This window comes from Glossina fuscipes, unplaced genomic scaffold (genome assembly GCF_014805625.2).
Source record: "Glossina fuscipes isolate IAEA_lab_2018 unplaced genomic scaffold, Yale_Gfus_2 2, whole genome shotgun sequence".
Taxonomy (NCBI): domain Eukaryota; kingdom Metazoa; phylum Arthropoda; class Insecta; order Diptera; family Glossinidae; genus Glossina; species Glossina fuscipes.
Genome location: NW_023998416.1, coordinates 9,362,864 through 9,434,306, shown reverse-complemented (window position 1 = coordinate 9,434,306; position 71,443 = coordinate 9,362,864). Strand labels below are relative to the sequence as shown.

General features: G+C 34.8%; 7 protein-coding genes across 12 annotated transcripts in view; 4 read left to right on the top strand and 3 right to left on the bottom strand.

Annotated features, from left to right (window-relative positions):
* The window catches only part of LOC119632839 (zinc finger protein jing), a 19,051-nt gene extending 14,579 nt beyond the window's left edge, over positions 1–4,472 (bottom strand). The window contains exon 1 of the mRNA XM_038025961.1: positions 3,079–4,472. Within this exon, the coding sequence (XP_037881889.1) occupies positions 3,079–3,542 (464 nt within the window). The 5' untranslated portion in view covers positions 3,543–4,472. The remainder of the gene's footprint in view (positions 1–3,078) is intronic.
* A 3,904-nt stretch (positions 4,473–8,376) lies between these two features.
* LOC119634053 (damage-control phosphatase ARMT1-like) lies at positions 8,377–24,441 on the top strand. The gene is made up of 7 exons (XM_038027968.1): positions 8,377–8,551; positions 8,605–8,710; positions 10,330–10,426; positions 16,973–17,232; positions 22,734–23,185; positions 23,252–23,391; positions 24,088–24,441. Exons 1-7 carry the CDS (start codon positions 8,469–8,471, stop codon positions 24,267–24,269), a joined length of 1,320 nt encoding a protein of 439 aa, XP_037883896.1. The 5' UTR covers positions 8,377–8,468; the 3' UTR covers positions 24,270–24,441.
* A 4,438-nt stretch (positions 24,442–28,879) lies between these two features.
* Positions 28,880–37,519, top strand: LOC119632894 (tetratricopeptide repeat protein 25). Its single transcript, XM_038026049.1, has 2 exons — positions 28,880–29,428; positions 36,875–37,519. Exons 1-2 carry the CDS (start codon positions 28,880–28,882, stop codon positions 37,517–37,519), a joined length of 1,194 nt encoding a protein of 397 aa, XP_037881977.1.
* Positions 37,520–40,820: 3,301 nt separating this feature from the next.
* LOC119633334 (synaptojanin-1) lies at positions 40,821–46,043 on the top strand. Of its 4 annotated transcripts, none has more exons than XM_038026835.1 (5): positions 40,821–41,109; positions 41,999–42,714; positions 42,773–43,548; positions 43,606–44,265; positions 44,330–46,043. In XM_038026835.1, the coding sequence occupies exons 2-5, from the start codon at positions 42,042–42,044 to the stop codon at positions 45,857–45,859; spliced, it is 3,639 nt and encodes a 1,212-aa protein (XP_037882763.1). In that variant the 5' UTR covers positions 40,821–41,109; positions 41,999–42,041; the 3' UTR covers positions 45,860–46,043. The 4 variants fall into 4 exon arrangements, with proteins under 4 accessions (XP_037882763.1, XP_037882765.1, XP_037882764.1 ...); XM_038026837.1 differs by having other exon boundaries at positions 41,980–42,714; XM_038026836.1 differs by having other exon boundaries at positions 40,821–41,150.
* Positions 46,044–51,584: 5,541 nt separating this feature from the next.
* Positions 51,585–59,943, bottom strand: LOC119633491 (E3 ubiquitin-protein ligase Smurf1). Of its 2 annotated transcripts, none has more exons than XM_038027073.1 (8): positions 59,462–59,943; positions 58,152–58,236; positions 58,044–58,082; positions 55,386–55,628; positions 52,955–55,313; positions 52,243–52,442; positions 52,018–52,181; positions 51,585–51,961 (listed from the first exon to the last, which is right to left on the bottom strand). In XM_038027073.1, exons 2-8 carry the CDS (start codon positions 58,204–58,206, stop codon positions 51,677–51,679), a joined length of 3,345 nt encoding a protein of 1,114 aa, XP_037883001.1. In that variant the 5' UTR covers positions 58,207–58,236; positions 59,462–59,943; the 3' UTR covers positions 51,585–51,676. The 2 variants fall into 2 exon arrangements, with proteins under 2 accessions (XP_037883001.1, XP_037883000.1); XM_038027072.1 differs by having other exon boundaries at positions 59,468–59,942.
* Positions 59,944–60,300: 357 nt separating this feature from the next.
* Positions 60,301–61,343, top strand: LOC119633870. Of its 2 annotated transcripts, none has more exons than XM_038027673.1 (2): positions 60,301–60,689; positions 61,125–61,343. In XM_038027673.1, the coding sequence occupies exons 1-2, from the start codon at positions 60,336–60,338 to the stop codon at positions 61,197–61,199; spliced, it is 429 nt and encodes a 142-aa protein (XP_037883601.1). In that variant the 5' UTR covers positions 60,301–60,335; the 3' UTR covers positions 61,200–61,343. The 2 variants fall into 2 exon arrangements, with proteins under 2 accessions (XP_037883601.1, XP_037883600.1); XM_038027672.1 differs by having other exon boundaries at positions 60,815–61,208.
* Positions 61,344–62,460: 1,117 nt separating this feature from the next.
* Positions 62,461–67,359, bottom strand: LOC119633964 (sprouty-related, EVH1 domain-containing protein 2). The gene is made up of 8 exons (XM_038027820.1): positions 66,995–67,359; positions 65,055–65,244; positions 64,821–64,989; positions 64,684–64,763; positions 63,968–64,043; positions 63,684–63,904; positions 62,831–63,246; positions 62,461–62,769 (listed from the first exon to the last, which is right to left on the bottom strand). Exons 1-8 carry the CDS (start codon positions 67,012–67,014, stop codon positions 62,643–62,645), a joined length of 1,299 nt encoding a protein of 432 aa, XP_037883748.1. The 5' UTR covers positions 67,015–67,359; the 3' UTR covers positions 62,461–62,642.
* Between the last annotated feature and the right edge of the window lie 4,084 nt (positions 67,360–71,443).

Genomic DNA, 71,443 nt, shown 5'->3' with positions numbered 1-71,443 from the left:
CGTTTCGTAAATGAGATCTTCATTCTCGTTACCAAAGAAATAAGGGCAACTACTGCCCGATCAGCCGAAAAATCATATCAAACGCTTTTGCGCAATATAAAGATGGCTCATAAATTGTGGTTTGGTTTCACGTCGAAAAAACAGTTTTCTTTATTCAGTGAACCACGAGATGAAAATAAGCGCCTTGTAAGAACACAACTTTTTCGGAAAAATCGCTATGGTTTTCAAGTAAAACATAATTGTTTGGAGAACCAAATTTTTTCGCAATATTCGCCAAGTAGAACTCGCTTACAAAGCCAATTGTTGTAGCAATCAATAAATTTGGAAATGGAGCAGCATGTTTCTGAACGGCAGGGACGTTTCCCTGCTTCGAACAGTCTTTTCAATATCATCTAAGTAGAAAGTGCCTTCAAAATAATATTCGGAATTGACGGAAATTGCTAAACTGTCTCAACATAATTTCTTTTGACAAAATGTTTGGATAATTTGCTTACGGCGCGAATATTCTTCCATGATAAAATGGCAAACTTTACTGAACGCAGCTTATAAAGTCAGAACATGACATTTACAGAAATGCAAACGTAGCCTGACGTTGAATATCCTGCACCAATTTCATACATACAATGGTTCATATTTATTTCAATGTTCAAATGTCAAAAATTACGCTTCGTTTACTTGAAAAGGCATACTTTTCATGGTGACCATTCCTCATGGAAATAAGGCTGCATGGGCCGCGAATTTCCTTTAGTAAAATATTGCAAATTTGCCTTTAAGCTTATTTTTCAGAAGAACCTTCAAAAATTGTTGTTGGGTTTTACAAACAGTTTTTATGTCCAATTCGTCGTCCTAAAAAGACTGCATCATCGCATCGAAATTTATCGCATCAATTTGGAACCTCGAAATATTGAAAATTGCAATTTTTCAAAAGATATACTGCGGTCGCAAAAATGATCCGATCTAATCTAGTATATGTTCAATAGCAGGCACGTCGAAATACCAAATGTCGTTAAAATATCTCAAAAATTCAAAAACTCGATTGAACACACTAGATTGAACATACGCAGACATTAGAAACGCAAGACTATATTGATTCGGAAAATGATTCTGAAAAGCTTGGTGTATGTTAAATACTTCTTCATGTTATATACATCTGTATAAATTTACTATGCCTCTTACTATTAATGAGACAAGATTTAAACATGTCGTCAATGTGAATATAATACAAAAACCGAATAAGGATGTGACCGGAAACTTGACTTAAATCCATTCTGCAGTTGGGAGTTAAATTGAGAGGCGGACATTGCACAATATTTGCGACATATTTTTAATCGACTATGGCTTTTCGTAAAGCTCTCTCGCTTTTGTAAAGTGTGTCGCCCATTATTCTTACGACGAACGTAAGACAGAGCCCACAGTAGCAAAACAGCTTAGGTTTGAAAATACTTTACCGATATTCCACTTTTTTGAAAAAAATGCAACCTGTTTGGGAAGTTGTTCTATAACTATACTCTCATAGCTCAGAGCTGCGGTTTTTCGAATCATAACCACGTAGTGCGGCGTTGTGTTAACAGCGATTATAATATAATTTTGTGTAAGTGATGATAACTAACCCCATTGATTGCTCAATTATGTTGCGAATTGCTAAAGAGAAGAGCGCCACTTATATGCGTTGGGATTATGATTAGTAGAAAGACGAATAAAAGATTTTTCGAAAATAGTTTGAAAATCATGTGATTTAGAATTCGCATTCAAAACTTTAGTTTGAAAGAGGCATAGCAAACATTGATTTCATATGCATCTACAATTTGGGAAGTAGTACATCTACGAATGTATCTATGAAAGACTTCTTTTTAAAAAGAAAGGAGTAGTTTACGCTGTGAATTCGAACTAGTTACGTGCGCATCCTGTGTATTCACATTAATGCTATTCAAATACTCAATGGGTGTTAAATCCATCATCGAAAGACCGAAGTAGTATATCAATTTTAGCAAAACCTACAGAGATTTCTATTTCCACTTGAAATTCTTGCAGCTTCTGAGAATATTAATGATGGAAAAAATTAGGTAATTCGGCAATCAATGAATTATATAAATTGTAGTGTGTAATTCTCGCCTCCCAACATGTATTGGAACCATTTAACAAAAATTCCAAATTTTTACATTCCTTTTAGCTTCAATTGTTCGAATCAAATTTGTCTATCAAATTTCCGAAAATTTTTTTCCAAGCGTTGCATAGCTTAGAACACCTATGACTCCGATTAAAAACATTCGGGGGGGAATCATTTAAAAATGATGTAAGTGAAATGGAAATTTATGTGTCTAAAAAAACTTGAATTTGAACAATGATTTTCCTTTACTTTGTTTTACTTATTTCATTGGTGTTTTCGTTCGGACGCTTGGCGATAATAACTTGGTGACATAAACTCAAAAATCGTAAATTGGGTGACGAAGTTGCTGTTTGAAGAATAAAAGTTGGTCATGCTCAACCAATTTTGAAGAACTATGGCGCGAGTGAAATGACTTATCTCAACAATTTGCAAACTGTCTATCACACTTGGGCGAAGCACCGCACAGCCGAATTTCAGCATAGGCCGCCTTAAAATCACATGCAAAAAGACTTCGTCTACTGGGTTCTAGAAAAAAAATTGAAAATTGTATCGTGCCACCTTGATTGAAAACGTAGTTAATTTAGGCAGTTTTCAAAAACTATTACTAATTCCAATAACAAAAGCACGCCGAAAATTTTAGCACTTGTCACCTAACCTGTACACAAGCTAAATTATTTAAGTTCAAACAGATTGAAATTTTTCAGTTGGACTTCAGATGGGCTTTTATAAAAACGCCGAAAGCTGATCTGTTTATTGCCACGTTTAGGAATAAAACTTACTAAAACTTATTATCCAAAGTTAAAAAAAAACCAATTTGATAGTAATAGATTCACTGAAATTGGATAAAGTGACCACAACGTTATTAGGCACTTTAAAAATATCGTAACTGTTACCACTGCATTGCTTGCTACTGCAAGGCAATACAACTCAACACGGATTTCGTAAGAAATGTAAGACACATGCATACGTACCTATCGGAGGATTCAGATGAATCATATCGGTCGGTGCAGCGCTTGGTTTTCTCGGCATTAGCTTTGAGCGAAGAATTATGCTTTTTCAAGCGGATAAACGATGTCCCACTGCTGTCAAATGTTTCTGAACTTGTTGCCTGTTTTTTGGATAAATTAGAGTTAGATTCATCTATTTTCATAACGTCAGTTGGCATTGTTGTTGCATTGGGCTGTTTTTCATTTTTTAATAAAGAGAGCTGTGATTCGAAATGTGGAACACTGGAACTATATGCCGAGATAGTGCTTTTTAATGCCTCTTCAGACTTATTTTGTTCTTGTGACAAGTTAATCACACTTTGAAGCACTTGCGAATCACATAAATCCCCTCCACTTACATCATCTTTTTCACTATTTTTTGAATTATTGAACAACGCGAGGACAGTAAGTTGCTGTTTATTGTCTACCAATTTCTTTATTGACGACATAATTATATGCAAATTTTAGCATTTTTTATCTGATCAGACATCCTTCTCCTATACTGAGAAGCTTTCACATTTTATTTTTTTTATAAGAAGGCTTTAGAGTCTATACATCTGTACGTTTACATTGAGTATAGGTTAATTTCCGGCCTACTAAAATTAGTTTGGTGTGTTTTTAGATATTCTTTTTCTTTTTTACATATTTCTTTGTTTTTTTGTCGGAAATATGTCGTAACCGGTTTCAAATGCAATCGGTCGCCTATGTTTTTTAATGCGCCTGTTATTGTTTCTTTTGTGTGTCTATTTGCTTAGAATTAATTCCAATACACCAAATGGAAGCATTGAGTTTTCAACTTGTTTAAAATCATAAAGCGACTTGTTTCCAAAATTGTGAAGTTCGCGTGGACCACGAAGTACCAAATTTTTATACCAATCTTTTTTTTTTTTTTTTATTTGACAAACGATCGTTTGCTTTTGTTTACAAAACACACGCACTCTTTAACAAGAATGCATATGCATACGTATGACCTGCCACATCTCTCTCGGGGTTTCGTTCAAAATTTCTGGTTTATATTAACATCTTTTTATTAAGTAACTCTTTCCAGAATTTGTTTATTAATCTTTTCTTTATTAGTTTGAACCAAAGGTAATATTGCTTCTGGATACATATTTAGAAGTCAAGCACACACGCATATACATGTGCGTATTTATATATACATATGAATACGTATATATATATATTGATTTTCCAAACAAACGCACTAGTGAAACAAATATTTACTTTTATTACTTAAATTCATTGCACAGCAAATCTCTTAAATGTACGTCAATTTTAACGCATAAAATATATTAAGATTAATTTACTAACAATTAATTAAAATAAATTCCACACTTAATACACCGACTGAAATTTTCAATATGGCGACGAAATAATTCTAAGTCTTTTTCACACACGGACTTCTGCAATTGAAATTAGTACTCATAACTTGTGAAAGAAAAAGACAGATGAACTGATTATGTTTTACGGTCATTTATCTCTGTCTAAACTGGCTGCAATGTAAATGTGTGTAGACTTTTCAGTACCACCCTACAAACATTCAGCATGTAACCAAAAATGTATATATCTCTGTCGAATGACAGAAAATTTCTAACATAATTCGACAAACAAATTTCGGAAGTTACTATTTTTGAAGCGATTTATCTAAAATTTATATCCCTTAATTGCTGACTGCCGTAATATAGCAAACATGAACGTATTAGAAAAGCGTGACAACGTTGCAACATAGGCTAACTTGATTTGTTCATTTTCATGAACTTCTTTTTGCGATTCGTTTCATTTCGGCGATCATTTTTCAATACAAAATTTTGTCATAACGGACTTAAAAATTTCAAAATCTAAATTTTTGTATTTTTCCGTGTCCCAATTGATGATGATGATGGGGTTTCTTATCTTTTATGTTTACGAGTATTCCCATTTTTATGTTTCAAATTTATTAAAAGGTAAGAAAAATATAATCAGCGGGAGCCGAATCACACATACCCATTGGTATGTTTTTCGCATTCTGCCCTCAAAGTTCTTTTATTTGACATCCGCATCGCTGGTATTATCAAGAAAAATTAATCCACCAGGACCATATTCATTTTGGAATTAAAATCTTTTTAAGGCAGATAATATATCTTCATTTGAGGGATGTTCAAAATAGTTTTAAACATTCGGTCTTGTTTGCCTTATGCCCGCAAAAAAATTAAAAAAATAAAATTTAATTTTATTTTACTTTACGTGGGCATGGCCGATTTTTTTTCCATTTTTACACATGAAGAAAAGAGTGTTTCGTAAAGTAAATGTGGAAAATTGCAGTGTTCCAACGTTAATAATTTCCAAGCAACGAACAAAAATCCAAAAAATGTTGTTAAAAAAGACTGAGTGTGCGTTCGGTTTATGCTTCACTGCAATAATTAAGAAATATATAAATATATCACATTAAAATATGACGATTATAAGTGCTTGAGCTAGCAGTCCTTGGCAGGCATTTTAGAAAGTGACTGCAAATTTGGATCTGGAGAAAGCAGCATGAGTAATCAATCGAGCAATCGATAATAAAGCGAAGTTTTTTGCGTCGATTCATAATAATGGGTAAAATATAAGACCATAAAATGTTCCAGTTAACAGTTTTGCTAAAAAAAAGCAGGGAATATGGATTACAATTGAAGTCTCTTCATCAAGATTAATGCCACGTTATATCCTGGACCACTTGTTGTACGGGATAAATTAATTTTATGCCAATGTGTAACGCCCAAAAGAGTTTAGAATAAGTCCACTTCCTATTATATCGATCTATTCAGAATTATTGTACCCTACACCACTCGTGGCGGAGAGTCCATTACGTTTTCGTCGATATGAACTTGAGGTGGACTCATCTTTTATTACACCGCTTATCTGTCCATCAATGTCTCGTCATGCATTTTTATGTGCAATTTACAGATTGCAATTTTTGAGACGTTGCGATTAAATTTAGCACACAAACGGATCCAAGGGCAATGAGAAGACCAAGAAATCATTTTGTATGACAGCTATTTTAGTGTGGAAATTTATACGGTTGTATAAGGCTTAAAACCATTACTTCAATGTTCAATAAGTCATCTGTATTCCGTTTATAAATGGCTTTTTTAAATCTTATACTACCTAACTTTAAAGGCACGAGGGAATGGATCTTCGCTAGCACGTCAAACACAGGCAGGAAGTGTTACTTCAAAAAGTACTCACGTTCAAGGCAATAATGAACGAATCTCCTTTGAACAACAATATAATATAAATCAAATTTAAATAATTCAATGGAATTTAATTTTTTTATCCGTCTAAGGGGCGGGGTAGAAAGTATCATGTTTGAATGTTATATTTACTTCAATGAAGGTTTTTAAAAAATGTAAAGAAAGACCACGAAATTGTTGACGAGTTTCTGTTAGAAGATGATGGTTTTTTGTTAAAGCTGACGGGTTTTCACTTAAAAGTTCCTAATTTGCTGTTAAAGCTAAAACCAAATTTGTATGGCAACACCAAACAAATATTTATCAAATGTCAAACAGCTGTTGTTTTATCAATTAGGAAACTAAAGCACTAATATAAGAATTGTAAAATCTTAAAGCTAAGTGGAAGAAAACCAGAAGAAGAAGAACGATTATTATGATTTTATCAATGCTCGGATTTTCCGTAATGCAACTCTCCCGTGGAGGTACCTAAAAATAAACTTTCTGCAGGCTATAACCAATGGATGAATAAAAATAAACTTTGTAAGTGAAGTAGATTTGAAAGTAAATTTGATTTAAATAGGATGATACCATATAGTCTTTGTCAATAATGGGATTAATTATTGGCATGTTAGCGGTTTAAATTTTTAAATTTCCTAGGTATCCCTAGGTTGAATTGAGGCAAGATTCTAGTCCATATAGGGGACAAACGTGTCAACAGGAAAAGTGCGTCAAAGAAAAGAAAAAGTGACATAGCTTGTAGAACTTTATAAGAAATATTCAAAAAAAGAATTTAAAATAACGAAAATTTTATATAATTTTTTTAACTTACTTTAAAAAATATTAATATCAAGTGGTTTGTAGTTTTCGTACAAAAATACTATAGATATATTATTGATGAGAACGATTAGTTTTGAGTGTGCATGCATATAACTGTGAAGTCTTGAAATCTAAGGTAAAACATATTAAATAAATTTAAGCAAATTAAAAACAATAGCATGTGCATGACAAATGTAGGCAGAAATTAGAATTTACAACACAATACGCACTGTACATGATTTACAGCATGAACCCTACACAAAATTGAGAGACAAAAAATGTTGAGAATAAAATTCAATTTCTCAGAGTAAAATTTACTTTGCTGTACATTTCAACGTTTATTCCCTCCTGCGTGTTTTCTCTGGCTGCTTAATATAGAAAACATTAGTTAACCATTCTATCTGATACCCTTAGGAGCAACAATAGCAGTAAAACACAGAAGACCATACATTAGTTTGGATTAGCTAGAGATGCAACAACCAGCAGAAGGCTTTCATAAAGAACATATATTCTTGAATTGACATCATCAGCATCAATTTCCATTTGGTTTCTATGCTCACAAGCATGTAAGAGAATGTAATAAATGTTTGTAAATAAACGTTATATTCTACGCTGAGTATTCTACACCTTGAAGGGTGGCTATGTTCCAGATAATTTGTAAAAAGAAAGTGGACATAAAAACAACTAAATACGGACATATTTCAGCACATTACATTTACTTTTAATTCATATCATTTCATTTTTGTATAATTTTATTATTTTATCAATTCGGTAAATTGTAAGTCATAAAATACGGGCGTATAGCGCGTATTTATAATAATTTTGAGCAAGCAGGCAGTTTTTGAAAAGTAGTAGTGAATCAAATAGATAAAAGTTCTTTAAATCTGCCTACTAGCCTTTCCGATTTAAAAAGAGAAGGGAAAAATATCGATGAGATACTGTATAATGCTATGATGATGAAAGGTTCATAGCTAATTTAAATGCTTTGAGAGCTTTAGTGGTGTATGTTTATATATCTTTCTTCATAGTCTTGCAACCTTCGTTTTATTGAATATTAAAAATTTACTAGAGCTTTAAATATGAAAAAATTCAAATTTATTTATTTATATTTATTTAATATATATATTTTTTTCATTATTTTGTAAATATATTAAAATTTTTATTTACTAGGTAAATACATTAAATAGATTAATACTTTGCTTGTACCCATCTATAACCTGCCTGTTCTAATAACTTTAGTTGAAACGGTGATCAGCTGTTTTCCTCAACTGTAGTTTGTGTAGTTTATATATTCCGGACAATTTTTTAAAAAATTTTGAAATTCTCTGTAACAAAATTGAATAACAAAATTAAATAAATCGCACAAATATGTCTGATGATTTTCGTGACCGCTTCGACATAATAGATACTAAGACACCTCGGCATGCTTTGCTTTCCGGACGTTATAAAAAGTAAACAACTTTATTTACTAAGAAAAAAATGGATTTTTAAAAATGTTTTCCAGGAGTTTTGCTTACATTTTCTTACGAGATCGTATGCCAGTAATATTAACGCAAATCATCGACGATTTACTTAAAGATAAAGACGAAATCGTCAGACGGTTTGGAGAGGTAAATAATAATTTTTTTATATCGATCGCCTTTAAAAGGATGAGCAATGGAAAAGTGCATCTAAGTGAATTGGATTAACTTTCTTACTACGATCGGAAGGTAAGGCAATCACAGAAGCCTAGTCACATTTTCAACTTTCGACTTCCACTGAATTTAGAGGTTTGAGGAAACTTAGCCATGTCACATCATTGTCGTTGGACATGGCTTGATTTATGGAATAGGCACACACGATATATTTTTCTTTAAATTAGCGAGTGTAAGAAAAGCCCATATTTTTGTGGTAAAAGATAGCATCTTATGTTCCTGATAGATACAGGGCAAGGAAGCTCGTGATACCAGTGTGATGAAAAGGAATAAATAAAAGAGACATGATGACTGTCGAACATGATGGAGTTTGTGCAGTAAAGATTTGAGCATTGTTTAATACTTTTAATAGATGGTTTTCTTCGGTGGCAGTAAACTGCGGAAGGGAGGGATATCGATATAAAATTGGATATATGGTGAATGCAACATGGATGTAGATGTGCACTTAATAAAATCGTAGGATGACATGTAGATGTCGCCGAATCTATGTGATTTTTAGATGATACTAGCCTCCAATACATTCTGACCATTAGTCACAAATTTCAGCGACTCGACTTCCGTTGTTCTAAAGGAAATAATCTGAATTTCATATTTATCAGCGCATAAAACTTGAACAATACATTAGATACTGACAGTTTGGTGAGATGAATATCGCATTTGGTATAAGTGAATTGAAATAGCATTAGCATGGCTTTTACAAGAATTATAATGAATTTCTGTGCCGATTTGCACTGCCACCTCTTCTACTTTTTCTACTATATTGCCACACGCGCTTTAATTTTACATTGCCAAATCATTCGTATTTTGAAGTTTTTGTTATTATTTCTTATTTATAGACGCTTCCAGTTGTTTGTATAAAATAGATCTTTCGAAGACGCAGACACATGATGTCACCGTCCAAATTTGGTTCTAGCTTTAAGAGAATAACCTGAACTTTAACAGAAAACTAAAAAAACACATGAATAATTCTGTTCTTCTTCATTTCATGGCTAAAGTTAACGTGATGTTAGGCATCTCTATTCTCAACATATTGGTTTTTTTATTGTTTCTAAACTAACGACACTATCATGGTAAAATCAAAAAAAAAAAGAAAATATACAATTATCATAAGATGAACTTGCAGAAGTATGGACGATATTCGCCATTATCATTTGTCTACAATGACTGCATCAGAAAACTGACAAACAGTCTATATACAATATTTAAATTCAAAGCAGCTAAAGTTACGTTGTCTATTTTGAAATCCCCTTTCATTCTTATGGTGACTTATTTTTCCTCTCGTATTATGTTGTTTGTTCCCCATTTATGTTCAGTTTGACAGCCAAAACAAAGGCCGTTTATAGGGATTAGAAATCTTCATCTACCATACCATACTAAGCTGGTTACTATTAGATGCCATTTCCATGCCGCGTGTATCGTTTTCCTCACACGCTAACAAATTTTAGAGTTCTGGATATATTTTTTGTGTGTTTGAAAGAATATATTTATTTGGCCATTGAAAGGGCATTAATTTTTTCTTGTTTGCAATTTCTTAGGACTCCCGGGAGGAGCTCAAGGTAGTGATTGGTCAACTGTCTAAACTGAAGTATCAACTCCAAACGGACAAACCTTTTGAAAAATTCGAAAATAATGGTAAGAAACGTCCAATACGACGCTAATTATCATTTGCACATAAGAATGACTTCTCACTTCTTTATATTTATGCGCACAGAATGTTACCTAAAAGAAAATTGTAACGTTTTCAATCCGTTCTAAGGCATAAATTTGTAATAGCCTAACTTTATTGAAAGCGCTTTTTTTTTTTTTTGAAACAATTACTATATTTGTAGTGTATTGCTCAGATACACTGAATTTCAACTTGCCTTTATCATTGCTTCTGTGTCCAGCATTGGTCTTAATTGAGCGGCAAGTTTAACACGGAGACTAGGAAAATTTGATGAATTTTATATTCGATCGCAGTTATTAAGCTGTTCACGTTTTGAGTTCCATATTTCGCATTTCCTAAGAAAAAACGAGCACAGTTTAACAAATGCTCCTTATGAAAACATAAGTAACACTAGAAATGGAAAATTTTAATTGACATAATAGAACTTTCTGTAAATTTTTATTTATTATTGTTGCTTACCTACTTTAAATGAGCAAAATATTATTTGTGGATTTGTGTTTTCGCCGCAGTATTTTATACATTATTACATTCCGATTACAATCCGAGAGGAGATCAGGTCTATTGGAGGAAGATGTTTTAGTACAAGTCAGTGCATTGAACAAATTTTTGTTTACCGTCGTACTATTTAGTTATAGAGCTCTCGGTAGTTGCAAATTCATGTGAATGACGCTCTAGCGAACATACATAGCAGCGCCAAGTCTAACATAAGATATTGCTTCAATTTGTTCCCCTGATGAAAAAAGCGACTTAAACTGCTAACGCACTGGTGAGTCCCCGAAAGGGAGGATAAATGAATTGGAGAGATCAAAATGTCCATTCGCTTTGACGGGACATGTTTTTGATTTTTTTGATGAGTTTCTCTCTAACATTGTTACAATAAATTGTTGAGTGGTTGTCGACGATCATGTAATAATTTTGTATAAACCAAATACTATATATGTTTGTAGCTGCATCGCTTTAAATAGCTGTCCTTTAGAGCTGTCCTTTGAGGATTGAAATATAGATTTGCAATTTGAAATATAGAAATGCTTGATGTTCTTTCATATATCTCTATTTTGCTAATCCATTTGCAGGTAACGTAAGGTCCTCAAATTTGGTTCATTTATTTTTCAAATGAGTAGGGAGGCTTTTTACTCCGTAGGAAATCATCATTAAAAATTATGTACCTAATTTATATATGTATATATAGGTATATATATATTATAAATTATGTGTAAGGTTGGAGGAGTTGTAAATATTGTTTGCAAGCACAATGAATCGAACTACATTTCGGATATTGCTCTTTACGAGATTTTTAATATTAGGCATACAAAAATTAGTTGATTCAAAATTTTAACCGAAATGACCATTTATTGTGGATTAGATTCTAGAAAAGCTCGAAAAAAGTCCATCCATCTCGAGCAAATGAAAGTCGTTTTTTATTGAACGGTTTCACTATTGTGAGTAAAATCGTCCATTTGGGATAACGGAAGCCCAAATGTTTTTGATAAACCTTTCTGCACAAAAATTAAAAGTTCAATCCAGCTTTTGGTCTGAGGAGAGAAATTCAATGAACGAAAAAATTTCTAGATGTGCTTCTACCGGGCTAAAAATACTCTCTGATCTTAAAACTAATATTACTTGCGTTTCATGTGGATTTAGTGCTAATTTATGTGGGAAAATGAAAGAAGATTGATATTTCAAAAAAGAATGCGTAAAAAGATTCAGAGTCCATGGATCCATGGGCCAGTATCTAAAATAAAAAATTACGTTGCCGTCTTATACAATTCGTTTTCATTTCGAATTCAATATAAAAGTATGATAATCCGAAGCACAAAAAGGCGATGGTACAGTCCAGTCGAAATATTAACAGATCAGTATGCGTGTCTTTGGACTAAGTGGTGTAGTTTAGTCGAGCATTCTCTGAGAAATGGTCTAAAAATGCCAATGCGACGCATATATTGCAAAACGCATTCAAAAAAGCTGTCATTACTGAATTTGAATGGTTTTAACTTTTAATTTTTTTTGAAAATACACTTAAAAATGTCTTTATGCCTTTGAATAATAGTTTACTCAGCAAAGTGGTTTGCCGAATCCATCGTTATTGCGTCGTAAAGATACACCGAGATTACAGCATTGTAGCTATGCATCGGTCGTTACGAATTGTTTTGCTCGGGGTTTCGTGATTATTGTTGCTATTTCCGTGTTTTCCCATACACTCTGTTAGATTTCATTATTTTCTATAGGAGCACTTTTTCTTTTGTCTTGAAGAAGTTAATTTTCTCCTGCTCCGCAACTGCCTACTTACGACCTTCGGCGAGCTATTTTTTAAGGTTGTTTTTTAAACCTCTTTAACTCTGCGAATTTCCTTGTTCTTGCGAAAGAGTAATGACTGGCATTACAAGTGAAAGATCGGTTAATTGAAGTGGTTTGACATAGTCGCGACAGTTGACCCAATCAGTCTTCAATAGAAGGAATTGAACTTGTTCTCCAGTGGTAGATGATAAGATAATGCCGTAAGATTGTCACGTTTTCTTTAGTAATATTTTGAAAAATGCGTTACGGAATACAAGGGATTTCCTGAAAAAGGTGCAGTCTAGCAGAGTCATCCATTGATAGCTAGTTGAGCTGCAAATGCCCCTTCTTCGTTGGCATTTCGTGAAATGTGCATCGACAACTTTGTAAAAGTCAAATTGTAGTATTGTAACGAAGACCGTGTTCGTTCAACGCTTCAATTCAGTAGTCTACGGTGATGTGTCAACATAGAGGGACATAGATATCGGGAAGTATTGAAAATTTGTTTACGCAAATGTTCATGGAATGTCTGAAGCAAATTGATGCAATATAGGGAATAGTTAATACTGCCAATTGTTGGTCAGATCTCTTCAGTTAATTTCGATATTTATTAGATTTAGCTAAAATTTCACTGAAGCTGGATAGATCATCAGCTGGAACATAGGCATTTGCAAGAAAGATCTCCGCCCACTTAAATGATGAAAGCCCGGACACAGACCAATAACGGGTAACCAATGAGTTGACCAATAAGTTTGCTGCTCACTTCGTAAGCAGATGTCCTTATGCTGACCAATTCCGGGAGAGTGTTTCCAATTAAAATCACTTCGCGTAAAATTACTTCGATATACACACCCTTTTAAGAAACAAATCTTATCATGCATGGGATTGTCGTTGTCGCGAACAGTTTAAATGCGAAACTTCTTATGCACGCATCAGCGAGTAATCCAAACATATCCATTTCGACGTAACTACCTACGCGTTTCGCGCATAGAAATTACCCCAATGATACAGTAATGGAAACAATGCTGCAGATTATACCGTCTGTCTATAAATGAAATAGTTTTTGCTTGTTAATTAATATGGGAACACTTTTGTAACACTTTCGTAAGTGTCCTTAGAAATAAAAAAAAATGAATTCTTTTGGTTTATCAAGTTCAGATCAAATCTTGCTCTGTTTATTAAAAGATGCACTGGTTTTCTATAAAGAATAGTTGAGACTATGAAATGATATTTTGGGCAAACAAAAATGTTGCACAGATACATTGGAAATCGTTTGCGTCCCATTTGGAAAATCCTTTTCAAAATTAAGAGCTGATAATATTTATTTCCCATTTGAAATAATTTAAATTGTCAGATTACTGTATCGGGTTTCTAAAAATTATGCAAATACCTCAATTCCACCAGTTATAGTTTTCAAATCATCCGGTTCCATGCTTTTGAAAAAATGTTTTCATTAAAGTTTTCAAATATTTGCACCAAATGCGTGCAGACCATTGTACCAGTGTCATTAGCCGAAAGTGAAACAAGGTTTTCGACCAACTACTTCCAAATACAATCTTAAAGATATATACTATATTTTCGGCGAAAGCATCCAGGCGACGATCAGTTCTCCTCATAAATTCGAATTTTAACGTAACCCGATCGACAAACCGCATTCCAAAACAACTGTAATATTAAATAACCAGATACTTGAGAAACTTAATATCGCTTTTGTATTAAATGCTTAACTGAGGCATAAAGTTCGAATCTGTTGCCAACTGGGTACACACGAGACAATTGTGGCTTGTTCTAAATGTCGACTTCAATAAGCAATTAAGCAATGCTATTGTTTGTTTTTCACCAAACGAAGGCATTTCGCGGCAACGTTTCTTTTCTTTTGAATTGAAATCTTGGTTCATTTTGTTCGTTGACATTTGATTTATGAAATAACGACTATATATGCATATCATAAGTCACGTGTGATGCAAAGCCTTTGCAATTGTACATAACACCCAGAAGGAGTTGAGATGAATGCACCGATCTTACATCGATTTAAGCCTTTCTGTCGATCTGTATATATTGTGCGTTTATGATTAACTTACAACTCGTAATTTTTGGGATAACTTGACGAAATTTGGCACACCAACACCAAAATTGGACGCTATTGAAAATGATTCTGGTTGGACTGCTTTTTCAACCAATTGTATTGCAGGCAGTTGGGTCGCGTGTGGGCCGTGGTTTGCTGTAATTCTTTTAATTGTTTCAAGTAAAAAAAATATAACGGGCCGTGGCCCATCACAGCCATATAGTTATTCATGTGTTTAAAATGAGGCGCTATAAGGGAAGTGTTCAAAAAAGTGATCAAAATATCTCAAAAATTGCGGCCTGTGAGTTAAAAAAAGGACTTAACGGACGGACGGGCAAAAAAGCTTAGAATCGGAATCACTTTCTGAATCGATCAATATAATAAAATGTGGATCTATAACAAGCTCTTCTGGGTATTGTGCATACCCGCATAAAGTTAGTATGCTTCGGTACGAAGTATTCATTGTATTTTTATGCCTTTCGCCGGATGATGAGGGGTATATCCGTTTGGCTTGCAACACCCAGAAGGAAGCTTCAGAGACACTACAAAGTATATATATTCTTGATCACCATCAAATTCTAAATCGATTCAAGCCTGCCTGTCTGGCTGTCCGTCCGTCAGTTTGATGTCTGTTACAAGTATTCTCCTCGCCGTAAAAATGAAGCTCTCCAGTTCAAATTTGGCAGAGACGTTGCAAGTTCTTGCGCGCAGGTTGGTATTGAAAATGGGCAAAATTGCTTTAAGGGAACACATACAGTGTCACTTAAACTAACAACAGGTCTGGTTTTTAAAAGAAATAAAAGGTTGGTTTTTGCTCGTCACTCATAACCTACAGCAGATAAATGTGCGAAAATTTGAACGTATACTCTACGGGCGATCTTCTAGCACCTCTAGGAGAATGGAAAAAATCGTCCCCACCTGCTTAACTTTGTAGAATGTCATAATATCACTTTCTTTCTCGAAACTTTTATAACGCACGGAAGCAAAGCTCAAAAACCCAAAACAAAGTATAAAAATTCTTGGACAGTTTCACATTCGGAACGCACCTACGCATTTCAGTCCATTCGTCTGTCCATCCGCCCTTCTGTGGAACCGTGTAAACTGATTGCAATTTTCCGAATTGTACGGGAAGTCGGCCGGACCGTTTTTTACAGTGCAGGTTTGCGACGGTTTAGCTCATCTTAAATGTGTTGGTCTTAGTAGTAGAGAAATGGACTATGTCACTAAGGTGTCCGTTGGGCTTACCGCACTTGTCGGAAGGTAGATGTAGACAGTAGACAGAATAGTCTTAAGCGAATTATATAAGGATCTAAAAACTTGAGCAGATAAGTTTATTAAGTTACAAGACTCCTTCAACGGCTGTCAACCATTTGAAGGAACTGAATTTGTGTTGAAAGGAAACCTAAAGGCTAGGAATTCTGCAATTGGCCATCTACAGTCATTGCAAGGTTGTAGCGATTTGCGATCTCAAAGTTGGGTTCATCGGTTGGCGATGCCATTACTGTATCCTTGATTACTGTCCATACTCCACTGGAAGAAGCTATATATACCGTGAGTGGTCCCTCGGATACTGATAGGGTAACGACGTTGCTTCAGGCAGAGAACATTTATGGCCTCAAGTCTGTTGTAGCCGACAAGCGTCCGGCGAGGTCAACTTGAACTGGGTGATCATGCTTCACATACTAGTGAATCCGACCAGGTTGTGTACGATCTGATTGTTATTCCTGCACGAAAAGCTCGATTCGTTTCACATTCTGCGTCGAACACAACGACGGATTTGGTATTGAGTTATGTCTGGAAAAAAAGTGTCCAATGTTCCAATGATGAAAGTTATAATTTTTTAATTTAATCCTGATCGGCGTGGAAAAATATCGTCCTTTAAAATTGTAACTTCACCGTCATTGCTTGATCGTTTGTTGAATTTGCGTTTCTGGCTTGAGGGCGCCTTTTAGCCTTTAGGCGAGCGGTCAAAAAACTGAATAGCAACCTTACTGTCTTTTACTAGAACGTCCGCTGTCTCGACACGAAATTTAATAATTTGCGACTTAATAAAAGTATGATAATGATATTCTCTGTAATACGTGCCTTTACCATTTGTAGCCATCTTCAGATTTTAATAATTGAAAATTAAATTTAAATCTATTAATGATCAAGTATATATTTTTAATTGCAGAACCTGACAAGATATTGTGGAACGAATTCATTGATGCACTACCCAAAGAGTTGAACAGCTTTTTTCGGTCTTGTTGGTTATATTCGGAAAGCTATGTCTACCGAAAGGTGTCTTCGTTTTTTGAGGCCAGAACAGCTTTGAAATCGTTCGATTATTTTGAAAAACAAAAACAAGTTCTTCAGTCCAATGTTATGATTGCGGTTGCTCGTTCCTGTCGCCGCGCAGATAAGGACAAAAGAGTGTTTCATCGATTTGTGAAGGTATTTATTCACATAAAGTTTTCTGAAACGCCTGAAAATTGAAAAATAAAAAAGATTACACCATTAATTACTGTTGTGAAGCAATTTAGCTTTGCAAGTTGCCTGTAACTGTAAAACAAAAAAGGAAAGATAAAAGTACAGTCCATTGCAAGCGAGTACGAATGACGGCTAAGTCAATCAAGATGTCGAGAACTGAAGTTAACCATTTCGTTTTTTTTTTTGTGGGCATGCCTAAATCCTTATGAATATTAATTATAGCCCATGAGCCTCTACGATTGATCGTAAAACTTTAGTTTGGTTGCACTAAAGAATTTCAATGTTGCTGTTAGTCGCACCACCCCAAAGTTGTATACCATATGTTTACAAGGATTTCAGAATTGTATAACAGGAACTTATTTTCCACACTTAATATTTATTTTTGACTAATTAGCCAATATAGACGTATTTTGCTCATTTGCAAATGAATTTTTTTTTTGCCCTTATGTGTTTTTTCCATATCGCTCTTCTACTTAGATGCATATTTAAGAATTTGGACGTTGTCAAGAGATACGGAAGCAAATGTAATGTGCGTAAATTCCTTAGCATGTACGCTTGCTCCATTTCTTTAGTCAGGTAGAGATCTTAGTAAGGGATGTCTAAATAATAGTTGAAGCTTCGGTTTTATGCTCGCTGCGCGCAATCACAGAACATATGTAGCCACAGTGACATCTCCAGCTAGCGGCATATTCAAGGAGAAACTAGTGTAGAGCGCAGTGCCTAGTGCAACATCCTGTGGAATGCCCACATTGATTTCACGGACGTCTAATATTTCTTTGGAACAGGAAGTTTCCTTTTCAAGGTAAAAATAAGACCTGGATGCCAAACTCTATGAAAAATTCACTTCACGTTCAAGTGCACTACTGAGCAGTAGTGCTTATTTTCTAAATCTCTGTTGGCTTCTTTAATGATTTGATGACATTCTTCGGGGGTGGCCCACATTGATGTTCAGGCATTGTACTATTATCATTTAACATTGGCTGCAATCTTCGCAGCAGCAGTTTTTCAAAACTTTTCGAAAAAAGTAAATAGAAGACTTATTGGCCCGCAAGAGCTGACGTCATTCTCTTGCTTAGTGTCAGACCATTTCCATTGATCTGAACACTGAGTCCGTCTCAAATTTAATTGTAGCTCAATTTCAATAACACGACGACCTTTTCAGGCAGAGCCATTATTCCTTTAGCGCGTACCTTGTCGTACTCCGAACACTTTTCATTGTTTAAAGAGGATAAATATTTAAATTTGGTGTCTTATTAGAATCTAACTTAAACCATGTGCCATTTGGATCTTTTATCAGTACGTTTCTCCTGGTTGGTCTTTTTAAATAATTGGTAGCTTTCCCTAAAGCTTGCGATTGTTATTTGTTGTTCGAGATAAGTTTCTTTTAAGACATTTTCGATTTTGAAATCGCTGTTATAGTTGATTTGTAACTCGATTGTAATTAGTCTCATTAGTTGCGGTTCTGTCATGTTTCCAGACTTTTCTCAGTTCCCTTTTTATTCTAAAGCAGAGTATATCAGTTTTAAAAGAGATTACCTTGTAATCTTTGAGAAACACAACTCGTGTCCAAAAGAACTATGAAAGGCGAATGGTCAGAAATTAAATGGTCATACTCTGATGTGTCTGAATAATATGGGAAGATATGGCAAACCTTGCCTTTAGGATGTTCGGGCTTTGAACTTCACCAGGGGTGTTTAGTATAACGGTCACCTCCGACGACGAACTGAGTCTCTAGTTTCTAGTTTAGATTATGTCTTGGAGGAAAATAAATAGAATATATTGAGGGTTCAGAGCTTTCACATTTAATTTGAGTTCCAGCAGGTTGTAGATGTCTATTGTCATCCAGAATGACTTTTAAAAATATCGTTGTTGCTTGATTTAGCGTCCAAATCAATATAAAACATAGGTAGTGGTCCCTTGGTTACCCTACTTCTAACGTCAGTGATATTGCGTACTTGACGTCTTCACAAAATCATCTCTGATTTAATATTCGCAGCAGGCATGGTGTAAACCATTTACTGCTACTCTATATGTACGTTCTCGCTTTAGTGAAGACCATTCAACACAAACCGCTACCTACTTTTTTTTGTAAAAATTAACTTTCTTAGCCGTAAACATAACCTGAACGAAAATAAATTAACTGTCGAATTCATTTCGCTCTTAGACTATACTAGTGCACAGTATATAAGGAGAGGTAAACAAAAAAAATAATAATAATTAGCTAATAATTGACATATAAACAAACAAGAAAAGAAAAACAAAGAAAAATAGCATGTACATCGGTAGCACAGAGGCAAACCCACAAGCACTGTAGAAGCGAATTGCAAGTAAACCCCTAAGCCATCGGAAACATGCAAAAGCTTGGCAACCGATACATTAATCAGCATCAACTAATTTTCGAAGTATAATGAGATATTAAGGTTAAAACTTAGTTTAAATACGACATAGGTAAATAGTGCGTATTAAGCAAAATGGTTTTGATTTTATAGAGTCCGATATTGAGATTAGGTGATAGACACCATATAGGTATCTGCAAGCACCTCTAAACGGGTTAAGCAGCTCATAATTATATTTAAATTGACTCATAATGAACATGAAGAGACTAGAGAAACAGTTAGGGACATTAAAGCGTATCTTACCAAGTAATGTGGACGAAGCAATGGTACCATTAATTAACTTAATTAAAAAGGAGACACCAAGAATAAATCTACGTTTCTCAAGTGACGGTAAGGATAAGAAGCAACCGGGACAAACGGGTCGCAACCCAAATTCCTCAGGGCAAACGGCAAGAATTGCTTTTGAACTAATTCAATTGAATCTACATAAAACCTACACGCCGGTCGAGGCATACTGAAGTATTGCTCGAACTAAGCACATGTGGAGTGAAAGGATCCTTCAGATCTTTGGACCACTCCTTAATGAAACCAGGCGCGGAAGTAGCTTTACTTAAAGAGAGCTCAATGTGCAAATTAAAACGTAATCTTTGGTCGAATAGAACACCTAGGTCGATGAACGAATCAACGCTTTCCAGCTTGCATGAGTCAATAAAATACTCAGAACAGAATGACATTCTTCTTAAGCAAGAAAGCTTCTTGCATTTTTTTATTTCATAAAATTTAAAGACCGCCATGTAAGCAAATTAAATCAATTTGAAGCTGATACGATTGCGATTCCAAGGACAAGGAAGAAAACAGTTGCACATCGTCAGCGTACACTAAGCTCTGGCTGAATTTATTCACTGGGGGGAGATCATTAATGTATAAATTAAATAAAAGGGGTCCTAAATGGCTGCCTTGAGGGACACCAGACGTCATGGTGAATTCATCCGAGGCAATGAAATTAAACGTAACCCTGAATGAAGGAGAATCTGTTATGCAGATAAGTGCTCATCCATTTCACTAAATAGAAAGGGAAGACAGAGGCATTCAACTTGAAGATCAATACGTTATGATTAACTAACTCAAACTGTACTAAAATCAGTGCACACGACATCCGTGCGAGAACCACTCGAAAAATCCTTGAAGACACTACAAGTAAACTCTAAGAGACTCGCGATAGTAGATCTTCCTTTCCGTAAGCCATGGTGGAATGGAGAAATATAAGATTTAATAGCACAAGCTAAATGCTGAGTAACAATTCGCTCAAACAATTCAAGACACTCAACTTGGCTATGCCTCTCAATGTGAAGTCCATTTCCACATTTGTGAACTGGAATTAGGAAACTACTTCTCCAAAGCAAAGGGAAAACGCCTAATTTTATGAACTGATTAAAAATCTTTAAAATAACACCATCTAGCTCAACAAAGCATGTTTTAAGTATGCGTAATCGAATCCCATCAGGCCCAGGCGCAGATCTGCATTTTTGAAGATCTTAACACAATTCCTGAAATGACCAAGTTAGGAATCGAAACCGAATAGGATATCGGATGCGGGTAGCTGACAGTTAAATTGGAATTAACAGTTGAACAATTTCGTCGCAAGTAGTCAGCTTCGAGGTTTCAATATAATCAGAGGACTCAGAGCCATTGAAAGAAACATGCGAGGAATGGAGATTTTTCTTTTGGAGCTGATAAAATATCTAGGATTAACAAGTAGTGAGGATTCTATCAACTTTAGATATCTGCAGTAATATTGGTGGCTGAGGTAATTAAATCTATGCCTTGATGCAGAATAGGCAAAATAGTTGTAAGCAGAATTTTTTGAAAACTTTGTTTCTCCTACTTTTGTAGCATTTATTTGTCTTGTTAAACCATGGCGGGCATTTGCTTCAAGGGCGATGTTGCTTGATCGGAACAGATGCTAGGTTTAACACATTACAGAACAGTGACAATAAGGCTCTAGTGTAATAATAAGTGTAAAAGGCGTGTAATAAAAGAAAACACAAAGTGTTTAGATCAAATACATCAAGTATAGCTAACACAAAAGCAACAAACTGTTTGTGGGAATTAAAATTCTCTTTGTGTGCCTTTACAGTTTACAATTTACAGTTATAGAACTGCTCTTTTCTTTTATGTAAATTTACGGCAACACGCGAAAAGAGTTCACATATTAATCACTTACATTATTAGAAAACGCAATAACAGTACTATTGCGTGGCAATCATGAGTGGAGCACTAGACCCCATCTGTGCACAACGAGTGTTAGCAAACGGATCGTCCTCGTTTTTATACTTCCGGTAAATTGTGTTCTTAGCCTTCATTGAATTTAAAGAGCACTTGAACCGGAGGTCCTTCAGAAGATGGGAAGAAAGACGCGTTTACTGAAAGAAGGATGGAAAAGCTAAGAACAACAGTTGGTCGCTTTTACATGCTGACTGTTCTATGATTAGGAAAAATCAAAAGAAATTTGCAATAATTTGGAGAAATACCACTACACTGATGGGGTACTACGATGATCGGGTTGTTCATCATTTATTAGTATAAGGAAATCTAACTCGGCAGTCGGATAATCAGAAGAAAGTGATATCGTCACAATTTATCTTGTCGGGAAAGTTCGACTTCTTGGTAACGGCTGGCGCTTTAAAAGCTGAGTGAGCGAAAATTAACATCAAATACTGACAAGGAGTGTATAGTTTCTGAATAACCGTAATTGAGCAATAAAGAAGAAGTGAAAGAAAATGGCTTACTAAAGTACAAAAAGTCTTAAAGCATTATAAAAAACTTCTACGTAATGTTTTTTTTTTACCAACTATTTAACAGGTATCCCGTATACGTACGAAAAATCGGAAACTATTCGGTTTATAGAAAGCATTAGTGTGAAAAATCATCCGTTGTAGTTATTTATAAAATTTCTAAATATTGTTTTTTTTTTTTTTGCGCTTTGTGTTCTTACTGTTCTTATCTACCGCACTAAGACTAGGTCACTTGTATGGAAAAACTTGGCCATTCTCCGTGCTCCTAACCCTGCTTACCAGTGAAAATGTTGAAATATTTAGTTTTTAGCGAAAAAAATTTATTTCTTTCTAGCTCGATTTATGGAGTAATCTTTGTGACCAGTCTTTTTTTACGAAACTTGAAGGTAATCTTCTCGATTTACTAGATAAATGGGATAACAACATTTTAGTGAATAATACGCGAAGTATATGGAACTGTTTACAAATGGCTGATCATTCGAAGCCTGTGATCGTGGACTTCGTGTGCAATAACGCAAATTTTGAGCTTTACGCGGATTTGGTACTGGCTGAATATTTAATAGAGAAACAATTAGCATCGAAAGTGCGTTTTCATGTCAAACCAATACCATGGTATACATATGATGCTACAGTCCAAGACTTGCAAAACTTGCTACAAAGTATGCGAAGCAGCTCATACGGCATTTTAAATGAACAGGGTCGAAAATGGAAACAGTACTTCGATGAGGAGAAATTTCTAATAGCCCCCATGAACTACTTTTGGGTTAGCGCTTATGAATACTTCAAGTGAGCATAAGTGATTATGAAAAGTAAGCGCTAGTTAGTATATTTTTTACAATTATATTCCTCTAGAATGCGCGAAATTAATCCTGAGCTGTATAAATATCTTTCCCAAGCTCACCTTCTCATCTTTAAAGGAGATTTGCATTACCGAAAGCTACTTGGAGACTATTGCTGGGATCCAACAGACAATTTCTTAACATGTATAAGAGGTAACCTAAGAACATAGTACTTGTTATACGGCATTAATTGCCTTCTAGCAACGTGTAGCAAAGTAGAAAAATAGCGTGAGTTATATTAGACGATGGGGTTAGAATTTTTCTCATTTATATTCAAGAGGAAGCGCTTCTGCTGAAGTGAGACCCCTTGATAGCCAACTAGACTTTTCGATAATTAACTGCAAGTTTGATTGATTTGTGCTGCTCCCGTGAGATCTATTGGAAACTTTTAGAAACAAGTAACACTAGGATGTATTTGTGTATACTTTCGTAGGATTATGTAGGATTATTTTTTAGTAGAAAAACTCAATTAAAAATCAGCCGGATAATCGACTAAGGGAGAGCGCTTAATGGGAGAACTTAAAATTCAAACATTGTATGTTAACTTTGTCTGGGGACTTTAATAAAAACGAAAGGCGGAAAAGCGTTCAAAGATTTTGAGAATACGAAACTATCAAATAACAATTTTGCTTGGGTGATAAACTATGATTTGGAACTAAACTATGATATTGAACTCGAATTAAAATCATCCCAGATTGACTACTACATTACTGCAAAGCTTCAAAGCTTTGCTGACAAGAAAATTTTGTTCGAATTAATAGGTTGTTAAGGCGTTTATAGGAAACTTTTTAAATTTAGAAATTGTTCTGTTTGTGTTAATAATATCTCTTTTTTTAATTGCGAATTTAGGTTTCCAGCCGACTAATATATGTGCACTACGAACCATCAAGTCGGACATTGTCTGCGGTTTACAACAAGGCCAAACTGACGATCTGCATCGGCGTACTCATGAATGGATGACAACCGGCGAATACGGACTTATACAGTTCGTGGAACGAATAGAATGTAGTTGCGCATTCAAAGAAAATTGAATTGCATCAGACGGAATAATCTATATAATGACTAAGATGTATAGAAGAGGTTCCAGCAGTAACAAAACAGTTTTAATAAATTCAAAATGTACTCATTGGTAATAAATTACTAACAGATATGATGAATGAATTTTTGAACAAATCGTGTAAATAAACTATATAAGATAAACTATATGTCTCGTTTTTAATCAAGAGTTTGCATTTTTGTTTAATTTTTTAAGTATTAAATGTTTTTTTTTTTTTTTTTTTTTTTGCAAACCACGCCCCTTAAGACGTTTGAGTGGTCGCAACCAACGGACATATAGTAATAACTAATTTCAATATTTCCTTTGCGAAACGGGGTTGAGAAAAGGAAGAGTTTGTATGGAAACGAAGTGGTTTGATGAGACAGGGACTCTTTATTGTCAACGGCCGATACGAAAATGTCTATTATTATTACTACTATTATTATTATGATAGTGATACTCCACTGATTAATAATTGTTCAATTTGCCAACTAAGACTTCAAATTGTAATTGTGTTCGTGAATTTATTGGAAGTGCCGATTATTTCCGGTAAGCAAAAAGCAGCTTATGTCCTAAAAAGCCGTTATTTGAATCAGAGCTTTGCCGATGATACCTCTTGCATTTTTCAGAGACCGTCATACCATCCGTATACACTAAATGCTTGTTAATTTCCATATTTTATATGGGTTTGGCCATGGAAATTAAATGAGTACAGAAACTCTTATCATGATTGCTTATGCAAAGTAATAGTTAATATTTCATTTAGCTAAAAAAGTTCATTAATGTTCATATACGTATTGCAAGCCTAGTAGTAATGCAATGCACTTTACCAAATTTTGTTTCTTATATTTTTTGCGGGCAGTGTTATCTTGGCAACAAATTTGTTATTAGTAATGTTGCTAGCAAATCTCGTGACAACCAAATGAGATTTCGAAACTTGTCTTTTAATAACAGTCAAATGATTTAATAATAGGTAGCGATTCTGTCTACGCTCTCTTCGCTTAAAGGAAAATATAAATAAAAAATAAATAAGAAAAGATTTATTAATGATGTCTCAACCTGGCAATTTTAAGGAAATTGAAGCCTGCGTTAAATTGTTATGCGATCAAGCTAAAAAGCATCTAAAGGCTAGAGAATTTGAAAAAGCGTTAACCGGTTATTACAAGGTATTTAAATTTATTATACTCTTTTGTTTTTTTTTAAAGCTCTGATACTTTTTGGTTTTGACAAAATTAATAATTTTGTGGGAAATGATTGTTGTAAGCATTCGAAAGTAACAAGAGAAAGAAAAATTTTGCTATAAATTTATTTTAAAAATTTTAAAATCGGCTTACGGTTCGCCATCATATTTCGGGGCGCGTAGAAAGGAAAAAAGCCCTTCACACGAGTTTTCTCGAATTGAATTCTTGCATACAAGTTTCGGAATTCGTATTTGAATTGTTATTTTGCAATAAAAAAATTATGAGACATGAATTCGAATCATTTCGCAGATAGATTGATGGACTATCCACAAACTATTCGTAATATCGTATAATAATCGTTTAACATATTACGAAATTATTATGAAGAATAACAACCACCTTTGAACATTATATGCGATATTACAGAAATGTCCTTGGAAATAATTGAATAAAATTTGAACAATTCATTATTTACAACACAAATAGGTCGTATTACTATCATTTAATTTGCAATTGCTGCTTGAACGAGAAAGCAGTTACGAGAAATGTAATTTCCAAATAAAATTAAGTTAATTGGCCTTTAAATCTATTGACCGAGCGGTACACACTACAATTATTCATAAAGCAAAGGATACTTTATATATAAATTAGAAAAAATTCTAAATAAACTTAAATTTAAATGAACTAAAATATATATATATATATATACTATATAATCTGTGCAAATTCGGTGCATCTCTTCTCTAAGAATCTCACATTCTATTAGTTTCGGGATCTGCTTCATTATTACGGGGCTTCTTCCCGTAAATAGCTTCTTACAATGTATTTGTAAGCGCGATGTGTTACTCGACGTATGCTCGACAGACTGTAAACATCTTTTACACGCCATGATCAATCGGACTGTCTTGCATTTGGTAACATTCCGCTTATAGTAGTTTTGGCGCAAACTAAGAATGACTTTGAAATAAAATTTACTCTATTAACACAGACTTTTCCAAAGTCCCCGCCAAGTTACAATGAAGTACTATCATGAGTATCTTAATGGCATTTAAAGTCTTCTGCAAAACTGATAGCATCGTTACAGTATTTTAAGTCCAACTCGCCAACTCTCTAGGTGAATCTCCAGTCGGATTGCTGTTAACTAACATGACTTCTCTTAGGTCCAGGTTATATGCATTTCGCAGTTCTTTACCATGAAGTCATTAAATGCGCTTTGATTGTGCGAAAATACTTGTTCCTTGAATTCATTTTCGTTCTACTACTCGGATAATTGCATCAAGACGCCAAACAATATGAAATGGATTTCACCGCAGAGCTCGCCACTAGACTACAGACTCTGTTTTTCCCCATTGACTCAGACATATGGTCTTTATGGAATTGTATTTTCGCATTGGAATGTGTGCAATTTTTTCACCATTCTGCACTCGTAATTTAAGTGTACTATGTAATGTTGAATTGCTTACTAGTCCTGCTGCAAAACCCATTAGTGCATATACTACTTTCACAGTTTGTTTGGCAACGAGACGTGTGATATGATTCCTTAGTTATGATTCCCAGTTATGAAGAATATCAGATCATTATTTTTATCTCCCATTTGTTCTTTAACTATAACCATAACTGACTATTGTAGTAACTGTAAGTAAAAGCTTATAAAATAGAAATGAATTTGTTAAGAACACATTGCTCTTGACGGAAGTGACGCGATGCTTTTCATTTACTATATTTTCAATGTTCTCTAGAGGAATTATGATAACATCCCAAAGTTGAAACATAAGTGCAACTCTCTCATACGCAAAGGGAAGGTGAATGACTATCCGATTCATAAAAAGTTCGTGTTTTCAAAAATCCAACTGGCATTGTAATCAGTTAGTAAAACCCGCAGTTCAATGATGAAACCTTATGGTGGTTTTAAATTCAATTATTGCCTCTAGAAAATGGTTTGATATGTTAGCGCGTTTATCGCCTAATTGTTTTTACATCCGGCAAGGCCTTTTTGTTTTTCAATTGTCCCAAAATATAGCCCCATTTAAAATTAATGTCACCCAACATTTCCAAGATTTTTGGGACCACATTCCAAGTCCACAAGTCAATTACAATATTGGCAGCGCGTAAACGCTGCAATAAAACGAGGAAAAGAAGATGTAACATCCAATACAAACTAAAGCAAGTTCTTTCTGGCATTCGGTGTGAGTACAGTTCCTCGTTTTGCACAGTTCACCTTCATAGGTGAAAAAGTTCGCAATACTCTAAAAAGTATCCCACCTACAGATGTGTAGCTTTACAGGGGCACATATAGATGGCAGAATATGAGGCACAACACACCGTCAGATTTGGTTTCCCACCTTTTTAAAGCCGGGTTCTTAGTAAATGTTTCTTTTAGGCGTGGTTATGCTATACATTAAAAATCGCATGCGAATACTCTTTTATGCTGAAATAAGCATTTTTCCCAATTATCCAGCGTATAGTTCCTTTGACTATACCGACGCCGGCAAAGATATCGATTGTCTGCCTTCTTCCTATGCTTCTTTTATATTCGAGCATGAAGTACATTTTTCAACGATACATTCTCGCAAAATTTATGTAACATTTCTTAAAGTGAAAGCAACTATTATGAAGACAATGCGCTTGAAAAAATGTTGTGTGCTTATCTGGCATACACTATATAAGGACTTTTCTCATATTTACATGTACAGCGATAAACATTGGAAACTCATTCAAGCAGATCGAATTGAATAAGGGCATAGGCGTCCTGTACAACATAAGCACAGAAGAACTTTGCTTTCGGAAGCTTAAAAACCCAACCGTAAAACTTTTACGTTTCTTCGACGGATGATATTACAACGAACATTTCTTGTGTTCAACGCCTCCAGCGTCTGTACGAATGCGGCGCTCATTCAGTGCTTCGAAGTATGGGAATTTCGTTATTATTATTATTTTATTTTTTTTTTTTTGAACGATATAAAGAATAAAATTTAATTAATTGTTTGACTTTTTGTTGGTCTTTGCTTCCCTTCTTTAACAAGAGACCCTTTTGCGTCCCTTAAGACCCAACGAAGGCGAATTTGCGCAAAATTGTTTCGGAAAGGAGAAAGCTACTCCTTTTAATTTATCTATTCTCTTTTAGGTATCTATATTAATCTATTACTCTGTGATTGAATCGTCATCTCCAATCGTTGCTATTTCCTTCGATTTAAGTTTTCCTTTGCTATAGTCTCATGGGAAAACCGAATGGAGGAATTCTGAAAATGGTATAACGTAACATAAACAGAAGTGATTGTCCTAAGGGGATACCTTGATCGCTGTTTCGTGCAAATATTAAGCGCCCTGTGCACTACATAAAAATTGAATTAGATATTTTACGTTGTTGTTAGGTATCTTAGCAACTTTTGAAAAGCCAGTAATTTTTTGTGAAAGTTTTATAAAAATGAGCAAAAGTTTTAGCAATTTTCTAACAGGAGATAAGGAGCAACAACTTCTGCAAAGCTTTATACGTACTGGAGCTCAAGCAGATGATGAATCACCCGGACACTGGTCCGCGGACAAAGGAAATGACAAGCGAGATAGCTCTTCGATGCGAAAGGTGACGCCAGGTTTTAATGGTGAAAAAAGAAAAAAGTTGACAAAGCATGGGGAAATTCTAAATGACGTAGATAAAGCTGCGGCTTCCAATGTCAACCGCGGAGTTCGCATTGAAACGGAACTGAAGGCGGCCCGAAAGAAGAATGACGAGCAACTTCAAAAAAAGCGAAAGCCGAAAGAAAATTTTGTAGATTTTTACACGGACAAGGATCGTGCGGCTGCAGTTAGCGCTGGGACCTACGATATCAAGCAAAGTTTACAGATAAAGCAGCGACAGGATCGCAACGAGGCTCTACTCATTCCCGAGGAAGCGGACGTTAACTCCATTATAGCCCTCGGTTTGAAAGAAATAAAAAATGCCAATCCAGAGAATGCTATTCATTTCTTTTCCAAGGTTAGCAATTTAAGTGCAATATTCAATGAATGAGTATGGGTGAGTGAGTTCAACTTTGTAAATTGTAAAATACAGCCGCTATGGGCTATGCAATGCTAATTAACGCTCTAGAGTTTGATGATGATGTTAAGTTTACCATTTATGATTGCTAAGTTTGATGCTTAGTTTTTGGCATTCAACAAGCAATGTTGCTATGAATCACAGTTACGCATGGTACTTAAATATTCAATAATTAGCATTCAGCAAAGTTCCATAAGCCTTTAGAGACTTTATAAAGGAACACAAAATTGTTCGAACAAACAACTGAACGGAAGAAAAAATGCAATAAAAACGTTGGACAATTTTCTTATAAACGTAAGAAATAAGTTTTTTTCCATTTGGTCGCTATTGGTAACGAAGTTTGAGAAAAGCAAACAAAGCATTTATCATATCGAATTAATAATGATAATTAAATTTCATAGTTTTATTAGTTCAAAACAGGAAAAGTTTCTGTAGATAAGGCGTCATAGCGTTCGCAGGGAGGACAGTTTTTCACTTTTATAGTCGAAAGAAATACTGTAGGGCCTGTATAAAAATGAAAATAATAAAAGCCTGTATTAAAATGAAAACTAATCAGCCACGCCCACTTAATATTATAAAGCCTGAAAATTTACTTTTTTTCTTTTTTTTGGCAGCCTTCTCTAGGATAAAGGTGGTGAACGGAAAAGCTACTGCTGAGTATGAGTTTATTTGTTTAAATTTTGGAAAGAGACATGTAAGCAATTTATGTTGCACTGTTGATTCACTTTGCTGTTTTGCGCAAAAGCTTTCAATATTCCTGATGAATTTCAAACCATTTATTTAATTTTTGCGAAGGAGAAGTAGAAGTGTATCGAAGACATTACACAGACAGACAGACGGATATGCCTAAGTCGATTCAAAAATTGATGCTGATCAAGGGTATATATGACTTTTCAGTTTGTATGAACGAAAGAACGTTTTTCGAATATAAAGAATATTTTCGTTCAACTTTCTCCTCCTTCCTTAGAAAACGGTCTTGTATCGATACAATTATTATTATATTACCATAGCGCACTCCAATTTATGGATGCACATCAAATCATTATTCGCTATAAATCTCGTAAACTAAAGCTTTAAATACAAACTCTACATCCCCTGATTTTCAAATTGCTTTCGAAAAATCTTTTGTTCGCAATAAAAAAATCCCACAAACACACGACTTCTAATAGCCAACGCCTCATGTCAACAGATAGCTCCTGTCTAGAATATAATATATTTGAATCCTAATAATAAACCTTCGGGAGGGGAATCGTGTCAACTTAAAATTACACTTGAAAGGCTTATTAAGCAAGGCAAACCACTTTTACTGAGTAATGTTGCTGGATATGGTTTACTGTATTAAAGTGGGCTTCTGAACTCGGCGCTACCACAGTTCAGTTGTACATTAATTAAAAACCATGCTATTAATTTGCACCAAAACGGCGATTTTGATTGAATCATTTTCAAATGTAAATGGTTTTGTTGCTGCGGATTCCGCCACACGTTCGCCCTAAGAACAATGGGCGAAAGAGTTGACAGAAACGAAGTAACTTTGCATATCAAATTTGGAAAACACGATGTAATCGATTGATTGCGTAACGTTTCTTACGTGGTGTTATCTAAAAGCCATAATTGCCCAAAAATATGCCCGACATATTGTACGTATTCGCAACACTGCCGAAATCAAAAGCCATTAGTACTTTTTTCAATATCCATTTTATTACATCAAGATGTTTCTATAGTGATGAAATTAGCAACAGTAAAAAGTATGTAGGGAGATCCTAGAACAAGAACAGGCTTGCATGCAACTCATACTCGAAAGACACGGGGATTCTATAAAAGCAGCAGAACAGCGACTTTTCCCCTAAGAAAATCAAAATTGGGATTTATGTTTGCAACAATTACAGCAACATTTTATTGCATACGGGTTAAATCTGCTTGCGGAAAAGCAGATGTGGTTTTCTCTGGCCCAAACGTGCACAGAACTATTTGCTTAATTAACCTCAAAATTGTTACAGCATTATTTGTGAAGAGAACACATTGTAGCAGCTCGTAATGAACTTCTCAAAGCGGACTCAAAATAGAACAGAATACATTAAAAGCTCCTTATTCGCGGGGTATACGTTCCATAAAAATGCCGCGAATACAGAAACCGTGAATACGAAATGGTAATTTATATGCGATTATAGGGGATAGGGAATTCCTAGGTGACAAAATAAAAAAAAATCAATTTAATTGAAGTTTTTGAACATTTTGATCAATTATCTTAAGGCTTAGGCAATGGTTTGAAGAATTTTGTAAGTTTCTCTTGCTTGGCAGCTTTTAAAAGCTCCTTCAATTCAGACTGATGCGCAGCAGTCGCATTAGCAATTTGCCTCTCAAAAATAAGACTTCGTTCCATAGACGGATCAATTTTCATAAAGAAATCGCCAAGCTCACTTGCCATTCTTAAAGCTTCACTAAGACTTTTTAAATTAAATGTCACGTTTCCAGTGCTTGTTGAAGCCTCTTCTTCAAAGAGCGGTGAATTTAACATTTCCTCCAAGTCGGTCTCAGTCAAATCTTCATCTTGCGATTCAAGCAATTCCTGAATGTCGCTTGATTCTATTTATTCGAATCCATCTCGTCCTATTCCATTCGGGATTTCGGCTATGTTTGCAGTCAAAGTTTGAACTTGCACAAATTCTTCGTCATTTTCCGCAGTCAGACCAGGCCACAGTTTTTTCCAGCATGTGTGTGGCTTCAGTCCTTCCAATGATTCTTTTATGTTTACATTCCATATTATCCAATATGATTTTGAAGGTTCGTCTAATGTAATAGAGCTTAATGGGCTGGATTATTCCTTGGCTCGTAGATTGAAGCAAAGCCGTCGTGTTGGGAGGTAAGAATGTCACTTTTATGTTTGGATGCATAGTTTCAAGTTCGCAAGGATGACCTGGTGCATTGTCCTAAACTAGAAGTGCTTTAAAGTCTAAATTCCTTCTTTTTAAATAAATTTCAACTTCAGAAACAAAACAACCCCGGAACCAGTCACAAAAAATCCGCGAATAAAGAAATTTATAGCCGCGAATATGGGAATTGGGTCGCATTTTTTTAATCCGCAAATAGTGAAACCGCGAATAAAGGAAGCACGAATAAGGAGCTTTTATTGTATAATGAAATTTTCGATTCAAATCCAAGGTCGATTCCAACCTTTAAAGTATACATTCAGATAAAAGACGGCGCTAAGTTTAAATTTTTTAGGGCCAGATCCGTATCTTTGAAATTTAAGTAGTAAATCTATCGTTTAGCAAGTCTAGGTATATTATGTCCCACTCAATTCAGTAATTGGGTCTCTCCCTGTTTTCTTATACGCAAACCCTCCTGATGAATCTGTGGTAAAAAGCGTAAGTGATTTAAAGCGGCCAAAGGATTTGAACCAATTAGAAACATTTCTAGGGAAAGTAAATTACTACCACAAACTTGGACCAAATTTTGCATAGAAAAAACATTAAACTCAAATTGGATGCCGCTCAACAAAGAACATTTGAAGACTTAAATTTATATACCGTTAATACTAATGAGCCAGTTCATTTCCAAGAAGAACTGCCGGTTGTTCTTCCGACTGATCCTTCTTCTTTTGAATTGGGAGCTGTTTTATCGCAGGTGTATCCTCGTGTTTCAGAAAGGCCTACAGCATTAGCTTTAAATACACTCGGCCGAAACCAAGTTAAATATAGTCAAATAGAAAAAACGAATCATATAATGCTTCCACCAGATTTTGAAGGGAAAACCTTTACAATTCCAACTGAACATAAGTATTTTCAGTCCGTCTGCTAACAACAACAGCAGGTAGATTACAGCGATGGGCTGTAGCTTCCACGGCATGCTAGTTCAAAATCAAATATCGTAGACCTATGGATCATGGTGATGAGTAGCCGAACAAAACGCGTTTTCACTTCAAAGTTAATATGCAACGTCGTACTTTATAAAAGAGGTCGAGAGAGAAAGAGGTCGTTTAGATTAGATTGAGAAACTAACGGTTCGGATATTGTCCTAAAAAGGCCGCAGAAAAACTGGGAGAAATAAAAGACCTAAGAACAGGCACAAGAGGGTGATGTAAGCCGCACGTCCACCTTTATTGGTACTAGTGTCAAGGTCACGGAAAACACCGAAAAATAAAATATTTGAAAATGGTCAAATGGTCAGGATATAAATGTGTATATATATATATATAGGGTATACATATCGGTTTCTACTGCTACAAACTCGTTTTATTCTTAACCTGTTATAGATACTGATCAAACACGAGAAATCGATTTTAAATTTGCTTGTGATCACAAGCAAACAATAGAATGTGTGTATCTACATCTGATGGTATCGGTGTATGTATGACGGATACTTCTGACTTGCTCTGCAGTTGACTTTCAGGCATTTCGGAGAATTCCTGGAGCGCACTGCTTTAGTTTCCAATATAGTCTAAACCGCTACGTCTTGAAGAGAGTTTTGTTCAACTTCCTCCGTTGGGTTCTTATCAGGAAGATAAATCGAACATGACATTTCCAAGCTAGGCGATCATCGTCCCGGGTATGCAAGGCCTAATTGTCTCAACAATACGTAACTAAATTAACTTGTTTATTCTGAAACCCTTAGGCCTCGATAACTTAAAAATGCTCGACTGAAACTGCATTTCGCGTATATAGAGAGTGCACCGAATGTAACAGGGTCCGTATTTTACTTAACTTCGGCTGGAGTTTCGTCCTGGATGGAAAGTGGCACTGTACGCCCTACAATTTCAGTAACTCCATTTTGAGTGCACCTAGTTCCGTTTGTCCGTTCGATTGCGGATGATAGGGCGCTGTGCAAACATGACTAAAAAACGATAACACGATATCTGACATTTTCCATGTAAAGAAAAAACAGCGGAGTTTTGTGGCTGTGGCTAAAGCGGCCGTAATCGGCAGCAACGCTACTTCTCACCATTTGAAGAACGAATCCACAACTATCAAAAACGATTTTTCTTCACAGAGCGCCGCGTAATCTATAAGGATGTTACTCCAAAACCTTCCACAATTGGGAAAGTATATCGGTTCCGCTTTAGCGAACCTTACAATTTTTGTAATACCCTCGTCCAGTGACGACTAATATACATAACTGCGTATCAGCTTTTTGATCCACAGTCTACCTGGTTCGTCATAATGCACCCTTTGTAGTGCGTTGCCACGGAGAAGCGCGGGAAAGCGCATTTTTTCAAATTTATGTACATTCCTTAGTCATTCATGCATTAGAATATCTGTGACATAATATCACAATGCTCTTCATCTAACTGACTCACCTCGAATAATACCGTCTAGATCCAGCAATAGAGCAATTTCGACCGAAGTGATCACTAGGCAATGATTATTACCCAACTTTGCTACTTACATCTAATAGACTGCTTGGAAATAACTTATGTAAAAACAATTAAGATAAGATGTACTTGATGTACTGATGTACGCATTATCGGAAGTATTTTGTTCTTTCCTACATACTAACATACCAATAAATATATAGTCGACTATATTTGAAGTTCTAGGGATTTTCGACTTATATTTGATTCTAAACTTATGTTCAACCTGCACATTGGTGCTCTTGTGAACAAGACTAAATGTCCTGTCGGGTTTATGAAGAGATGGTCAAAAGAGTTCAAGGGTCCATTTGTGTCTAAAGGCTTATTTATTATCATGGGATCATACTCCGCTTTTGGAGTATTCGGTTATTAACTGATCATCAATTTGTAAGTGCTATAATGACCTGGTTGTAAATCAGGTCAGGGCGTACATTGTTTAGGATCGGATTCGGGTCGGAAAATAAGTTAAACGTGATTAGTTTATCGTCTCTTGTAAAACGGCAAGAAATGTCTGCTTTGCTTATGGTCGAATTATTAAAGGACAATTTCGACTCAATATATTTCTTTCACCGTACATCCCGAGATTACTACAATCTCGCCCCTACTACCAGTTTTGTAGCTTTGTGTTACTTACAAATTATGTGATGAATGTTACCACTTGGTTGATCCTTCCGCTCATTTAATTCCACAGTACGCACAACTTCTGCTCAGTTGTCGGGGCTGCCAGTGCTTTAAGACTTTTGTCGTAGAATTTATTTCTCTGGCTAAATTAACTATAATAATAACAATAATCAAAATAACCACTACAGTATGTTTTTATTTTAAATACGCTAGGACCCTGCCTACTATTTTTCTTATTGCCTATTAGTCTTAAACAATAACCTAGCTTTTAAAATGACAGTAATAATTCCTCAATTAAGATGAACCTTATGACTCTGACGTTGAATTGAAATTTTGAAAAACAACTTACGTAAATACAGTATCCGCAGTACTCATGTCCTTCCATGATAAAATGGGAGGCAGTACCGTTTGAATCGAACCTTGAATATCGTAGCTTTTGAGGAACTAGCAACTATAATTATCGAAATTGAAATTGATTTTCAATTTGCGGTCGTTGGCGCCTATGTACAATGATCTCGATGAGAACAGACCATTCTTGGGTTGGTACTCCACTCGTTATTATAACAATTACTATTAAAGAAAGCGAAAGTACATTCCATTGAGACAGACGGAGAGCATTAATCGCAAGAGACCGTGACAATTGTAATAAAATTAGAAAGCTAAATAAATCAACAACCAACTTAGTGATAAACAGCAATAAAAAGGTGCTTCATGGGAAACTAGATCCGCAAAATAACGCGGTTGAACAATTACAGTTAAGCAACTTAAGAACACCAATTTCTAAGAGTTTTAAAGTGAACGGAATAGTTTATCTTTTTATGCTTTTCATTCTACACCGGAATTGGTTATCAGGAAAGACAAACGTTAGGATGGGAGATGCTATGCATACGATCGCAGTTGTAAAAGAATTGACACGCCAAACCAACCAGGGCTAGGATTATCAACACTGAATCCAATTGATCTTACGAGGCAAAAGAGGTACCCGAAGCACGTTTACCGATTGAATATAACTTCCATTAAGGTGCAAAGAAAAAGAAAGAAACAACAGTCGGCCATGACGTGCAAGTCGGTCGTCGAGCCGAGTTGCGAAGTCGCAGAGTTGTTAAGTAGAAATTGTCGAATCAATTTATTAAGTTGTGCAGTCGTCAATTCTTTTTTGCTTACTTTCATTAGTTCCTTATATTTAGTTAATCGTGAATTTGAATTATTTTACAATAAACGTAGTTTGACAATATCTCTAGTTCCCATAATAAAAATATCATTATTATTTACATTCTTTGCATTTATAATATCATATATAATTTTTTATTTATAATAATGAGTAGAGATCTAACACATTTAATATAAAGTTAAATGTAACATATTTTGCGTACTTTGTGGCTTATAACGTATATCACTTATTTGTATTTTCCGTGCAGGCGTTGGAATTCAACAGTACTGACGTGAACGCGCTTGTGTCACGTAGCAAATGTTATCTTTTATTGGGCGAAGCATACAAAGCCCTACAAGATGCTGAGACTGCGTTAAAAGAAGATAAAAACAATATACGGGCCATATACCAAAAAGCTGAATCTCTTTACTATTTGGGGCAATTTGAACAAAGCCTGATGTACTTTCATAGGGGCCTTAGAGTTCGTCCAGAACTGAGTTCTTTTCGCTTAGGCGTGCAAAAAACGAGGGAAGCAATAGAAAATACTATTAGTATGAATAATAATCAAGGGAGATGTGGAGTAAAAGTAAAGTCATTAAAGCAGAGGAAACCACAGACGTCTTCAAATAATTTGCTCCAACGTAAAGTGAAACTTACAAAGGAAGAACTGGAGCGGAGAAATGCCCGAAAACTGTTAGATAAATTAAGCATTGATAAAGAATATTTGGAAAAGCTACTAAAACACCCAAACTTAAAGCGGGCAGACACAAACACAGAAAATATTTCAAATTACGCCAGAGAAGCAGTTAATTTTTTGAATAAACGTCAAGAGTTTTGGCGCCAACAGAGACCTTGCGTTGCTTTGCAAAATCACAAAGTTTTTCCACCAGATTCTATGCCCAAATGGTTCTAATTACAGAAATTCAATTTGATGTAAAAATGACGGGCATATACACAGTTCCGCATAAATTTATCTTTTTTAGATTATTTACCGTGCACTGTGCAGAGTACCGAAGTTCGGAGCTTACAAAACTGTGTACTACTATGTTTTTTTTTTTTTTTTTTTTTTTTGGATTATGTAACATTCATCGTTAGTTGTTCGTTAGTTGTTTTGAAATATCGCGTCATGTACATGTATATCACAAAACTTTCTTTAATCACTTTTACTATTAATCGTCTGTCTCATGACTATAAACGCGCTCTTCCGTATTCAAGTACACTGCTTTATTCTCTTTCCTAGAAGAATTTCTACTGAAAGGTACTTTTGAAGACAGAATTGCTAGTTTTACACTTTACGTGAAAGAAACAAAATATACAGTTTTATAACTAAATTCATAATTACGGTAAAGATCTTCTTTTTTACTTTTTCCGCTGATTTGACTTTCTCCGGTAAGATCTTAAGCTCGTTCTTATCACAAGCTCAGGTCAGTTTTAATAAGTTTCCCCGCTCTACTTTGAAATCCTTGAGATTTTAATTGAAAGCTTTAGTTGTTCTTAAGGAGGTTGAAAAGTCGCTTAAATCGAACTGAGGGTTCGATTATGATTTCAATTTATAGTCCAAATAAAGAGCAAAATTTATAAATTAGAATTAAAATATAGGGAATATATGGTACGAATGCCCTCCGCCAGTGAATAAATCTTTTGCCTGTTTTTACAATCAAACATCGTACTTCAGCTCGTAGTAGTACGAACGAAAAAAAATTGACTTTGTGTGATTATGAAATCAGCTTGTATAAGTGTGTTAAAATTAAATTTGAAAACAATTTGGTTACGTGATCAGCTGTTTAAAGTTAAAAATTAAATATTTTTATGTTAATTTAATGCTTAGCTTTTCTCGATTATAAAACTTTAATTTCTCTCATCTAGTGTCAGGATCGCACTAGTTAATAATAATAGTTAATTGCTCTTCCTTAATCATAAACGATATGAAAACGTTAGCAACATAATTTTTTAGCAAAATAAATAATAATAATAAAATATAATATTTATGTTTTCACATACATTTCCAAGCATTTATAAAAGGTAAGTAAAAAATGATCATAATGGGATGTAATGTTAATCCTTTTATGAATATTGTGCCTTTTAGGGGATTGCATTGCTAATCGAATATTTGCTCTTTGTTTTTTATCGATTGTTCCTATTTATTGCTCCGAAATTCATGAATTAATTTTTTCTGTTCTTTTTTTTTTAATATGCATTTAATTTATTATTATTATTATTGTTATTATAATTTTAGACTAATAAAGTAAATTCTTGGACTAAAAAAAGACATTGAGCACTAGCAACACAGGCTATCGGCTCTAAGCATTTAATTTACAATCTATTCAAACTCACAATTTTGTGCTATAGATGGAGGAACATGCATTTTCTTCTTAAACTACGCTGGGATTCATTCATTAATCAAAAAGAAAAAGTGATTCTCCAAGCATTGAGCGTTTAGCGATATAAAAACGGTTTAGCAAATATAAAAACATGTAAGAAATGACTATTTCTTGACAGCTCTACTTTTCAAGATTAAGAATTTGAATAAAACGAATATTTTTATTATCAAAACAAAGGACAAATAAAACATAAAGAGAATCAAAATTTCATAAGTACCAAATGTTGCTGCTTACAGTAAACAAACGTAAGCAGCAAAAAATAAAAAAATGCAATGCACGAATTACTTTCTGAATGAAATGCTTGCGTTATGCGTTGTGCGTGGTGTACGATGAAGTCGATCGTATGCATTGAACATTGTTGAACATGCAACTTGGGTTGCGCGTTAATCAGAGATTTTCGCAAACGTTTAGAATTTAGAATTAAACGTTTAAAATTTGTGCGGGCGACAAACAAAACACAACACACACACGGACTTGCCTATAAAAAAAAAAACAAAATCTTATGGTTTTATATGTTGTGAAAACCAAGCACAAGGAGAAAAAATATAAATAAAGTGAAAGTTAAACTAGTTTAATAAATTGCAATAGAAATATATATCATACTTGGTTTTTTCATCATAAATGAATACTATATTTTGCTTCTGACTGCTATACTGTATTTTTGCTTTATTGTAAAAGAAAATTGATGTTTTCATTACATTACTGTTGTTTACGTAAATTTTACATAAACAAACGCTAAGCGAAGCAAAATGTTATAAAAGCTAAAGTAATTAGTTATGAATTTACAGTTTACCTAATTTTTTCCAAACCCTCCTTAATTCAATTATATGACAGTATATTTAATTTTCTTTTAATTTTCCATATAACGTACGATGTAATTATGTTGAAATTTATTTACTTATTTACACAGTGTAGTATTTTTCCAAACAAACACTAAATTAGTTCTCAATTCTAATGGAATTTTTTGTGGAATTAATAATGCTCGTTGTGAAATTAATGCTCGTTTTTGTCGATTTTGCTTCAGCAACGCACACATGTGTATGGTGCACTGATTTTGCGTTATGCGTTGTGCATTGGCCTTAGTTGTGTTTGCGCTTAATACAGAAAGTCAAAATAAATGTAGATGTAATAACGGAAAGTTTTCGTATCAAGTCGTTAGGTTCCAAACACATATATAATGAATGGTATTAACAAATGAAGATACCAAACTACGTTCGACGCTTTTAAAATAACCCGTTTGCGATCAGTCATTACAATCGAAACAGGTTGTGAAGAGCTGGACTGTGTTTTTCATACAATCGGAACAATCACTTAGGGAAAAGGTATCATTTATTAGTCCCTTTAACAAATATCAAAAAAATGGATCTTAATTTCCTATTCTATTCTATTTATAAACTTTTTTTAACTTTTGTTCTCATCTAACATCCTATAGTAACATTCAAAAATATAAGTGTATTACTTTAGTTACATTTGTCCCCAAAATCCTGTGAATATTAAAGCAGTTTAGTATTGCAAATGTTAAACATTGAGTTGCTTTCAGAACTCGCACTATTTTATATAATTTGCGCTAATTGAAACACGTCCTGAAGAATTTAGCTCTTACTACGAACTGACTGTTCCATTTGTTGAATATGCTAATGAAACGTATTTTTTTTTTTTTGTGGGACTTCAATGAAATATAAGTTGGGCAACACCGCGAAAGATTACATTCGCAAAAATCCATACAACGAAGTTGTAAGTTAAATAGTGAAAAGTATCGCAAGATATCACAAGATACTTTGTTTACAATGGTGAAAGAAACGTAAATAAACAGGTGACATTTTTTATAATGATTAAAGTGATAAACGTATCGTTTCTGAGAAAATTTGGGGCGGATATTAAATTGCCGTCGTTATAAAGTGTTTTTACTTGAAGCAGCCATATCGATGTATCGATTTTTACATCACGAATGCATATATATATAAAAAAAAAGAGCATATTTTATTTCAAATTGAAAACAAAATGTGAAGGGGAAAGGAACTAATTGAAGCAAATATTAATTAAAAAGTTTCCATAATGTATTATTTATAAAAAAATTTGCTCGCAATAAACTCTCTCGAATACCTGACATTCCTTAAGTTCGGTAATTTAACTCTCTGTTATTCAACAAAGTTATTTCTTTACGTAAGAAAAGTGTGTGTGTATCTGTTTACATCCGTTGCATGCTTGCTTTTGGTTCCAGACTTTTGGATTTCTCTTTATTTAGTGTAGTAGCTACTGTTAATATTGTAAGCATACTTCAATAATCTCTCGCATAGCACAGCATTAGTAATAACATTTTCAATTCTCACATTCCTTCAAGTTTCTAATTTGGTTTTTAATATTCAAATACGAAGATTCTACAAATAATTATAATAGATATTACTTCATAAATGCACTTCGTCCTGATGATTCATGAATGTTATTCGCTGCAGACGACCGATAGTGGTCGATAGTGGAGAAGCTACAAAGCAATTTTCGTTACATGGCATTTTAAAGCGATTTATTTATCTTCATTAGTCTCATTACCTATTGCAAACATTCAAATACAAGGGGTGTGTGTAAACAAATATATAAACAAATTATAACTTGTTTGTGTATAAAATTTTAACGTCATAACATATATGTGTAGTAAGTCGAATCTTAATTTTTCTTTTTTTATTTTATAATAAACATGCCAAACATGGTTAAGTTATTCGTATATTAAGGAGACTTGCTTGATACTTACATTCCTTTAGAAAAATTTGAGTTTCATTTTACTGCTTTTTTGACATATGCCAAATTTTAAGAACTATAATATAAGCTTTTCGATGGAAACTATGCACAATATGTTATGCTGCAAGAAGCATGTTCCCGTTCTCTATCGTCAAAATCTAGTTTGCAAAAAAAAAGGAAAGATGAAAATGAAAAGTCACTTTTAATTCACGATTTTAAGATTCATCCGATTTTATAACATTTATAATGAGAAGTCAAGTACAATTTTTTTTTCGCAGATACCAAACTAATAGCTAAAGCAAACTTCCAGTGGTCTTTGAAATGGCGATTTCAAAAGTAATACGAGTTTTAGAAAAATCGCTTCCGCCCTCTCCATACAGTGTCCTGTTGGAACATCGAAATAAAAGTGAGAGTGTACTTTTCGAATCTCATGCGGTAGCTTTATTGTCTCAGCAAGAAACCGACATTATACGAAAAAATTATACTAAGTTATGTGATGCGTATGGTTGCTTAGGCGTCCTGCAATTGAATGCAGGTGAAAGCACAGTGTTGTTCCTAGTTTTAGTTAATGGCTGCATATCTGTAGGCAAAAGCTGTGACGTGGAAATATTTCGTATAACACAGACACAATTTGTGTCTTTGCAAAGCACTGTGATTAATGAAGACAAGATTTCCGAGGTACGCAAGCTGTTAAATTCTGGAACGTTTTATTTTGCCCATGTCAACCCGTCTTCAATGAGCGTAAACAAATTTGACATTACCCTCTGCGCTCAAAGGCGTTTTCAAACATCCGAAACTGACAATCGATTCTTCTGGAACAGAATGATGCATATTCATATGCTGCGGTTTGGAATCGACTGTCAGGCCTGGCTCTTAAAGGCGATGTGTGGATCAGTTGAAATTCGCACTGTTTATATCGGAGCTAAGCAAGCGCGAGCTGTTTTAATTTCTCGCTTAAGTTGCGAACGAGCGGGTACGCGATTCAATGTAAGAGGTAAGTTCTCATTGTCGATTATGAAAACAATTATTTTTTCAAGGAAATCTTCCCCTAGGCACTAACGATGATGGCCATGTTGCAAATTTCGTTGAGACGGAGCAAGCTATTTACGTTGACAACGATGTTACCAGCTTCGTCCAGGTACGTGGGTCTGTTCCTTTATTTTGGGAACAACCAGGTGTTCAAGTTGGCTCGCACAAAGTAAAACTCTCCCGTGGTTTTGAAGCGTCAGCTGCCGCATTTGATCGTCACATGTCTATGATGAAGCATCGCTATGGTTACAATGCAATAATAAACCTGTTAGGCACCTCAATGATTGGAAGTAAAGAAGGCGAGGCAATGTTAAGCAACGAATTTCAACGGCACCATGGTATGTCGGCCCACAAAGGCGATGTGGTTCACATAGTTTTTGATTATCATCAAGAGTGCCGCGGTAGCAACTTTGCTGCTCTGTCTAAGCTCAAAGAACGAATCGTGGCTTGCGGCGTTAATTACGGAATTTTTTATGCTTCTAATGGACAGATCTTGCGTCAACAGTTTGGTGCAGTTCGTACAAATTGTCTGGATTGTTTGGACCGAACAAATTGCGTGCAAACTTTCTTAGGCTTAGACATTTTGGCTGCTCAAATCGAAATTCTGGGTTTAGCAGAAAAAAAGCAAAACATATCGCGATTCGAAGAAATATTTCGCCAAATGTGGGTAAATAACGGTAATGAAGTTAGCAAAATCTATGCAGGCACTGGTGCCATACAAGGTAGTTCAAAATTAATGGATGGCGCCCGGTCAGCTGCTCGAACTATACAAAACAATTTATTAGATAACTCTAAACAGGTAAAAGCTTATAATTATTAGAATATATAATACATTATATGTATTTTTTAATCGTAGGAAGCCATTGACATTTTATTAGTAGGTTCTACTCTTAACTCTGAGCTTGCTGATAGAGCTCGCATATTATTACCATCCAATATGCTCCAAGCGCCGATCACAGTATTGCGAGAAATGTGCAAACGATATTGTGAATATGTTAAAGAGCGAATAGTTCGAATTGCGATCGGTACATATAATGTAAACGGTGGAAAGCATTTTCGCAGTGTTGCCTTTAAAGACTCACTATCGGACTGGCTACTGGACTGTCATGCATTGGCACGGTCAAAGACTCTAGTGAATGTAAATTCTACTTCAGAGGATTCTGATAATCCCGTAGACATTTACGCTATAGGATTTCAAGAAATAGTTGATCTCAATGCGTCGAATATAGTTGCAGCCAGTACCGACAATGCTAAATTATGGGCAGAGGAACTGCAAAAAACGATTTCTAGAGATATTGATTATGTATTATTAACTTACCAGCAGCTGGTGGGTGTATGTTTATATATTTATATTCGCCCCGAACACGCTCCCTTTATTCGTGATGTGGCAATCGACTGCGTTAAAACTGGACTTGGGGGTGCAACGGGAAATAAAGGGGCTTGTGCAATACGCTTCGTTTTTCATGGCACTTCAATGTGTTTTGTCTGTGCTCATTTTGCTGCTGGTCAATCGCAGGTGGGTTTCCATGTGGTTTTATTCTGATATAATATATTAATGGGTTTTTGTACGTATAAAATAGATAGCAGAGAGAAATGCCGATTATTCCGAGATTACTCGGAAGCTTGCTTTTCCAATGGGTCGCACACTTAAGTCACATGATTGGGTATTTTGGTGCGGCGACTTCAATTACCGAATCGACATGGATAAAGAATCGCTAAAGGATGCAATTAGTCAAGGGGATTTAGCCTCTGTTCTCGAAAATGACCAGTTGCGTAAAGAGCAGGAAGCAGGCAATGTCTTCAACGATTTCCTGGAGGGTGAAATATCATTCGATCCTACTTACAAATACGACTTATTTAGCGACGAATATGATACGTCAGAAAAGCAAAGAGCACCGGCTTGGACGGACCGCGTATTGTGGCGGCGGCGTAAAGCCTTAGCTGAATCCGATTTTGTATCTACGGAATGGAATCCGGGTAAATTAGTACACTATGGACGATCCGAATTAAAACAAAGTGATCATCGACCAGTAATTGCTATTATCGACGCAAATGTCGTCGAAATCGATCAAAAGCTCCGAAGAAATGTCTTCGAGCAAGTAATTAAGGACTTAGGCCCACCAGATTCAACTATTGTAGTTCATCTTCAGGGTACACCGGCATGTGACGGCAGTCTAACAATATATGATGAAAAAGTTATGTCTGGGCTCATACAAGAGCTTTCTAAAATGGGTGAAGTAACACTTGTGCGTTACGTTGAAGACACCATGTGGGTGACATTTCGTGATGGAGAGTCTGCCTTAAATGCGGTTTCAATGAAGTGTACGAACGTATGCGGTCTAGACTTAAAATTTCAATTAAAATCACCTAATTGGCACGAATACGTTAACAAGGAGATCGAATTATGCACAACAAACACAATCGCGTTATGTGCTAACCCTCAAGAACATGCCGCATTACTAAATTTGACACCGGAAATACCGCAGCGCCCAAAACAGCCACGCGCACCTGCACGTCCGCCTCTGCCAATGTCACCAAAGAACTCGCCGCGACATTTGCCTAACGCTGGCGTGATAAGCATTTTACCAGATTCATTCCAGCCTAAACCAAAAAGATCACCTATACCATCGCAGATGCAACAGCAAGTTCAGCCGTCGACCGAATTACCTTTGAAAATCCAAGATACGCCTGATCAAGTTTTCATTCCAAACTCATCGTCAAACAAAGATTCAAATTCGATTTCAGTGGGATCATCTTTACCATCATCACCTTCCCATCAAAACCAAAGCAAGAATGGAATTCCAGCATCGACCCCGTTAAAACATTTCAAAAAATCTTCCGTTGATAGTGAAAACGACACTTTATATAACCAAGGCAACATTTACGAAGAAATTAAATACGATGATCCCGTCCCACAACATCCTCCTCCAATTTTTCCTCCCCCAATTGATTTGAATGCTGTTGAAAACCCAGCTTCTCGCATACATGACTTACCAACTAACATTCCCGCAGGCCCGCCCCCTCCTTTACCAGCGCGACGTCCACCGCCGCCAATCCCGGACAGAAGCGGTAATGTAACACTTTTGCCAAGTAGACCAAATAACAATTAAAGCAAGCATTCCTATGAATATAAAGCTGTTTATTAAGTATTTTTGAGAAAATCCGTGGCGTTAGGCCAAACGTTAATATTGATATCGCCCTAAAATTTAGTTTCATGTTATGTTGAGAGTGTAAAAAACCGAAATTTAGTTAAGTTATTCAATCTATAATATAAAATATCTAACAAAAGCAACATTAATTCGAAAAATGAATCGACATTTCTGGCGGACAGATAAACATAAGCATGGGTTGCAATAGGATTTCCTTCGATTTCTCCTTAAACTATTCGCGTTTCATTTGAGCTGAACAGCTGGTTATTACCGAATAAAGAAAATGAGTTTCAATATTCGACGGGTCGACGACTATAATAAAATAGTAAGTATAATTTTGAAGTGCTATGATAACAGAAATGATAGAACGGGGGTGTTTAGTGACTAGAAGTAAGTGACTAAGGTAAGTTCATGTCGTTATCTATAGAGGTCTAGAGGTTGATCGGACTTATCATAGACTTAAATTAAGACGTAGCGTGCATGCATACATTTTTAGTAAAAAAGATATGATTTATTTATTCAATAAATCTTAACATGTATAATTAAAAGCGTCTTCGTGTCGTGAAACCTACTCTTCGCTGATCGCTGTTGCTTTTAACAGAAATCATCTCCATTCAGAACAAAAAATATTAAATTTGCAATAAAATTAGGGAACGTAGCAAGCGCTCACTAATGAAATGGCTGCCCTTGGCATTCTTAGTACGACACTAAGCTATTCAATTGCGTAGCTTGAAAAACGAATTGCAATCTGCTTTGCCAGATTGTCAATTTGCTGCGATGGACGAAAAAATAATTTTTTTGCTGGATTTATACAACTGCATCGTATTTAACACAGATTACCCGCGTCGATTTTTAGCCCTAGGCCTCGGCGTCACCCCCTTTGTTGTTTCTCTCTCGCAGACATAGTAGAAAATTATGAAAACTATTACGGTCGTTTATGCAAGAACGTAATCGTAAAACACTATCGATCTACATTTAATGTTAAACATGTTGAAATCATGGACGATTTGCCCAAATCCCGTCAATTTCAAAAACTAAATTAGGAGAGTTCTTCTGCTTTATAAATAGAATTTTAACGAAATAAGAATCTGTGCAGACATCATTAGCCATGTCGAAAAAGGCTCTATACATAAGGAAACAAAGAATATAGCACCAAAACAACGTCCTGAAAATTTGGTAAATATATCTCGAACTCGCTTAGGTCATAAGGTACAAAAGTATGAATGCAAAAATTAAAAAAGATCCACATATACACATATATATAAAATTTTTTTTTTTGGTACATAAAATAGGAACGAATCAGATCTATAAATGATAAGATCTATATATCCAGTAAAGTTATGACTTTTTAATACAAAATCTTAAGAGCTGTCTTTCTTGTCTTGCATGATGTCATTTCGAATTAGACGGAAGGCATCTTTGGGAGAATTTTTGACTGAGACAATTTCTCCATCAACTGGAGCCATTTTATATATATATAATATGTATGTACGTATATATGTTTATATATGTATAAATATCTACGACCATACGTATATATGGATATTTAAATGTACACTTAAATGTATATATATGTGTAAAATTTTGTACCTGCCTATGAGGCAGTAGATCAAGAAACAATTACTCGTAGCTTTGTCGGTCAATTAGATTCTGAAATGCGAGAGAGAGAAAATATCTTTTAGGAGAGAAAAAAATTTTCATGAATGGACTGCATAATACCATTAGAGCACACTTTCACACTCGGTAAACTTCTGCCTTACAAGACTTTCCTCTGAATTGAAAAAGTCAAACCTCAAATCAAAGATGCGATAAATATATCCAAAAAGAAGGAGCATAAAAAAATATTTAAAACTGGATGTTACATGAAGTGATTGCGTTTTGTGGTACTAAGTTCGTCTATGACCTCATATTTGAGAGAATTTAAGGGAAAATACGAAAAAGTGGAATCTTAACCATTAATCCTAACATTTCGTACTACAGCTTTCACTAGAATTTTATTTAGAACTTCGCATCTTCAAACGTCATTTTTTTTTTTAAATGTATGTTTTCATTGAAAAATGTAATTAGGACCTTAATAGCATCTATCTAAAAATGGTAGATCGGTTTGGAATTGCACTCGTGTCAGAACATCAATTGGCGTTGATGATATGGAATATTTCTGAATGGCAGTTATCTGCAATGAAAATGAGTGACACTATGGTAGTAGAAAATTTAGGCTTGTTCATAATGATACCTTCCACCATTTGTTTAGATTCTCCAATTGCGTTGAAGTATTTTTCTGGAAGAGATCCCCTGCCTCATTATGCGTCATTTTTGGTATTTCTCTTAATAGTAGAATAAATAAATTTTGTTGACTTTTCCGAACAATGTCTCGGCCAGAGCTTGTCTTGAAGGAAGCTCCAGTACAGCACAGAACTAACAACGATACTGCCGTACTTAAATTTTTCGAAGCTTCAGCTATAAAAAAGATCGAATTTTATATAAAAATTAATTTATTCTTTTTTTCAATATTATCTACACAATTATTCACTGTTGTTACCGCTAGTCTAAGAACTGGAACTGGTAACGTTCGCCTCAACATCTCATTCGTCTGAAAATGATTTATTTGAGATTAGTTGCTATTCGATCTTTTCCAAATATTCCTGTAAACCATCCTGAAAGAAATTAATGGTAGTTTGTCACTATTATGTCGTGGCTAGAAAACTTCCCGCTTCCCGTTGGCAACGACATCACAAGCCTTCTTTACGCTTACGTTGTAATTCATTTGATGATTGCATCTTGTGGTATAACAGTTTTCCGCACCACCATTAAGGTACCGTGATGCCGCTTAATCGCCGCCATTGTTTAACTTACTTTATAATAATATTTGTAAAACTCTATGTATATAATAATAATAGTAATAATATAATATTGACATAGTAGTAATAACTAAAATCCTATGCAATTTCTACGTTTTCTCTGAAAGTTTGTTCATATATTTGATGAGCTACGAGTAAGGAATTTTGTGATTACTTTCTCTACACATAAGCTTTGTGACCATCGGCTTTCTGGAAATATACATTAGTCATTTTTTAATTTACCTGAGGTATCTACTCACATCCTCGCTTAGGTCACTGCATTATTTGATAAATAAAGAATAATAACTTAATACTAATAGATACTTCAAGTTATCACGCCATTGTTTAACTTGTCTAATTTAAAACTATAATAATATTATTAATTATAATATATATATAATATAAAAATAATGATAACTAATATTAACAATTAATAATTACATGTTATACATATATATATATATATATATATAATTAAATAAATTGAAAATTCAAAAGACATTTTTCATTTAAATTCCTTCAATATTTCTCTGTGCAAAAATTCTCAAAATTTTGGTCGAATGGTCTGAAGTCTTTTTCGACCTCATCTTCAAGTTGATAGCCTACATTATTATTTAGAAAGTAGCAGTCATCAACCTTATTCCCGCCTTCGATGCATTCTTAGTGACGATGCTCTGAATTCCATAGAAAAGTTTTACCCTCTATGTTGATATTCTTGCCTTTAGTATTGCTTCCATCATTTCCGAGAACTTTCTAGTCATTTCGCTTGTTTTTGTCGCTAGCGCCAAATATTTAAAATTACCATCTAAGTAATTGGAGCGCTTTTCCAGACTTTTGTCGTGTCCAATTATCAGATTCTATTTTGCTGCGGTGTACAACATTGGCAAAATTTTGACATCCGCAACGCGAGTTCTCGTTGTTTTGAGTGAGATGGGTCTGCAATTAACCAGCTCGTCAAGATTCTTCCCGACCTTTGGAATTGGAATGTCAATTTTTAGATGACGCCATTCATTTGGAGTAATGTTTTCAGTCCAATGTTTAGTTGTGGCATTCACCAAAGGAGAGAGATTTGAATCTGTCTGAACTTTGATTATATCATATTTAATCCCGTCACATTCGGCACCAGGAGATATCTTTTTTCCGTTCAGAATCGCCGTAAGTTAATATGGATAATATTTTCTTTAAAACCAATTCTGAAACTGGTTGCCGGAATATATTTCTTACTGTCGTTATGATCACCGATTTAAATAAAATAGTAACACTAATTGGAATCTTACGAATATTTTCCAAATTCTTCGTTGAAGCTACGAGCCTCTAAATTTCATGCACTAAAATCGTTGACCTTCAGAAAATTATTTGCATCTTGTGGGCTGTTGAAAAGGAGTTTGGCCTTACCATTGCCTTTGTTTTTTCGCTATTTTAAATAATTTAAATTAAAACTTTTGATGCACTCAAAGATCCGACGTCAGACATGCCTTTTCACTATCAATATTTTCACAAACCTCAACGAAAACGTAACAATCATTAGAAGAGTGCTCCCACTTTAATGGTTTGTCCCCTCAACTGCATTGTTAATAGAGCCATTAGAACTGATGTAAACTAGAGATTCAATGTTTGAAATGGAAGCTACGTTTAGAAAGTGTGTGTGGAGGGAGGAGGGGGCTAAATCTCCTACGGGAACCTCTTAGAAAGTCTTGAAAGTCAAGACGAAGAGAGCAAGGAAGGCTGCGGCACGAAGAGGAGGCTAAGTTGAGGCATCCGCCACCGTCTCTAAGCTCTGATGAAAGGTGGCATGACATTCAAGGGCGCGTAATGGCGTCTCGAGCAGCCTCTGAAATGGTAAACCCCCAGATCGATGCCAAGTGTGATAGACTAGGCGACTTCTCAACCGATAGCCCCGGCAATCTACCTAAACGCTCAGCATCTGGAACTGAAAGGACCCTAGTGGACCCTAGTGTGGCCCAACAACTGTCCCTTCATATAAGGAAGCGGCCGAACTGGCCAGCTGGGTTTTCTCCAAGGGAAATCGCTCACTGGTGATAGCCCCCGTTCACCTACCGGGCGAGGAAGAGATACCCCACAGCCGGGGCACGCACTTAGTTTATGGCAAGCTAAGCTGATAATTTGAGAAGCAGGTACCTTCTTGAATACTTTTTAGAAAACAAGGGAGGAGGTTAGACCTTAGTCTCAGCACCACATACCTAAGTTTCGATATCTCAGGATGGCATGCAAGGTCTCATTGATATTGATATAAGGCCTCAGTGCCCTCGGCATCCTTATGTGCCGTTGCGTAGGCGTGTGCAAACTTTGCGTAAGCGGCTTTAATGAGAGGTTGCGAAATTTTTAGTTCAATTTACATTTCTTTATTAATTCGTCCAGCAAATCGACTTCGTTACATTTCACGAACTTCCCCTCTCTGTCCATTTCGCATCGACGCTTGGCCGAGAAACGTTTAAAGCAATCTTCCATGGTTGCAATCATCTCTTCGGACTTCTCTTTGGGTATATCACAGATGCACATATCCGCTGCGATTTCGTCTACCGCCTGTAAGGCAGTCTCAATTATGCTCTTGGCCGTTTTTGCCTTTTCACGTGTAACCATAACTGCGTGCAAATAATCAATAATAAATTGATATATAATGTTTAAGTTTTAAGTGCACCATCGGTTGTCTGATATGTAAACAATACAGAAGTATGAGATTGTAATATTTATTTTATTTATAAATACATATGTACATACATAAAAGACTAATGGTTTTAATATAAAAGATGCGAACACTTTTACAAGTCTCTGATCTCTATACGTTTATTATAAACTAACTAAGCCTAGATCATATTTAATCAAGTATACATCTATATAGTTCCGAATTTAAAATATATTATTTTTAATTCGTCTTTGTTCTACTTCTTTAAAGAAACGGGGAAAAGGGCACATCCAGGTATTATTCAACGGCAAATCCACATGTTTCCTCTACGGCTTGGGTAAGTTTATCGTAAAGTAGTTGGTAATTCTCATAAGGCGGCAAGTCGATTCTATTGAAGCATGTGTGGGCTTTTGGCAGATTTTGAGTGGGAACGTCTTCGGTTAAATGAATTGTGAAAAGTCTAGGTCCTACGGCTCCTGTGGAACCTTGCAAAGCCCGAAATCCTTGCAGTGGTACACGCGACGAACCCGTAACAAATTGTAAGAGACGTGCTCGCATTTCCGAAGAGTATGCCTCAACAACCTAACACAATTGTCGCTTGCTGTATTGATATATTTTTAAACTGTAAAAAAACTTACTTGCCAAAACCATGCTACTTGAGGCGTATCAGACGTGCAATGCTTCAGTCTAGTATTGTTGCGCCAGTCATTTACATCTATGCTTGAAATTCCGCCAATCACCAACTCCAACTCGCGTTCATCGAATGGTCGCAATAAATGGTTGGGTATCAATTCACTGAATCCTATCACAGGATTAAGGTCAATAAAAATTTTTGGAATTATAATGTACGTAATCAGACATACCTTTGTGCAAAGCTAGAAACTGCTGCTCTATACCTCTCATAAATCGATAATTAACATAAAGTTTCACATATTCTCGTTTGTTCTCTTCAGTAACATTTATCGACGCTCCGGAAGGCTTTAGCTCATGTACTACGAGTGCGCCAAAGCTATTGTTCTCCACGCTGAATGTTGATTCAATAACATTATTAATATTGTTCTCCCTGCAAAAGATTTTTAAATGAATAAATGAAAAGAAAAGAAAATAAATAATTTTCAATCCCAATTACACGGCAGTTCTTTTTTTTTTTTTTTTTTTTTTTTTGTGAAATTCAAACAATAGCTAATAACTTATAATGCGAGCAATACTAATATCAGTTAATATATTAGTTGGATATCAACGAAGAAGGGTGGTTCAGCGTTTAACGCAAATTCAATGCAGAATTTCACTTCTTATCAAGGCCAAGTTTGTATGGCATTTATGTGGTTCACTTCATTTTTCTTTTAAAGCAACATATAATTGTACTAATAAACGTACACCAGGAAAGAGAGTGGTGGCGCACAAAGGATAATGTCAAATATACTGAATGTCCCTCCCGGCGGTTGCTTATAATAAACTATAATTGCTTGCCCATTGCATAGTCATTGTGAATTGGAGTTGCTTATGTATATAATAAAATTTTGAAACAGATCTACTTAAATATTTGCATATAATGAATGATTTGTTTCAACTTACAGAATCCATGTTAAGCTTCTGTGCAAATCCGGATCAACTCCTTCAATATCATTTAAAGTGATTGGTTTATTGAGCAACTGCTTATAAAAAGGTGTCGTGAATCCACCGTCTAAGCAGTGACCATGAAATACAGCAATTCCGAGAATGCGACCAACAAAATGAAAGTACGAAAGATGATCGGGGTTAACACTAGAATCGGGATTGATTTGCAGTGTATAGTGGTCATCACGGCTATATTGGAATAAACCATACTGTGGGTTCAGCATTTCACGGGACAGCAAATGCAACCATTCACGCGCAACTCCCCCATAGTCCAAACCTTCTTCTCCTTTAAACTTAACCATCAATCGTTTACGCATATCTTTTGGGCGCATCTTCATTATTAGCCTATAGCTTTCCTCAAAAACTTCGTTACGAGATACTTCTAAACGGCAATGTCCGGATTGTGGCTGCAGGGCTTGTAATTCTGTACGTAATGCTCGCAGCTTTCCAACAAGATCCCGCCGATATTTAGGTAATAAATCAGTACCGTCTAGAAGTCCTTGTGGTAAATCAGCAAGTTGCGCATTTCGTCCTTCTGCATTAGAAGACGAAGGAGAACGATGATAAGAACTTACCGAAGTTGACGAAGAATGAGTAACCGTTGCAGGTAAATGTTGAATAATGCTACTATTACCAGACGCATTATGACTTGGAGACGATGCTGTAGAAACGACGTTATTGTTACTATTTGTAACTGAGACAACGCCTCGTCGTATCATGTGAAGAATATTGCCATTTAATCTAGGATCCGTAAATTGCGTCGTTCTATTGTTATGATCAACAAAATAAACACGCCCCGAGGCAGTTTTACGCTGTTCCCACCCGCTCGGAAGAGGTCCAATCGAATCTAAGGTTAAATTTTCCGAATGAAAGTCGCGGGGAATTCTTGGATCGTGCCATGTTGAAATATTTGTGGGTATATGATAAAAATAAACTTGACCTTGCTGGGTAATACGCATCTCGTATCCTGGAGGCAAATCCATAAAAGGACGTGTCGCTTGTCCAGAAGAGCAAGCAGTTGCAGTATGTCTAGATGTGGTGTTACTTGCTCGGGTGCTCCTCGGTAATCGTCTTCTTGAGGAATCTTCAGTGGTACGGGAAGATCGCCTTTGTGAACGTTGATTCACATTTTCTGTTGCCCCAATTGCAGGTGTGAGCGAAAAAGGAGACGAAGAAGACGTATTAGCTTCCGGTAATGATGATTCCGTTCCTCGGTCTCGCCCATCTGATTGATTTGTGCTTGGTAACTCATTTGAGCTGGATACAGTAGACTGACTAAGCGAACTCTTTTGCGCTGTTCCATTAGGGCTCTGACGAACAACGTTATTGGGACTCGTTCCTCTACCACTGTCTGATATATTTGCATGTTCGCATTCGCTCCAACAACTACCTGTTGTGCTTGTACAGAGCTTTGATTGTACTTGTGTCCCATGGATATTGTCCACTTGTGCATTATTAGCTGGGGATTCTTGTCCATTTTGAATTGTAATATGTTGAGGAGACTTTGGAAGGTTAGCTAACACCTTTGACGCATTTATTGGCTCACTTTGATTGTGCTGTCCATTGGCAAGAGTAGTTGTTGCGGACAGGTGCTTTGGTATTTTGGGAAGATACTCGGCCGATTGCTGGGACGTGCTAGTAGTCGGCAATGGCGCCAACGATGCAATCTCGTTTGACGATCGCTGAACGATTGGCAGCTTTTCAAGTGTATTTATATTCCCATTGATAATTGGTGCAGCTGTTGTAGAAGAATTTTTAGCAGGCTGTGAGCCACTCGCAGAGCTTTGTGCAGCCGAATTATGTTTCTTGTTCGCCGATACTAATACATGTGGAGGATCAACGCCTTCAATTCGCATAGGACTACAGTTCTCCTTACCAAGGCTAAGATTAGTATTAGTAAGAAGAATTTCTGTAGAATGACGACGCTCATCAAGTTCCCGGCCATTTCGACTGCTATTGCCATTTAACAGATTCGTGCACGTCGTCGACCGTATCGGACCAGCCGGATATATCGAATTATTTTGTGGTGAATGCGTAAATTGATAAGTGGTGTTTGGTCGATCCCATTGTGTTGTTTTAGTAGTATGATTTACGTAGTAGAGTCTTCCATTAGTAGTTCGCCGTTCCTCCCATCCGTCCGGGAGATTTCCCTCAGATGAATCATCTTCAGAAGGTCCCCGAACGTCACCTGCTGGACCAACAATAGCCAATGGGTTCCCACTACAAGAACCGTCTTTTGAAAGCAGCGCTATTATAATTTGTCCCCGTACCAGTTCATCGTCATCAGAAGATATTTTACCTAAGTCTAAACGTTGATCTAAAATAAATAACGATAGCATTTATTAAAAAATAATAAATAATATTGTGTGTATATGTGCATTTAGCTTACAACCAGCTCCTTTTAAACGTTGGATCATCTCTGGAGAAATTCGAAGGCATCCTAGAAAACCACTGCCCTTATGAATTTTTCGTTGGTTCCAAACAGTTATCGTTATCACATCTGTTCTCCCCAAAAACAAGTCATAATGAGCATTCCATTTCGGATCAAGAGTAGATTTACAAACGTCAGTTGAAAAAACCTGCGCCGAACCTGAACCTTCAACTTGGATTTTGGCAAAAGGATCAGGAAGACCTACGAAAGAGACATTTCCAATCAGAAAAGTATTTTTTTATAATAAAAAGTTGATATTACGAATATTCATTATATTTCATTTTATCAATTTGAAGTAACGAGAATTATAAAATGAGAGGTGTGGTAACTGTGCTTGATACTCCTCATTCGCTTTACATAAGCGACTGCTTCATATGCAATCGTTGCAGGAAACATTCCTTCCTTTGAATCCATTGCTGGGCCTGGACCAACTGTTTGGATTCCTTAATCACGTCATTGTCGAGCATTTGCTTCTAAATTGTCATCGGTTAAGCTACCAGGAAGAGTAAGACTCATTGCAAGCTATCCGACCAGCCAAACAAATGCGTCCACGGCATTATTATGGTATGCAATGAGTTCGTTTATTATTAGGGTCAGTATTTACGTCATGTTGTAAAACTAGATGCGGAAGAAACTTAATTTTAGCGCGCTTTATTAAAATGAACTTTTAACCGAGCTTAGTGCGACCAGCTCCGAATTGCACGCAAACGAAGTAAATCAAAATGCATAGTCTCTACGCTACTTAGTCGATTGAAATTTAAAAAATTAAAGAAGGCGTTGAACGCTTTAGGTCACCTTAGTTCTCACCAATAGAAAAGATATTATATTCTATTTGCAACAAAATTTTTCGGTTGAAGCCAGAAAAAACTCGATACATTATGACAGCAGCAATATTATGAATACGTAAGGAATAATTATATATAGCCCCAGGTGAACATATAGCTTACGCTCCATTTACTCATATATGTTCAAAAATTTTTTTTAAATACTTTTAATTATGTATGATATAAAATACATTTTAAAAGCATTCATTTACAAGTAAATTCTTCCTTTGTTTTACAAGACATTTAAATCTTTATGTTTATTCTCAAGACGAATGAAGCTTCTGTAAGCTATGTATATTCAAAAAAATATGTCTACATACTGCATGAGAACGATTTTTAAGGGATTTTGTTGAAAAATTCAAAGAAATTGTGAAAAAAAAACATTTTACTCAAGCTGTCACATCTCATCAATAGCTATTACTTTTTCTACTTTCTAGCAGACTACGATTTTTACTGTAGAAAAAAATGTCTTCAATAAGAGGACCTATTTTTCGGTATAGTCATGCCGATTGTCACTGATGGTTTAAGACATGTGTTAATTAGAGGCAGCAGTGCCTGGCGAATTCAGCCGTGATTTTTTAACACGAATTTAAGCATTGTCGAGGCAAAAATTCGACCTACTATACCTTTTCACGTTGCTTTTCTCTTTGTATTGCACATATTTAAAAAATTATTTTTGACATACATTAAAAAATGGGCACAATGGAGTCATTTTCGTGAAGCGGTCTGAAAAAACGTTTGCTGAGAAAGCCACATACTAAAATATGCTCTTTTTGTGACAACAAATTCATTGTTTTTTCCGTTGATCCACAATCCCAGTTACTTAAATATAACCACGTTATTCCACGTTACAATATTGTTTCTAGTTCTTTTAAGGGAAGATTCTTTTTTAAAAGGTGCCTCCTTGTGTAACGAAATAACAGAGAATACTGAAAGAAAATTTGTAATGGAGCAGTCGAATTGTTTTTCATTTTCTTGCGAGGATCAATGCTTGGACAGACTTTCAAATTACTTATGTTTTACTGCTATGCATAGTTATTGCTTATGTTTTACTACAACGATTGAGAAAGTCGAGAAAATATTTGAAAATTAATGTCACCCGAAGCTTTTGAAACACGTGCTTTCAATTTAGAAATAGGAAAGGCTTATAATATGGAGAAAAACATAGTTTCATATATTAAAATATATTTTCGTTGATCTGTGTATGTCAACGTATTAACTCCTTCATTTTCATCATAGTAATTTCCATTTTTATACCCACCACTGTAAAATGGGGGTATACTCATTTTGTTTTTTTCCAAAATATATATAACACCTGCAAGGAAGCTTCAGAGACCCTACATATTATTGATCAGCATGAAATTCTGGATTGATTTAGCCATGTCTGTTCGTCTGGGTGTCGGTGTGGATTGTGTTGTTGGCAATCTCCTGGTCGCATAAGTGAAGATAGGGACTTCAAATTTGGTGCAAGATTGGAAGTTTCTGCACGCAGGTTGATATTGGAAATGGTCCAAACCGGTCCATTGGGATCTAAAGTGCGCTATGGAGCGTAAACTGCAAGAAACTGTTTTTTTTAACAAAATTTTTGGATTTTTATTCGTTACTCGAAAATGATTAAAGTTAGAACCCTGAAATTTTCCAAATTTTCTTTACGAAACAGTCTACTCTTTAGTGGTTTATGTACATTCACAAAATACTAATATACTTCAACCACAAATGCTGCGGACTAGATATATCTTTTTAAAAAAACAATTTATTTTAGTCAAGAATTAAAAATACATAAATGACTTACGAAACAAATCCTTCCGTATTAAAGATCTAGCACACAATACTGTAAATATTCAAAAATTATTTTATATGTATTTTTTGAATACTTCGAAATCTTTAAGTTGAATCTCACTTGTAATTCGGATTTTGTGCGCTCCATTACGACGATTATATTCCAGTTTATTCATTCTTTTTATCAACAATGTCCACAAACAAGGCTGAAATGAAAAAATAGAGATTGCATAAGTGAAATACATATTTCTCCAGAAAATCAAGAAGATCTTAAAAGTCGTAATTACTCTTTTGTAAGTATGTTAAACTAAACTATAATTTTAAATTAAAACGGATAAGAAAATTGTATTCGTGTTTAGGCAAATCTATGATAAGTGTCCGCTCAAGGAAATGCATTAAGGCTGCAATATACTTTATTAAATGTAGACGTTAAAGTAATTAATTTAATTTTATTATTTTTAATGTAAATTTAAAAAAATTAAAAATAATTTGTTAATATATTATTCTGCAAGTCATTGCTGTTTAATAATTTTAATGCCCATTCTTTTTCTTTTACTTTGTTTTAAATTTTATTTGTTTTTAATTTTTCTTTCGCTTTTTTTATGTTAGCAGGTAGGGTTTTTCCAAACATTGTAAAAATCTATTTAAAAATGTGCAATTATATTGAGGCGAACTCGCGACGCTCGTCATCTCAAATAGTTCCAATGTTTGAGCAGCTTTGTATGTGTATACAAGATTATTAGATGAATAATGTTGCTATATATTGACCGTTGCTAATTTTTTTGCAAATTACAAGTTGTTTGCTATTGTGAATAGGTTAAACCTCTTAAACTAACCTAAACTGTGTAAAGTTTCCCTTTTTGTATATTTGAGGCTTTGCGGGATTGGAAGACACAATCGAATTAATTTGATACATTCATCTTCTTAAGCGTTGGCCTGTCGGATACAACGGAAGAGCAAAATTAACAATGAGCATTATACTAGTTTCTTAACGCTATTAACGTTAACACGACGAGAAAATTTAATATACATTATTAATTAATATTTTTTAAACCATGTGTTCGTATTTGACAACTGTTCAAATTTTTATTTATTTATTCACTGCATTTTGTTTATTTCATTTCACAAGACGGGCAGGAGAATTGCTTGTAATAAAAAAAGAGTGATCAATTAAAGCATCTTTTTTCTATATATTTCTACATACACATATATGTACATGGATATTTTTCCATAAAATTAAATATGCTCAGGTATTTAATTGACATTTGACTATTAAATTATTGTCGAGAAACATAATTCAATATATACAATATATAAAAAATTATTTTTGCCTGTTTCACTATTATTGTCTGTTTCAAAACTACGCCCATTTGAAATTAGACTTGACTGACATTTAAAAAGTAGATATTTGGAGGGGAGGTGAATCTTTACCTTTACCTTTAGTACTTCTCAGTTTCAAGGCATTATTCTATCATTCACTTTTGATATGTATAGTTTTAAAGATTCCAAATTGAAATGAATTCTTCAAGGAATCAATATATATCCCAATGAAGTGACGCCCTTCGGAGTTATTGTATGATTGCAATTATAGCGTTTTAATATTTCGAAATTAATTATATTAATGTTACACAAATTCCTTCCAAAACCTCGACTTTGTAACAATGTGAACACATCACACATCACCCGTATATACAACACAGCACTCTCTTGTTATCTACTGAGTAAGTCTTCGCTTAATGTGTAAAATATTTGTGTTCCTCAGCTTCATCAAAAAATAAAACTCCGTTTTGAAACACATATTTTAAGAATAATTTCGCATAAACTTTTACATATTTTAGCTCATACAATTCTACTAAGGTTTAAAAAAGTAATAAAAAAAATATTTCAAGTGCTACCGACACGAAACATCCGCCATATTGAAAAGTATTTACCATAACAAAACATTGGTGCCACCGTATTTATGGATTTAAAAGTGGTAACTACCCCAATGAATTCCTACGAAAATGAAAAATTTATATCTATGTTGACATTAAATATTAAAATGTTTCAATCAAACGCGTAAAAACAGTATTATCTGAAAAATAAAATAAAAAGAAAATATATTCCCTCTTCTAATTTCGTTTACAGGCGGAAGGATTGTTTTGTCTGTAGAAATTTTTAGTATTTTCATAAGTTGATGCTATAGAGATATAAGAAGGAGTTCTGTTCGATCAGACGTCATTGTTGCAACGCTGTAGAATTTGGGGATGCAAGTTCAGTTCTTATTTAGATTTTGCGCTATATCCTGTTTTGTAGTTAATTAACAATGCACGCATTAATTGAGTTACAAATGCCAACTGAAGCTAATTTGCAATTGCATTTTTTGCCAGCAAAAATTTTGGCAGACGAAGTAGCTGAAGTAAAGAAATATTTTGAGATATATTCTGTTAGACAAAACGATTTCTTGGAAAACTCTTTGCGTGGACACTTGTTGTTAGGAGAAAGTGTACAAGCTCCTAGCGGTTATAAAAGTGTTGTATTGCAAGATTCTCGAGGCGCCCATCGAAAATTAAAAATTAAAGGGTGTTTTCAAGACTTCACATACTGGAACTACGATAGAAGTCCAAAGCAGGCGAATGTATATAAGCAAGCTTTACAAGCGCTGCACATTTCAGAGGTGGTCAGTGTTTTTTTCAATATATGTTTTGTTGAACATTAGAGAACCATTTTTCTACTGAAGCTATGAGAAATGTTCAAGGCAAGCGGATTTGTATAAGCTAGCTATAGAAACATTACATACTTCAGACTGAGCGTCTTTTTCCAACGAACGCTTCATTGAAATATTACTATACCATTGATGACGAGCTTATATCGACAACATCTGGAATTACGAAACTTCAGAAAAGTTTTCTTTTTTGCATGTATCGCAAAGAGAAGGTCGAACTAAAACGGACGCAGTCCGAATCAATAGGATAAAAGCAAACATATAAATAACACAAACGAGCAGGATTATTATCCATATTCTATACGGTTGCGGATGAATATTTTATCTCCACCATAAAAAATTTGTGGATTGAGATGTTGAAATTAAATACTCTGTTATTATTTTTTTTAGCTTTCTTATCCAGTTGACGAAAAGGAGATTGCTTCCATTATAAGCAATAAAGGAAAGGACGAACAAACATTCTGAGCATGGGAAACAAAGTTTAAGGGTTCACCAATGATTTAAAAATTCGTAACCTTGTGTTTCGATACACAGAATTATAAATAAAATACGAACACTATTCATATAATACAAATATATATAACAAGCGATACTTTAAACTCGTATTATGCTCATATTCAACTCAGCAGACTGCTATAAAAAAATTTTAAACAATAGGTGGATTCCGCTACATTAATAAAAATGGTACTTTTGTTCATACAAATAAAATTCTGGAATGTATACTGTATAATATAACTTTTGTATTAGTTTTTGCTATTCGTAGGATAAGGACCTTAAAAGTGCCATTTCATACTCTTTGTCACCCTCCCGTCCTCCATTATTCTACGTTAGAGAACGCCGCATTTGGCAGATCTGCCAACGAAGGGAAAACCTGTGTTAATATTTAATAAGAAGGTTTATAATTCTATAGCTGAATTTATAGTCAAAATCTTCATAACGTACTTTGAATTTCTTAGAAGAAGTAATGATTTTCGTATCGCTCATTTCGAATATATTGAGTAAGCTACACCAAGAAATTTTTCTTGAAATGATTTTAAGCCTACAAAAAGTTTCGACATTTATTACTGGATCGAGTATCTGTGGTAAACATTCTTCCGTTCGCAAAAATTCGATTATTGCCAACAAACTTGCAAGGGAATTTTATGAGAACCCAACTTTTCAAAAAACACGCCTTTAACACGCCCACTCGCCCATATAAAAAAAAATTGACGTTTTTTGCTCTTCGTGCTAATTTCTTGTTATTCATAAAGTGCAACGCATGACCCATATAAATTTCCATTTTTATTCTGAAAATAGAAAAAATCAGCCGCGCCCCCTGAATTTTATAGAATATGTAAACTTAATTCTTTTCCTTTCTGTTAGGATGTCGGTGATGAGTATAAAAGATTTGATCACGACCAAATATAATTTTCTTACTTGCTTAGATTTATTTTTGCTAGAGAAGCATGAATATCTTAAAGCGAATATCTGACCGAAGTTGCAAGCAATTATTTATCCAACAGCCAATGTGATTGCGATTGCAATTTGGAATTAATTTTACGTAACAGACATCAATTTTAATGTGTGGTCTTATTTATGACAAAACAGTTGTGTAGTTATAGAAGCGTTATTATAGAATATATTAAAGTGTGTAAAGAAATGGACTGAATGTGCGCTCGCGAGAAGTTAAGCTTTATGACCATTTATTTTTCTGTCTATGAGCTTTGGCCCTTTTCTTCTTAAATGAAATTGATAAATTATGTTACTGTCCTTGCAAGTTCAATTAAACTTAACGAATACTATTTATTGAAGATTTCCTTATACCGCATGTGAAGTGTACGGCTATAGAAATAATAATCGACGGTTTCTTTAGTTTATTTTCTAATGTATAAGTGATAACAAATAATTTTATAATGAAAGATCTAAATGTCAAACGTGCGGTTTATGCTTTCCGCCGCATAAGCCGCACGATATTCCAATTAAGTGACATACACGCAGTGGAGGATAGCACAACAGACATGGCATAACACAGGACAATAAACTTAAGCCGAACCACCTTCAAAAGAGAGAAATGTGTACTTTAGTTTACTATTAAATCGAATTCCAGTTCAATTTACCTTTTCGTGCAGCCAGATTCACTGGCGCAATCGCATGGGTGAGAGGTCTCACCCTCAGAATCCTTCATAAAATGATAAAGCATGCATCGTGCGCAACTTAAACCTGATATAAATTCGAAACCAGAACGGAAGCAATCTGGTGCGTATTCACAAGCTCCTCGGCGATTCCATTCGTCATTGTAAAGTTCATTACAATATCGGCACCTTGAAAGATGATGCAATTTTTGTTGGTCTTTTTCTTTAATGACACCAATTGTGGATTCCTTTATTATAACAGCGGGCGCAGAAGGTGATTGCGAAACTCGGGCATTTTCTAAGGCATTACGCTTCTTTAAATCCTTGGCAGATTCCGGTCGCGGGTAAAGCATTTGTGCTGCTGGGGGATGGTCCACCATAGGGTAGTTATAGTCATGAACCTATCAAATAATTTTTCTTTTGATTAAAGTATATATATATAAAAAGCACATATTGATTACGCTGTCCAAAAGTTGTTCGTTCATCCAAACCTAACAATTGATTTTCGAATTAGATCCTAAGAATAAAAATGTCCTTATGCAACTATATGATCTTGTGTTTGCCTTGTTTCTTTAGATTGATTCAAAGATAAAAATGAACGGAATTCATAATTTTTTTGATGCCCTCCAAAATATCGGACGACTATGGGCCTCAAATTTGTAATTTAGGCATCCGTAGCTTTTCCAAGGAAAAGATTGTCTATTTATTTCAAGTGTAAGATAATAGATGGGTTGGTTGTGTAGATATTCCAAACCAAATGGACGTAATTCCTGTCTTGTGTGCTTACACGCGTTTATGAATAAAATGTTAGTGCAATAAGAAGATTCTGTAATCTTACCGCCGTCAGTGTTACATAAGAGTAGTTTTCACTTGCAGCAATTGTGGATTCTGCGTTCAAAGATGATAATGTTGTTTGCGGTGAGGTTGACGTGATGTTTCCAATGGCTTTTCGTGGAGCAGAACATCCGGATTGGATGCAAACTTTCTCATTGGATATGTAATGAATTTTTAATGCATCCGTGTCGTTAGCAGATTGCTCCTTCCGTCCTTTTTCATTAACTGCGCAAACATAAATTAAGAGTAAAAATATATACTTGTACACATACTTGTCAGGCTTTATACCCTGATTACTCTCTTTAGTTTCTGCACTGGAATGGCTCTTGTGTACATTTTCAGTTTCGAAAGGCAAATCTAAAGTCTGTAACGAAAGATAAGGTTTACAAAGACTGAATATAAAAAAACTATTCTCTAAAAAAACAAAACCGATTTTGACTTTCTTAAATTATCATTTATGCCGCAATCATGGAACCCTAATGGCACCCATTTGTACAATGTACAAAAGTACTGAAACAAATGTAGCACTTTCATGGGGACTTTGTTCCGAACGTCACAAACATTCCTCAAAAGTAAAAATCTATTTGCTGGCATGTCGCAAAATTCTTCAATAATAAATCTTCCCACATACCACGTATCTAACAATTATTTGTACGTTCTGAGGCGTCTTCTACAGAAAAGCAGCTATGAATTTTACGCCATAATAAACAACTACCAGCAATCGTTCGCGAAATTGGCCAAAGCCGTTAAGATGTGGCTAATAAAGTACAGGCCATGCTGCTCTAAACTGCACCAGTTGGAGAAAGGCCATAAGTGTAAAGAAGATTAAAAAAAAATTGAATTGAATAGCGGCGAGGCGACTGACACAATGTTAAAAAACTGTCAAAACTGTTTTTGTGCGATGAATAGGAACCGCATAAACGCACACAAACAGGTTTAAATGTATTAAATGTTCTTGATATTTTTTGATCAACGAAATGTTATGAATATTAGTTTTAATTTACCATGAAAACATCATCCTCTCCTACTGAATTGTATTTATTTAGCGGTGGATAAATTGTTGATGGGCTGGACTTCGTGATACCTAAAAAAAGTAAGGTTTAGCCAATGACCGTATATTTATAAGCAATAATTGAACTACCATCTATTAAATCGTTGTACGCTTTCAGTATGCCTTTGTCAAATGCCCGGGCGTCGGCTGCTGTTTGAAAAGTAAGTCCGTTTCTTTGCTTGCCCGCACGCCAGTGATGGAATGTGGGCATTACTTTATAATATTTCAATTCGTGGTTAATTATACAACTCAAAATAATCTTTGATGCAAAAAAAAATATCTTTACATAAAAAATAAAATTCATACAATATGTGATATGCTTACACGTTGATCGGAAATTCTTTGTCCATAAATTATGTATTCATGCCCAGAAACTCCAGCGGGCAGTTTGCGACGTTTACGTATAGAAACATTGGCAAGACCACCTCCCGCAAGTGGTAGCCAGCCTTCTGTGCTTTCGTCTCTGGTCATTACTTGCGCCCGCACAGTTACTAAAAAGTCGCTGAAAAGAACGCTTAAAATAAGTTTAATGATCTGGATGCTTTTTTCGGTCTGGATGCAGTTAAGTTAATAATAATCATATGTGTGAATAGACGGGAACCGTTTTTAGCAGTCCAGATGTTGCACTGATCGCTTTGCAGAATCTCTGAGGAAGATTTATAGATGTGCCACAGACGGGACGGCAAAGCAAAGACATCTATAATAACAGTTTCAACTTTACTACAAATTCTCAGACAACGTTTTATACGATTTCAAACTTCAAAAATATTTCTTCCAGAGAGAGTAGAACTTTTATAATGCATGTCTCCATTACATTTGCAAAAATGAAAACAGAGATTGTAAAGGCGATTCTCAAGGCATAGTCAGATTGCTTTGGTGCCTATATTTTGACAAAATTGGAGCAGAGAGGTAAGTTTCGAAAAATTGCAAAATCGCGAGTTTGAAGAATGGGACCGGGTCATTTCTTCATTTTCGCTGACGAGAGAGTTTACCGTAAATACTACATAGTTGTTCGGACAGATGGACAGACGAACATATTTAGGCGCAACTTGAAACTGGCCAAAAATTCATACAATTAATAGGATTTTGAAGCTTATTTTTGCGCCTTATAAAGTTATTGGTAAAAAATTAAATTTTGATATACTATACTATTGGGTAGGCGTGGCTAACTTTTTCCATCCATATACAGCATCGCCCATAAAATATGCGTTCAAATTTTCGAACATTTATCTGCTATAATCTATGAGTAAAGAGCAAAAACCGAATTTTTTATTTCTTTTGAAAAAGAGGAGTGTCTTCAGTTTAAGTGTGGGCATGGTATCGCTAACCTGCGTGCACGAACTTCCAATCTTTCTGCCAAATTTGAAGGCGTTAGCTTCGTTTTTGCGGTCAGGAGGATGTTTACAGACATTACGCCGACGGACAGACGGACATGCCTAAATCGATTTAGAATTTAATGCTGATCAAGAATATATACACTTTGTGGAGTTCCCGATGATTCTTTCTGGGCGTAGCAAACGATTTGACAAAATGAATATATTCAAGAAATAAATTTTAAAAATTCCCTCATATTTCGGTGATGGGTATAAAAAGCGGATATGGTTTAATCGTTTAAATTATTTGCTTTGCAGGAGAGAATCGATGCAAACCTTTGACAAGTCTAAGAGCATTACATATTGCAGTGCCGTTTATGGAGTGGGGAGTAATTCTATGCGGGTACAATTTTTGTCCAGCCTTTGAGCAAAGTTTTGAATAGCTGTTCACCTGTCTCTGTGCTAATAGTCATGCATTGAGCTAAGTTTAGTTGATAAATATTCGAGGTACAAGCACAAACTTTGTAAAATGTTCTTGTCCTGCAGTTTTGTACTTAAAGATTGAAATACTTTTCCATCCGTATTAAGTTGATTCTAAAATGGCAAGAGCAATTTATTTTATTTATTTCGTCATAATCTTGCACCAGATAACTAGAAGCATTCTCTTCTTTTGGCTGCCATGCGCATGAAGTAAACACTCGTCAATTCAAAAGCTTTTTCCCCATACTTTTCTTTTTACTCCGCAAGGAGCAAAGAACGTTGTTATTGATGATTGGATTTTAATTTACTTTTGTGTTGCTTTTATGAATGAAAATGCGCAAATACACATATCTATGTGTATTTGGTATATATTGGTGCACATATATATTTATATATTGTTATATATATAAATTTTCTTTTCACTAAGATAAAATATTTTAAAAAATTATTTGTAACGAAAATCATACTTACTTTTCATGTCCTTCTGTCATGATTTGTGAGCAAAAATATTCTAATAATAATGGGAAACACCGTGACCAATTTCACCATGTTTAACCAATTCGTTCATATACAAATTTAGACACTAGATTAATACTGATAAAAGAATTCACGGATTTATTTTGTGTAAACGGTTTGTATTTAATTCAATGGTTCCTTTCGCTACTGACTACAAATATCTTCAGCTCTACATTAAGTGTTTCTATGCTAAACTATAAAATTCTTTATTTTATTACCAGATCGCTCCGCACAAGCAAATTTGCATAAATATGTAAACTAAAACTTCAGTAGGCGCTTGTTAAACCACGAAGCAATACCATCTCTCGAATTATTATTAAATACTTGCCACATATGTAAGATTTGATTTTAGACGACTTTCGTGATATTGTTCTTATTTAAAACTTGCATATGCTTTAGCGATAACCATTTTTGCAAAGCAGTAAACGGATTTACGGAAAATAGTTGAAGAGATTTAAGGATTGAAGCAAATATGGCTATAAACACAATGAAGCTTCGCTTATGTTACCTTATTATATTATTTTGTCAGCATAGGCTTAGATAACAAGTCTAAGCATTTTAGCGAGCCTCATCAAATCAGCACAATTGTAGGATAAGTACTTTAGGTAGAGAAAGCATGGCAACGTTTTCCCCAACTTTTTTCATACTCACTGTAAAGAAAGACAGTTCATTTATTCGAAAATTTGCCTCCTTGGTTGCTTTCCATCCTTGGTTGCTTAATTATGATTTTTATGACTTCATTGTTACTACCTGAAAACATGTTCTTAAATATAATTGTTCGTGTAAATTTGAATATAACTTGTAAAGTGTAAATTTCAAAACTGAAATCTTCTACATTTGCTATGTAATATTATTTATGAAATTGGATTAATAATCTATACTTGGGTTTTATTTTGTGAACTCGACTGATACTTATTCACTCTTACTATGTACACTATCTTTTACTACAATACACTTATATTGGCCCTTGAAGGGCTTATGAATTTTATCCTGTACTATGAATAAATAAACAAATAAAGGAAAATGATGTGATGTGCGTTTGTTTACCTAAACTTTGGTGAAGTGAAACAATTTTTTGAAAATTAATTTCTTTAAAATTAATTAAACAATCACTTTAAAATCTTATTGTGCTTGAAGCATGAATGCTTTTGTTTTGCTTTCAAAAGCAAATTTTTGAAATTTGCGTGCATTGTTTTGACAGCAAAACTAAACAAGTCTATGCATTGAGTTCAATTAATAAACTAATTAAAAAAAAAATTTTTCTTCAAATTTCTCCTATCCGACAGTTAACTAGCGTTGGCTATCTACCATAGAAAATATTCCCGACATGCAAACTATTTCATATGTTCCGTAAATAACCCAGATAATTGAAATTTGTAAAGAAAAGCTCAAGAAAGAAGACGACAAGATATTTTCTTATTCTGATGGAGTTGGTGTTTATTTTCAAAAGTTTTGTATGATATTGTTATTATTATTATAAAGTATTTAGTTTGTGAATAAGAGACTGAACAATCCACCTGAGTAGCCGAAGGCGAGGAATCTCGACTAGCAAGTCAATGGTCATGGGTTCTCGAATCTCAAGTGCGGTAGAGTTTTTAATAAAAGCCGATAGCCTTAGATGCTAGTGCTTTTAAGAGTTTTTAGTCTTAGAATTTATTTCTCTGGCGAAATTAATAAAAATAATAATAATAATAATAATAGACTGAACAGACGCCAGGTCTGAATCACCTCTGAGTTAATCGATGCATTTTATATATCCAAGCTAGCAGATATATCCATGGATTTTGTAAAATAATTACAAACTACAAAATTTAACAAACATGTGCTCTCTCCATTCTCCACACATGGTACTTTTTTTTATAACCGGTGTAAAAGAAAAAACCGGCTAACGGCTTTCTGTGAAATCAAAGACATGTGACAAGTGCAAAAGGAAGTTGTCAGAAGTGAAAAATTGTTAAATTAAACAAAATATACCGCAAAAAATTCGAAAAAAATTTGGAAATAAAAATAGAAAGAAGCATCCTTGCAGTTTTGCTAAATATATCTGGAATTTAGTGTATTATTGTTAAATAAAACAAAATATATTAACAAAATACATAGAATATAAATTAACTTCATGGAAAATAACTACATTGGCTGGTAAGTGCATTTATTTGTTATTTACAGTTTCATTTTTTGGCAAGGGGACACATCTAAGATTCATATAGTTTTTCTGGATACCTCAACTGGGTCTCACACAAATTATGTAGGAAATTTGCGCATGGATTGGATATGCAAGAATATGAAAAAATAATTCATTATAATTCAAAACAAAAAACAAAATAAATTTTAATGATATAATAAAATACAAGTTGATGACGTTTTCAATGAAAAATGGTAAAGAGTTTGCAAAATTCTATTAAAATTTTGATTAAAGTTATACGGTCCGTAAAGAAAATTAAAAAAAAACTCAAAATATTAAGAAATGTAAAGCGGCAAAACTAGCACACATTTGTATGTTTTGTAGGTGATAATGGACGTTATGTTAGAAAGGTAGTATTTTCGGTTCAGCGTTTTTTTTTTTTCTTTGATTTTTACTTTAATATGTTAAAGGGCGCTTGCAGAGGTGTCGTTTGATCGAAGTACAAATATTCATTGAATTCGCTCTTTTTTAAAGAATACAAAACCATTTTGCTTGAATTATTGCGACGCTATCAATTCGTGATTTGTCCACAATTGCTCCCTTATATAAAATGTTACTATAGTGTAAAAAAATTTCAATTCCAACCTTAAAATTCTTTGTCTCTCGATTGTTCCCAGAACTACGACTGGATTGCTGTCTTTACAATCTTTTCTTGCCACTGTAGAGATTCATGCAAATCCATGCAATGCAAATAACGTCCATTTCTTTTGCACACAATCTACACTATTGTGTTGTTATTCATATTCATATTGGCGGCATTAACGAATTTTCCAATCTTTTATCATTCATGGTGGAGAAAGCAAAGTACAAAAATACAAATTACCTAAAGCAGTTAAAAAGTACATACGTGTTTCAGAATTTTTATTAGGTAAAAGAATTGAGTGTTGTACATCACACATGACATTGCAAAAAGGAAAATGTACAACACATGATATAGATACAAAAAATACTTAACTTTATTCCAAAAAAAAAGCAATGAGTTTAAAATACCAGTGGCGAATGTAATACATACAATACAATTATTTTATATATATTTCATTGAAGACATTAAGAAAGCAATATCAATAGACACACATTCTGCAGTAAATTTGTGCTGAAGTTAGAATTTTTATAAAAATAATGTAATTTACTTAATTAATAATAATTGTTTTTAATTTCTTCTTCTTTCAGGTATTTGTATATATATGTTTATATATTATGTTATATTATTATTATTTTATTGTACTCTTATATATATATTTTTGTATACTAAATTTTTTTATTTACATATTTTATATATGGCGAAAATACTAGACTCAGTTTTTAGTAAATTATTGCATCAATACTCAGGGTAGTGGGTTGTCGATGGACGTAGACCATGCACACTACAATGGAAGAGGTTAGCTGACCGACTGATGGAGAAAAGTGGCCAGTTAGTAACAGAACAGACAGTTTTAAAAAAATAAGAACAAGTAAACGTAGTTTAAGAAGGGTAGATAGAAGGAATAGCGGTCGCACGACATTGGTCGACTACATATGGTACGCGCAGGAATTGATATTGGCGCGAAAGGTGGTAAGAATGACGGGTCAATTACAGGAATACGCAAATAGACGGATTGCGGCTAGTGACGAGGACTTCTTAAGTTTTGACAACGCGGATAATAATTTCGCGCCAATTATAGTAGAAGCATCCGCAGGACTACGGAGAATTAAAGAACGAGAAGTACATGAAACAGAGGAAGAGATAGAAGTAGAAAATGTTGAGGAAAATGGGAGAATAAAGGACACCACGGGGGAAACAGAACGGGACGATAGTACAATACGCGCAACGCCATCTAGCCACTATTTATTTTAGAAAATATGTATAACATAAATGGGCCAACGATATCCACTGATACGGCAGATTGAGCAGCTTAAAGCCGAAATTACTGCGTTGAAAGGAAATCAAGGCCTGGAAGTCGAAACAGCAGCTGACAGCGATTATATTAAAAGGAGGAAAACGTCGCCACCTACCGCCTCATATACACGAAGGAAATGGTCTTACCGAATACTTCAGTTTAATAAACTTTGTAAATCTATGTATGTTGGGTTTTATCTATAGTCTTGTGGCGGTGAGTAAGAAAATTCATTGCTTGCATCATCAATCAATGCTGAATGATATCAGCTACGCGATGAAGAACTAAAAACATGCGCTGACTTTTAGATACGTGGTTATCCACTAGAGTTTATTTCCGATATGTTTC

Bases quoted from the DNA above. Each gene is read 5' to 3' on its own strand.
- LOC119634053 (XM_038027968.1), top strand. From the start codon at position 8,469: ATGTCTGATGATTTTCGTGACCGCTTCGACATAATAGATACTAAGACA. The intron at 8,711-10,329 runs GTAAATAATAAT...GCAATTTCTTAG, and splicing joins TCGTCAGACGGTTTGGAGAG to GACTCCCGGGAGGAGCTCAA. The intron at 23,392-24,087 runs GTAACCTAAGAA...TTGCGAATTTAG, and splicing joins TTTCTTAACATGTATAAGAG to GTTTCCAGCCGACTAATATA.
- LOC119632894 (XM_038026049.1), top strand. From the start codon at position 28,880: ATGAGCAAAAGTTTTAGCAATTTTCTAACAGGAGATAAGGAGCAACAA. The intron at 29,429-36,874 runs GTTAGCAATTTA...TTTTCCGTGCAG, and splicing joins CTATTCATTTCTTTTCCAAG to GCGTTGGAATTCAACAGTAC.
- LOC119633334 (XM_038026835.1), top strand. From the start codon at position 42,042: ATGGCGATTTCAAAAGTAATACGAGTTTTAGAAAAATCGCTTCCGCCC. The intron at 42,715-42,772 runs GTAAGTTCTCAT...ATCTTCCCCTAG, and splicing joins TACGCGATTCAATGTAAGAG to GCACTAACGATGATGGCCAT. The intron at 44,266-44,329 runs GTGGGTTTCCAT...CGTATAAAATAG, and splicing joins TTGCTGCTGGTCAATCGCAG to ATAGCAGAGAGAAATGCCGA.
- LOC119633491 (XM_038027073.1), bottom strand. From the start codon at position 58,206: ATGAATAAACTGGAATATAATCGTCGTAATGGAGCGCACAAAATCCGA. The intron at 58,083-58,151 runs GTGAGATTCAAC...GAATATTTACAG, and splicing joins GCACAAAATCCGAATTACAA to TATTGTGTGCTAGATCTTTA. The intron at 52,443-52,954 runs GTAAGTTGAAAC...AATCTTTTGCAG, and splicing joins AGAAGCTTAACATGGATTCT to GGAGAACAATATTAATAATG.
- LOC119633870 (XM_038027672.1), top strand. From the start codon at position 60,336: ATGCACGCATTAATTGAGTTACAAATGCCAACTGAAGCTAATTTGCAA. The intron at 60,690-60,814 runs GTCAGTGTTTTT...TACATACTTCAG, and splicing joins CGCTGCACATTTCAGAGGTG to ACTGAGCGTCTTTTTCCAAC.
- LOC119633964 (XM_038027820.1), bottom strand. From the start codon at position 67,014: ATGACAGAAGGACATGAAAA. The intron at 64,764-64,820 runs GTAGTTCAATTA...TACTTTTTTTAG, and splicing joins GTACAACGATTTAATAGATG to GTATCACGAAGTCCAGCCCA. The intron at 63,905-63,967 runs GTATAAAGCCTG...ATGTTTGCGCAG, and splicing joins AACTAAAGAGAGTAATCAGG to TTAATGAAAAAGGACGGAAG.